The 68552-nt window shown below is 55.8% G+C and overlaps 4 protein-coding genes across 11 annotated transcripts; 1 reads left to right on the top strand and 3 right to left on the bottom strand.

Moving 5' to 3' along the window:
* Positions 1 to 28530: 28530 nt before the first annotated feature.
* Positions 28531 to 32309, bottom strand: LOC124964513 (von Ebner gland protein 1-like). The gene is made up of 7 exons (XM_047524920.1): positions 32099 to 32309; positions 31550 to 31686; positions 31136 to 31206; positions 30479 to 30589; positions 29551 to 29652; positions 29334 to 29360; positions 28531 to 28813 (listed from the first exon to the last, which is right to left on the bottom strand). Exons 1-6 carry the CDS (start codon positions 32186 to 32188, stop codon positions 29335 to 29337), a joined length of 537 nt encoding a protein of 178 aa, XP_047380876.1. The 5' UTR covers positions 32189 to 32309; the 3' UTR covers positions 28531 to 28813; position 29334.
* A 7512-nt stretch (positions 32310 to 39821) lies between these two features.
* Mrps2 (mitochondrial ribosomal protein S2) lies at positions 39822 to 42391 on the bottom strand. The gene is made up of 4 exons (XM_047524989.1): positions 42294 to 42391; positions 42104 to 42208; positions 41385 to 41514; positions 39822 to 40882 (listed from the first exon to the last, which is right to left on the bottom strand). The coding sequence occupies exons 1-4, from the start codon at positions 42325 to 42327 to the stop codon at positions 40288 to 40290; spliced, it is 864 nt and encodes a 287-aa protein (XP_047380945.1). The 5' UTR covers positions 42328 to 42391; the 3' UTR covers positions 39822 to 40287.
* Positions 42392 to 43184: 793 nt separating this feature from the next.
* Pierce1 (piercer of microtubule wall 1) lies at positions 43185 to 47958 on the top strand. Of its 2 annotated transcripts, none has more exons than XM_047525002.1 (3): positions 43185 to 43431; positions 44390 to 44468; positions 47616 to 47958. In XM_047525002.1, exons 1-3 carry the CDS (start codon positions 43274 to 43276, stop codon positions 47802 to 47804), a joined length of 426 nt encoding a protein of 141 aa, XP_047380958.1. In that variant the 5' UTR covers positions 43185 to 43273; the 3' UTR covers positions 47805 to 47958. The 2 variants fall into 2 exon arrangements, with proteins under 2 accessions (XP_047380958.1, XP_047380959.1); XM_047525003.1 differs by having other exon boundaries at positions 43224 to 43375.
* A 2019-nt stretch (positions 47959 to 49977) lies between these two features.
* Positions 49978 to 59117, bottom strand: Ppp1r26 (protein phosphatase 1 regulatory subunit 26). Of its 7 annotated transcripts, none has more exons than XM_047525106.1 (5): positions 58781 to 59117; positions 57786 to 57885; positions 56206 to 56294; positions 55368 to 55490; positions 49978 to 55123 (listed from the first exon to the last, which is right to left on the bottom strand). In XM_047525106.1, the coding sequence occupies exon 5, from the start codon at positions 55062 to 55064 to the stop codon at positions 51450 to 51452; it is 3615 nt and encodes a 1204-aa protein (XP_047381062.1). In that variant the 5' UTR covers positions 55065 to 55123; positions 55368 to 55490; positions 56206 to 56294; positions 57786 to 57885; positions 58781 to 59117; the 3' UTR covers positions 49978 to 51449. The 7 variants fall into 7 exon arrangements, with proteins under 7 accessions (XP_047381062.1, XP_047381065.1, XP_047381059.1 ...); XM_047525109.1 differs by lacking the exon at positions 58781 to 59117 and adding an exon at positions 58557 to 58642 and having other exon boundaries at positions 57782 to 57885; XM_047525103.1 differs by lacking the exon at positions 58781 to 59117 and adding an exon at positions 58557 to 58642.
* Positions 59118 to 68552: the final 9435 nt, after the last annotated feature.

Below are 68552 nucleotides of genomic sequence, written 5' to 3'. Positions count from 1 at the left end.
ATGAACCAATAGCTAGCTAGGATGTCCACAGACTGACAGCGGTTGGGAGGCAGGGAAATGGCTGCAACGGAAAGGGCTGGGAGAGCAGCTTTGTACATTACATTCCCGGGTTTCTGTTTTTATAAGAAAATCTTTTGTTCTCCAGTTCTTTCCAAAGCCTTCTCTCTCCTTCCTGCCTAAGTGAGATGTAAAAAGTCCATTCTCCCAGGGGCAGTCTTCAACTTCCAAACTTCCAGAGGCAGTTGGTTTTCATGGACTTCATTTCCTCGATTTGATCCCCTATTTCTACACTAACTCCCTGTCCCCAATTCTGACTTCACTTACCTCTCTAATTTTAGGAACTCCTTTACTGCTGTAGGGAAAGGGGGCTGATGACCGTTCTGACTTCTTTGAACTGGAAGGGGGCAGGCAGCGTGGGGCAAGCAGTTTGGAGTTTCCTTTTTAGAAATCAGGTTAAACGAGGGGTCCATGGTAGAAGTCTGGTTGGGGAAGAGCAGGTTGTAAAGGCATCTGGGGATGGGTGCTTCTATGAGAGAAGAACAAAAAGGCATGAGTACTGAAATGAGATTGATACAACATAAATGTTGCAGAATCTGCAACATGCCAATGCATATCATAAAGAAGACAAAAGTCAATAATTCCTCACCAGGGAGTGGAAGAACTGAGTTGTTCCCAAAACAAGGCCTAGCAAAGCCTGGAGAGGACAAGGCCTTTATTTGGGAACTTTAACATTGTCTAGGTTATCAGGAATGTAAACACAACATTTAGTAGAGATACTAGCAAACAGATTGAGCCTACCCGTGTCTGTAGGCCTTAAACTGACTAAAACTACTGACTTTGGCAGTTTCTCTTGAGAGTTATCAGGCACATTTGCCTAAGAATCTCTCTTTTGTAGCTTTTAGTCTTTATTCTAGTGGGCTAACAAAAGTGTACATCTTAAGTTACATTTAAGTATTATTTCTTTTAAATGCCCAAGAATGGCTATATTTTGGTTTTAACTATTTTGCTAGGGGTTTAAGATCAAGCTGGTCAAAGTGACCTATTCCTGTCTGTTAAAGAGTCAGCTGAGTTCCCACAGCTGAGTCATAGATAGAGAACTTAAGAGCAGCTTCTTAGCTCCATTAGTGCCATTGGTTAGGCAGGGTCTCCTCGATGAGGTGGCTTCCCTTGGAAGCATTAGGGATGTCTCCCTTTTCCCATGACCCTCCTCTGCAGCAGGTGCACTGAGTGGCTTTTCATTTTCTAGTGGCCTCATCAATCTCCTTGATCAGGAGGTTGTGTGACCCACCCAGAGTTGCAAAACTCCTTACAGAAGTCCTCTTGTTCCCAGGATTCAGGTTGACTTTGAGGATAAGACCCAAATATGGACTTTTCTTGACCTCTGTATTTAATCTCAATCTCTAAATTTGATCTTAACTATCAAGCAAGCCAGTCTCACCAGTCATAAAGTAAGAGTACTGGGCTTTAACTTCAATGTCTATAACTTTACAGTTATTTACTCCCTTTTATCTAATTGGGGTCTACATTGTCTGTCCTATAGGTGATGGCTTTTCAAGTTAATCTATGGTGTACTTCTGCAAAATATCAGGCAACAGTTAGAGTTTACAAGGAAAATACAAAATGGAATTACCAACAGTAAAACATTCAATTTGTGCAATAGCTATCTTGAATTTTGGCTGAGTTATTCATTATATCCCCTGTTTGAGATCACAGTAATCTTTACAACAAACATCAAACTTTTGAACACAACTTTAAATGAGTTAAAGTCTGGCTTACTTTGGAGCCATTCTAACGTGCAGCAGGGTTGTGAGGCAGAGCCTTATCTCAGGTAAGGTGGGGCTTTTCCTGAAGCTAATTTTTTGCTCTTTTGCCATGACCAGCATGGCCAAATTCTCAAGTTCAGTGAGGGGCAAAGGAATGTTAGAAAATAAAAGTTTATAAACAGATTTTGAAGATGAAGCTGAGATCAGATGGAACTCTGTTCTCTGATGGAAATGCAGATCTAAAGAGTTATGTCAGCAAACTTTATATATGTATTATTCTTTGTTTACAGAGACTAGGATATTAACGGAACTTTTTTCAGAGCTGCAAAGTGCAATGTTAGGAGCTCTGTGTAGCTCTCAAGGAAGTCCACTATTCAAAGTCATGAGGTCAGAGACCCCAATCTCAATCACTGTTGTCCCATTTTTGCACTGCACATTACACCCTTTCTTAAATGTCATTTTAAGAAATGTACATATATTGACTCCTGAGTCTATATGAACATTAGTTAACACAATTTAACATTATATCTAAAACATGAATTAAAGAAAAGCTGAGAGAGCTTTTAACTGTCCTTTTATCTGGCAAATTGGCAAAATGCTTTCATGTTTAACCTTTAAACAAATCAGGCTTTCTATAACTTTTAGAAATACATTTAACAAATTTTACATATACCCTATTGATGACAGGTCCTATATAGAACATTAAATGATAGGTTTACCATTACAGACAAGTTTAATTTGGAGAATAGCACCTTGATAAATTTTCTGCTTTAAAGGCTTTTACACCTGGAAAATATGAACGCATTTAATATGAACACAATTAATATACAAAGAATAATGTTTTTAAGTATGTTACTCCATGGAATAACTTTGTAAATTAATCAGATGTCTCTAACAAACACGTTTGAGTAATCCCATACATGTCAACTCTAATTCACTCATCTTATTGTAAAAAAACCAAGATATCAGACAAGTGTACCAAGAATATTGCCATATCTTTCCTGTTGAAGAAAAGTCCTAGAAAAATTGATGTTAGACATTTTATAAACATTAACATTTTATTAGTATGATCACCTAGAGACTTGTGAGTTAATTTTAAAGACATTTTACTTCTATTAGTTCACCCAATTTAAATTGAACCTTTTTAAATCACGTGAATTAAAAGTATTTGGATCCATTTTTTTAAATTTTAATTTTTATGCACGCTTATATTTAACACAAAAGTAAAAGCCTTGTAATGTTTATCTCCATTGCAATGTAACAGATGTTCAAAAATAGCTCTAGAGTTGGATAAAAAGAATTGATCAAAAATAATTAACCTAGGTATGTAGGATCAAAATTGTGAGCTCAAAAATACAGCATTTAAGGAAAACAAAAGTCCCGGAAGAAAAATGATAATGGCCATTAATTATAGCATGAGAGAATGAGAAGGAGAAGGGCAGAGAGAAAAGATGAGGAGAGATAAAGTGATCTATGTTGCAGCCCAGGAGAAATTTAAAATGGACACTTTTTTCCTTTTCTTGGGTTTGAGACTGGTCTCCCACTGAACCTTCCTCCATTTACATTTCAATGTAAGCCTTGACTGAGATCTGAAAGCAGCTAACAGGTTCTAGCAGAAACTTGATGCCTAGGGCATTTTAACCCTTTTTTCCTGGTTAGTAATCAATGAAGGTTTGGATGCAAAACATTGTTAAACATCATCTCCCACTACTTGTGGGGAATGGGGCTGCTATAGCATACTCCTTACTGGGACATGCCACTGATGGTTGGGCTGGTTACTCCCTCCACCCCAACATATGCAGGACCTCGTGGCAGGAGGACTAGGTGGGCTGGGCCGGGGAATGGAAGCAGAAACAGCTGAGTCGAAGTTGGAGGAGGAGGAGGGATTAAGAGGGGGAGAAGAAGGAGGCTTTTGAGTTTGCAGGAAGAACATAGACGTGCAAGAAAGAAGAGACTTGAAGATAAGGAATCCCTTTCCATCTGCCCGCTCGCTCACGGAAGCTGTGTGCCATTACACAAAGGAATTTTGATGGCTTTAAGCTGGGGGTCAGGCGAAGGGTTCCCAGGGGTGAATCTGCCAGATTGGAGGACCCAGGTCCCATGGTGGAGACTGATACAGCCGCGTCTGTGGCCAGGGCGTCCCGAGGCCAGAGTAGTCGACTGAGACGAGAAGGCAGCACATAGATGGTGTCGTCACACAAACATCAATGTGTACCAGGCAAAAGCCGAGAAGAGTTGAGGACCTGATATCAGGGTTTTCGAGTATGAGTGCGCGAGCGCGAGATGAGCCTCAACCCTGAGAGAGAATCCCCACCATAAAATCAGGAATCCACCCGGCAGGTAAGACCAACTATAGGGGCCAGCCGTAACTAAAAAGTTGTGGCTGGGGGTCCCCCACCCCTCAGCCGCCTTGAGAGTGCCAGACACTCGACGGTCACTTCTCAGGTCAGCAGAGGTGTGTTTAAGTGGTCTAGAGCAGGGACCTATCCAAGGGAACTCACCAACCTGAAGTCCGGTGTTGCATGCAAAAAGCTGAGCTGAGCGTCCGGGCGAATGGAAGGTGGGGCCGTGTCCGGGGGCACTGGGGCTCAGATGGGGTTCCACTCGCTTAAGAGACAGTGGAAGGACCCATCCCAAGACACGGCACCAATGTAAGGAAATCCCATGAAAACCACGCAGGACACGGGAAATCACATAAGGGAGTTTATTAAGCAAACAGAGTGTCTCCCTGCAGGTTAAGAGAGAAAATGAGAGGAAAAGAAACGGAAAGAGAAAGGGCGCGCGCTAGAGAGTGGAAAAGCGAGGAGGAGAAAGTGAGTGAGTCAGGGGGAGAGAAAAGCAAGAGAGAAAAGATCGCTTGTATTCTTGATAATGCCTTTTTAAAGTTTGTCTATTTATTTTGTCCATTTGACACTACTCTTCTGTCAGATCAAATTACTTGTGGGTATATGCCCCCTAAATTGTTTTCTCATTTGCAGCTTTAACAAATTCAACAAATCTTTCTGTGGTGGGAATTATGAAAACCATTCTTGGTATGAAAGAAATCAGTCAGTGGGCATCATCCTAATGCTTAGACCAACTGTGCCCACCAGCAATAGAGACAATCACACAGACAGCTGGCACCACCACATGCACGGGCTGGGCGGGAACCTGTGTGTGTGTGTGTGTGTGTGTGTGTGTGTGTGCCTGCGAGCGTGCCCGTGAGTCTCCACAGCGACCTGTGCGGTGGGAACACTCGTGGCCTCATTTCACGGATGAGGCAACAGAGGTAAAACAATGTGCCCCAGGGGTGGTGACGCCTGAGTCCTGGGACTCTCCCCAGGCCCTCTGTCCCCAGCCCTGGTGTACCAGCAACATCAGGGGACACCCTGTGGCCCAGCATCTCCAGGCCTTGGGTGTCCATGTTAAGAGGCCATGTGGAAAGGAGGAAGAAGGCTCCTCGCTCCCACTCCCACCCGGGGCTTCTTGCTTTAAGCCACAGAGCAGGTCACTTGCTTGCGCTTTGGCTTGGGGGTCGTTTCCTGACGTGTTCAGAACAACTCCCTGTAATACTGTGGGTGTCGGGCGGCTCAGAGGGTCCCGAGGTCAAGAGCCCAAGATCTCCCTACCCAGGAGCCCCACTCCTTGCCCTTCCTGCAGAGATGCCCCACCCTGCAGCTGCCCGGGAGCATGGACACCATTGCATGACCAGGGTCAGCTTAGCCCTCACCTCCTCGGAAGGGCCCCAGGCCACCCTAGGGAGTGACCTGGCCTCCTGACCCCACTCATTCTCTGCCAGGAGGCCAGCTCTGCTGTCTCCAGGCACTTCTTACCCTCTGGTTCATCCCCCCTCTCTGTCCCTCGCCCACCTCCTGTGTGGCAGCCAGAGTCCCCAGGACAGGGGCTTGGCTCCGTGGGTCACTGCTTTCTCAGGGCACAGGAGGAGCTCCGGCCCGTGTCAGGGTCATGAAGACGTGTCTCCCGGGTGGTTCGCCCTCTGCGAGGCTCATGGGCTCTTCTCCAACAAGGGGACACTTGCCGCTATTGCTCTGGTCGTCTGAGGACCCCTGAGAGGACATGGGCACCCTGCTCCCTGGCACAGCGAGGCTCCCTGGAGGTTGGATCCTCGCTGCCTCCCCCTGGAGTGGGCTTCAGGACCAGCTGCCCTCACGGCCTGGGGGAGCCCACCCTGCAGCATCCCCTCCACCTCAGTCCTCAGAGCCCCCAGCTCCCAAAGGCTCTCCCCTCCCTGTCACCTTCGACCACCCCAGGCCCCCAGGACAGCCTGGTTCCCTCTGGATTAATCGTGGGAGAGGCACAAGGAGGCCAGGTGCCCACCTTGCTCAGAGTTTGTCCTGAGCCCCCCTGGATGCTGCTCTGCTGCCTCCGCCCAGCTGTCCCCCACCCTGGAGCTAGAGCTTCACCCTCCCCTCCAGACCCCACCGTTCCTAGGCCTGGGTACCTGTCCAGGTCCCTGCTGGCCTCAGCCTGGAATCAGGTGCTGGACCCACAATGGCATCTTTGTGCCCCTCTGGCCCGGGTGCTGGCTAAACAATACTAATAAGCACTCTATAATAACCCCTGGGGTGTCCTGAGTGCTGGCATGAGCCAGGATTGACCCCAGCTCAGAAGGTGCTGCTGAGCAGGAAGCCTGTCCTCCCAGGGCTGGGGAGGGCGGGGCCTGTGCCCTTTAGGACCAGAGACCAGTGAGCAGCTGGCCACCCCAGACGGGGAGGGGGGAAGTTCTCTGTCCCTTGTTCTTTCGACCACACCCTCGACACCTTGTGTGTGACCCTTGGATCTACGTGTGACATGGGCATGTATTTTCAGTCTTTGAAAAGTCAGGGAAGGACATGCTCGGATGATTGACAGCACAGGGCTGCCACTACAAATCCCAGGGGCCTCCTGCAGTCGCCTGCTGTGTCCAGGGGGCTGGATTCCACTGTGTTCTCTTCCAGAGGGTTCTTCTTACACACGGTTACATTCAACTGGTTGTGGACAGTGGCGGGCAGGAAGTTGGGATCATCCTATGGTGGACAGAAGGTAGGACAGAGGGTTGGGGTCAACCCATGCCAGACATGACAAAAGGCAGGAGGTCAAGGTTTATTGATGATAAATACTGTCATGAGATGGGATGGCAGGAGGTTAGGGTCAACTCATGGTGGACACCATCCAGAGGACAAAATGTGCAGATGATTGACAGCACAGGGTCATCACCATGCACAGATGATTGACAGCACAGGTTCATCACCATGCACAGATGACTGACAGCACAGGGTCATCACCATGCACAGATGATTGACAGCACAGGATCATCACCATGCACAGATGAGTGACAGCACAGGGTCATCACCAGGCACAGATGATTCACAGCACAGGGTCATCACCATGCACAGATGATTGACAGCACAGGGTCATCACCATGCACAGATGATTGACAGCACAGGGTCATCACCAGGCACAGATGACTGACAGCACAGGGTCATCACCAGGCACAGATGACTGACAGCACAGGGTCATCGCCATGCACAGATGATTGACAGCACAGGTTCATCACCATGCACAGATGACTGGCAGCACAGGGTCATCACCTCCCATCCTGAGCTTCATGCCATTGGAGCCCTCCATGGGCCTCCCGCCAGTCACCCACCGTGCCCCATGTCCCAGCAAGCTGAACTCTACTGAGTTCTCCAACCCCACTCTTCTGAGCTGCTGGCTGAGTTCAATGGTCATGGACAGCAGGTGGGGCAGGAGGTGGAGGTCAGCTCAGGGTAGGTGCTGCCAGGAGAGTAGGGCAGGGGGTGGGGTCACCCACGGAGTCACCACAGGGGTCAGCAGGGCAGGGGGAGGGCTGTGCCCCGTGCTCCGTGGCTGAGGCATTTCTCTGCTGCCTGCCTGCCCTCGGCTGTCACATGCTGTCGCCCTGCCACTCCCAGCTCCCACCACGTCTGTGACATCCCTCACTGGCCTGGCCTTTAAACCCCAGGGTGGTCACAGCTTCCCAGGGCTGCCGATTCCTAGGTGCCTCACTGAAGTGGCCAGCGTCTGGACATCACCCAACATTTTGTCATAAGAAGATTTTGCTGACACCATGAAAAGCACCAGGCCAGAGGGCGAGCTGCTGGAACCGAGGCGCATCTACAGGGGACGGAGGAGGACTCAGGAAAACATCAGTACAGCTGAAAGACCAATGGACGGTGGGGACTGGGGCTTGTCTCACTAACCGCCTACTTTAGAGCTGTGGCCCCAGGACCCTGAAGCCTCGGCTGCTGAATGGCTTTGGGTTAAAGCATGAACGGCTCAGTGCAGTGCCAGGGTGGGCTGGGGGTGAAAGTGTTGATGGCCAACCCTCTCAGCACACCTGCAGCAGACGCACACAGTCCCTGGGCACTGAGAGACTCGGCCTCCCAGCTGGAGGCCCTGCGGCTTCCCTTCTTCTGAGACGCCCCTGACACACGCTGTTGAAGCAGATGTGCAGAGCAGTTGCCGTGCTCAGTTAGCGGGGTGGTAGCTAATTTCATAGATGCCTTGTGCGCCTCCTTTCCTGTGGGAAAACTAGACATGATTCCACTTTATTTCTTGGAGGGCCCTCAGGAGGTCTGAGCCAAAGCTTCCCACCACAGCATCCTCTTTAGTGAACTTCTTCACTTCTTTGTTCTCTGTTTTCTCATTTCTACATCTCACTTGATCATAGGCTCCTGGCCTCCACAGCAGTGAGAGAAGAAGTTTCTGTGCATTAAGAAACCCAGTTTGTGTGTTTTGTTGCAGAAGCCCTAGAGAAGTAATGCAATCCCTGACGAGGTAATAATTATATTAAATATAAATGGACAAAATATCCCCATTAAAAGACTGACAGGTAGACAGGATTGAAAACTGATAAACTATGCTGTCTACAAGAAGCTAACTTCAAAAGTTACCCCAGAGGCAGGTGAGAGTAAAATCATGGACAAAGGTATAATATGTAAACATTAAGGTATTAAAGCAGATACTCAAGATCAGATAAAACAGACTTCAGAGTCATGAAAAATTATCAGATGGAGAGGACATTATAAGGTTCCCGGCCGTTGCACAGAGAAGGCATAAAGCCCTGAATGTGTGCTGGTTGGAGACGTGAACACCACCTCTCAGCAACTGAGAGATCAGCCGGACAGAACCCAGCAGGACACCGGGGAACTCAGCCCCAGCACCAAGCAGCATCAGCTCCTGGGCACGTGCGCAACACTCACAACCAGCCCCACACACACCGCTTCCAGACAGCCTGGGACCTGTGCCAAGGGAGCCCACATGCCAGAGCACAGTGACCTCCACACTTTAAAGAATGGAAATCACCTGGGACGTGTCCCTGCACATGGTCACAAAGCACAAGTCAACACCAGAAAGGAAACGGGAAGTCGTTCTCCAGAGCACTGGAAACTGAACTACACAATTCTAGACGATCCTGGGGTCAAGAGGAAGTCTTGAGGTAAGATTTTAAAGTATGCTCCGTGGAATGAAAGTGAAATCCAGCACGTCAGAACCGGTGGACGGGCTGCACCAGTGTGAGCAGCACGTTTATAGCTCCAAATGCAAGTTGGAGAGAAGAGCAGAAGTCTCTCATCTTCACGCTGCAAGGACAGGAATAAGCCGAGCGAAAACAAACCAGCGTTCATCTCAAGGTCCTAGAAAATAAGAGCAATAACAGGAGAAGGAAAGAAATAATAAATGTCAGAACAGAACTAAATGAAATAGAGACTATAAGAACAATCCAGAGGAAGTCAAAATGAAACGTTAAAAATAAAACAAAGAGTTGCTTCTTTGGAAAGGTAAATGAAATTGTCAACTCCTTAGCCAATCTAAGCATATAGATTTTATATATATACAATAGAGGTGAGAAGGGAGATATTACAGAGATACCACCAAAATCCCGAGAATCATTAAGGAGTACTTTGAAAAGTTATATTCCATGAAATGGAAAACCTAGGAGAAATGGACAATAATCTAGACATGCAGGATCTACCAATATTGATCCAAGAGGATATAAAGAACCTAAATAGACAACAAGGCTGAGGCAGGATGATCACAGGTATGAAGTCAGCCTCAGGAATGTAGGGAAACCCTGAGCAACTTAGGGACAATATCTCAGAATAAAGAACAAAAGGGCTGAGGCTACTGCTCAGTGGCTAAGCACCCTGGTTTCGTTCTGCAGGTCCAAAACAAAACAAAACAAAACAAACAAAAAACAAACAAACAAACAAACTTACAACAAAAACAAACAAACAAACAAAAACTCTGACATTACCCAATGACACTGAGGCAGTAATACAAAGTCTTCCAACAAAGAAACACAGGACAGGACCTTCTGGCCTCACTACTTAATTTCATGACATTTAAAGAAGTAACACCACGGTACCTCAGAGGATTTCATAAAATGCACGGGAAGGAACCCTTCCTAACACATCCTTGTCCCGACCCGCGGGACATCAACGCAGGACGGCAAACCTAAGAGAGAAGAAATGAAGGGACAAGAGACACAAGGAGTGACAGCAAGACAGGAATTCTGATCAAGCTGCAAATTTTTATTGTTCTCAAGGGTATTTAGGCTGAGGGAATGAGGGATATGATGAGACACAGGCTGGTTGGCTGTGTTTTTCTTTTGGGCTCCTGATAAGGTGCAAGTTCACGCCGGCGGGCCATAGGCAGAACTATCAGCCAGGAGTGGGGAGGGGGAGCACTCCGGGAATCCATCAGCCTTCAGCTGCAGGGTGCCTGAGTCAGCTGCAGAGTGTTTGTGCAGGGGAGGCAACCGCAAAATGCTCCCTGGGCTGCTGCTTATCGTAAAGGTCAGAACGTCCTAAGAATGAGAACTTCTTCTTGGTCCCTGACACATCCTCTGAAGCCAGTATTGCCCTGCTACCAAAACCTGGTAGGGACATAACAAGGAAGGAAAGGGTAGACCACTATGCTTGGTGAACAGAGGTGCAAGAATCCTGGATAAAATATTCACAAATCACACCCAACAGCACATCCAAAAGGTCATCCACCACGACCAAGTGGGTGTCAATGCAGGGGTGCAAGGAGGTGTAGCATTTGCACGTGGATGAATGGAACAGCACGTGAACAGGATCAAGGGCAACACCACACGGCAACCTTCAGAGATGCAGAAAAACATCTTGATAAAAGTCAACAGTCCTTCATGAAAGTCCTGAAGAAATGGATGCAGAAGGATCATGCATCAGCCTAATGAGGACCAGAGAGGACAAACCCGTGGCCAACATCAGCTCAACGGGGGAAGATAGGTAGGCATCTCCTGTCAAATCAGGACTGAGACAGGGATGTCTGCTCACCACCCTCGCTCAATACAGTCCATGAAAGTTTAGCCAGAACCATCAGGGAAGAGAGGGAAATAAACAGGGTAAAAACAGGAAAGGAGGAAGCAGATGATAGACCCTAGAGGAACAGGACCCTGAAGATTCCACCAAGACTCTCAGACCTGAAGAGTCCGGCAAGGAGCAGGATAGAGGCCAGAGAAGAAGCTCAGAAGCTCTTCTATACACCAAGGAAAAGTCACTAAGCAAGGAAGTGGAGCATACAAGAAAAATGGAAAAACAAAGGAAACTGAAGGAGTCAGTAGAAGACAACCCCCAGCCCAACGCAGATGGCGAGAATGGATTCCGTCTACCTGGCCAGCTACCAAGAGCGGTTCATGGCCAGGGGTGTTCTGTGGCCGCAGCCTGAGCCGACAGAGACAGGCAAAGTGGCCTTCAAGTAGAGCCTCATCTCTGTCCCCAGAAGTAGTCAGGGCTGAGGACCAGGCTCAGCAACGACTGGAGACGGGTAGAATTTCAGAGGACACGTCTGTGTCTAGCGAAGCCCCAGTGTCTGCACACACCAAGCCAGGAGCGTGGGCCCTGGGAGCTGGACTGAGTCATCCGGGTTGGTGCCAGAGAGCCTTGAGCCCCAGCTCCTGGGCCTCAGCCGGTGGCCATGTACCTGGTGAAGGTAACAACAGCCTCCTCGCCTGAAGCCTCAGGGAAGGCCTGGAGGGACAACGCTGCTGTGCTGACTGTGGAGGTGACAGTCACACGGGTGAAGTTCATGCCAGGGCGCCAGGGAAAACACGCCCCACAAGGGAAAGTTCATTGCAAGTGATTTCTGCACTGAGTTCAACACTTCCTGTGTTCAAATTCCTGTCTCTGTCGCTTCCCCTTTGCTAGATGATTGAGAATCCTTTCTTCCTGAAATCTGTGACATAGTCTCACACAGAGCAGGCCCTGGACAACCATGGGAGGGCAGGGTGAGGAGCAGACCAGGGGAGGCTGTGCCTGGCTCTGTCTGCCTGAGGGGTGACCAGGGAGGTGCTGACACCGTCCCTCCTCACCTGCCCCTGAGCTGAGGCTGCTCACGTCCCGCCCTGCAGGATCCCTTGAGGCCCATGTTGATGCAGGAGCCCTGCCAGGGACCTGTGCTCCATCTGCAGCCCTGACACGCTGTCTCCCCAGTCCTGCCCACCCCAGGGACTTCCCAGATGCTCCTGCACAGGGCCCAGCATCTTCCCAGGACACTCGGGGCACTGGCCCGTGAGGGGGACCTCAGGACAGCACTGGCCCTACAGGCCCATCAGATGCCTTGGGGTCTGACCCCTGCCGGGCCCCACCTCTCCCCAGTTCCCCATGGCTCCCTCCTAGCAGAGCCAGAGGGAGCCACCGCCAGGCCCCTTCAGACACGCCAAGCCCAGAGTGGTGCTGAAGGTCTTTATTTGGAGTCAGGAGGGATGGGGGTGGGGACCGTGGCTGCATAGGAGGGTGGTCCAGGAGGAGGGTGGTCAGGAGGAGGGTGGTCCAGGAGGAGGGTGGTCCAGGAGGAGGGTGGTCAGGAGGAGGGTGGTCAGGAGGAGGGTGGTCAGGAGGAGGGTGGTCCAGGAGGAGGGTGGTCAGGAGGAGGGTGGTCCAGGAGGAGGGTGGTCCAGCAGGAAGGGCATTCCGGGCAGGAGCAGGCTCTGTCAGTGACAGGGTGGGCTCAGGGGGTGCAGACCCAGGTGGCTCCTGGACAAGAGGAGGAGCTGAGGAGGGGCCCCTCCATGGGAGGAGCAGGGGCAGGGCTGCAGGCTAGGCAGACTCCAGGTCCAAGTCCTTCCTTCCCCAGGCTGTGGGGACACCTGATGGGCAGCCCTGGGCCAAGAGCCAGCCCAGGCTTCCATGACCGTCCAGGTCTTTGGTGGGCGGCCGAGTGGAGAGTGGATCAGGGACCAGGGTGTGGGAGACGATGGGACTGACCCTTGCTGGTAGAAGAAAGGACTTGCCAAGCGCCCTGGGACTGTGCTCAGTCCAATACCTGAGGGATCACCCTGCCTGGCCAGGCGGGTCTCCCCTGCTTGAGGCCCATGTTGATGCAGGAGCCCTGCCAGGGACCTGTGCTCCATCTGCAGTCCTGACACGATGTCTCCCCAGTCCTGCCCACCCCAGGGACTTCCCAGATGATCCTGCACAGGGCCCAGCATCTTCCCAGGACACTCGGGGCACTGGCCCATGAGGGGGACCAGAGAAGGGAGGAGGCAGAGAAGATGGAGCCCAGGACTCGGGCTTTCCCAGCATCCTCCCAGAGCTCACTTACCCTACTCCTGCTCGGGAACACAGGTTTCTGCAAAAAACAGGAAACCAGGGTGAGAAGGCGCCAGGACAGGGTGCAGAACCCGTCCCGCCCTCAGCTCCAACCTCCCATGACCAAGACCAGCAGGGCCCGTGTCCCTGTGAGGGGCTGGGCTCATGGAGATACAGAGAGGGATGTAGGGACACGGAGATGAATTGGAGGTGCAGGGACGTGGGGGTCACAGAGGATGCACTGCAGGGACACGGCAGAGCTCAGCCCTCACCTGTCAGCTCAGGTGTGAAGATGTCCTTGGCCAGCAGTCCCTTGCGCTGTGTGAATTTCCTAAATTCTTCCAGGGCCTCCAGGTTTTCCTCGGGGGTCCTCCCTGGGGGAGGGACCAGGTGAGCTGAGGGTGCTGGGCACGCAGGCTGTGAGGACAGGGCCACCGATGGCATCCAGGGCTTTGCCCTGGAGTGGACAGGCCTCAGAGGCAGGCCCCTGACCTGGAAGCACCCCACGTCCTAGAGCCACAGGGCTGTCCCCTGACCCTGGAGGGGCCCATGAAGCTCTCTGCAGGACACTTCCCCTCAAGCTGACTCTCCTGAGGCCTAAACACTGGGCCGGGGCACGTGGCAGCCGTAGCGGCTGGAGCCCCTGTGAGTGGTCAGGAAGCTGAGGGCCTCGCCTGCCCCTGTCCTGACGGTCCCACCAGCCCACCCCTTCCCACTTCAGAGCTCAGTCTGCACGGGCAGCACACTGTGCCCGGCACACCAGGCCAGCCCAGGGGCTGTAGTGCCTGGTTCCAGGGTGTGGCTGTGTTCCTCCAGCTTTGGGAGGGGTACCGTGGGCAGGAGACGGGGCTCTCCCGGGGACGCTCACCCATGAGCTTGGCCACGCGGGGCATTTCTCCAGGGCCCTGGTCTTGGCAGTAGAAGATGTAGTGCTCCTGCTCAGGCAGCTCCTCTACGAATATGAACCCCTTGCGGTGGACTGAGGCTGGACAGAGGAAGCAGCTCTTTAGTGTCCTCACACCTATTTAAAATACCCTGGAGACCATGTTGAGGAAGAGCCTCAACTGTCACCTGTCACCCGGGAGCCCCGCTGCCCCAGCCAAGGAAGGTGCCAGCCAGCTGTGGGGTCCAGATGCTGGAGGCTGGAGGACCTGGAGGGTGGGCTTGGCCCTGGCCTGGGCAGCTGCCCTGCCCCATGTCCAGGATCTCCAGTCCTCAGTTTACCAAAGGTCAAGAGCTAGGGCCATCCAGAGGGAACTACTGCCCAGTCATTCCCTGCTGGGGACAGCATGTGACACCTGGTGTCTGGGGTCAGAGGCACAAGGCCCCTGGGAAGGAGAGGCAGCCCCTCCTGGGAGGTGGACAGGGACCCCGCCACCTGGAAGCTTCCTGGGCAGGAGGACTCACAGGCTCTGTATCTGCCCGGCTCCTCTGTTTTCTGCAGTGTAATTTTCTTTTCTAGGCACCGACCATTAATCCTGGAAAACAGGAGGTTCATGGGCAGCTGCTCTCAGGACCGGCTCCTGAGCCAAGCTCAGCTCCCCTGCTGGGCCAGCCCTGACCAGGTGACACTGAGCATCCCACCCCAGCCCTGCCAGAGCCTTAGGATGCTGCCTGGACTCGGTCCCATCAAAGTCAGGGGACTTACTGTTGACGACCCCCAAAACGTGGAAGGGGGAGGGGAGGACAAGGGGCTCGAGGGCCCTGCAGTGGGCTGCACTCACAGGAGGGTGGTCTTGGCCTCCCAGGTCCCATCTTCCAGGGCTGTCACCGTCATGGGGACCACCTTCCTGGGCCTCTTCCACCCTGGTACCCGGGTCGTGTTCACCACCACGGCTTTTGTGTACCAGGTCCCTGTGATCTGGGGAGGTCAAGCCATGAGCACACCACGGCCCCCCTAGATTCTCCCCGTCACCTCCCGCACAGGCACCTGGCACCCAGGGGACACCCAGAGCCCAGCTGAGCCCCCGAGACAGGCTGGCCTCCGCAGGTCTGCTCCCTGCGCTCAGTAGGCAAGACATGCACTCGGGGCTCCTGGACCCCCAGAGGTGGAGGGGTCTGCCCCCCAGGAGCCGTTCTATTCAGGGACCAGGACCTGGCAACGGATGAGCCTCACTCCCGAGGGCCCTGTCCCTAGAGGAACTCAGGTCCAGGGTCACTTCAGCAGGACCCTGACCCGACCCTTCTCCCTGAGCCACCCTGTCCCCAGGAAGGGCCCTGTGTCCTGCCAGCACAGGGAATCGCACCTCTGACAGCCCCAGGGCAGGAGCCCAGGGTCAGCTGGCCTTCAGTGACCACTGCCACAGGCTCCAGGCGCTGCCCACTGACAGGGGTCAGGGCATTTCCCTTCCCTGCCCACCGGCCCACCCAGCCTCACGTTTAGCTCCTCTGAGGGGAAGGACAGGGGGTCCTGGGCCTGCAGGGCAGCCACCAGGCCCAGCAGCACGATGCTCAGGAACAGCGTCTCCATCTCCAGGTTTTGCTCAGGGCCAAGGCAGGGCACCTGGGCGTCAGGACGCGGCTGCGGGGCTCCTCACAGGACGCCCTATATGTACCCATGGCCCGTGTCCTGTGTGTACCTGGCACAGACCACACGCCTCCGCCTGTGTCAGGGCCAAATCCTCACCCGTCAGCGAGGGCAAGGTCGGAGTTGTTGGGATCCCATGACTAACAATTTGGTGCCACCTGGAGAGGAAAGACACACAGGCCATTCAATGCCTGCCCCACCCAGGGTGCTGCTCCCAGCCCAGCCAGCATGGAGGGGACGGAGCGTGGGGTGTGGGGCTGGGAGCCCGGGTCAGCCAGGGACCAGGGAGGGAGGGCCTGGCTTCCCCAGGGACTGGCGTCCCACCTGCTGCTGACAGGGCTGGGCTCCAGAGCCGAGGCTGGCCCGCCACCCCCAGAGCCCCAGCTCTCCCCACCCGGGAGCCCCCCTCCTTGCCCTTCCTGCAGAGATGCCCCACCCTGCAGCTGCCCAGGAGTGTGGACGCCATTGCATGACCAGGGTCAGCTTAGTCTTCACCTCCTTGGAGGGGACCAAGGCCACCCTCGGGAGTGACCTGGCCTCCTGACCCCACTCATTCTCTGCCAGGAGGCCAGCTCTGCTGTCTCCAGGCACTTCTTACCCTCTGGTTCGTCCCCCCTCTCTGTCCCTCGCCCACCTCCTGTGTGGCAGCCAGAGTCCCCAGGACAGGGGCTTGGCTCCGTGGGTCACTGCTTTCTCAGGGCACAGGAGGAGCTCCGGCCCGTGTCAGGGTCATGAAGACGTGTCTCCCGGGTGGTTCGCCCTCTGCGAGGCTCATGGGCTCTTCTCCAACAAGGGGACGCTCGCCACTATTGCTCTGGTCGTCTGAGGACCCCTGAGAGGACATGGGCACCCTGCTCCCTGGCACAGCGAGGCTCCCTGGAGGTTGGATCCTCGCTGCCTCCCCCTGGAGTGGGCTTCAGGGCCAGCTGCCCTCACGGCCTGGGGGAGCCCACCCTGCAGCATCCCCTCCACCTCAGTCCTCAGAGCCCCCAGCTCCCGAAGGCTCTCCCCTCCCTGTCACCTTCGACCACCCCAGGCCCCCAGGACAGCCTGGTTCCCTCTGGATTAATCGTGGGAGAGGCACAAGGAGGCCAGGTGCCCACCTTGCTCAGAGTTTGTCCTGAGCCCCCCTGGATGCTGCTCTGCTCCCTTGCCCGGAGCTAGAGCTTCACCTTCCCCTCCAGACCCCACCGTTCCTAGGCCTGGGTACCTGTCCAGGTCCCTGCTGGCCTCAGCCTGGAATCAGGTGCTGGACCCACAATGGCATCTTTGTGCCCCTCTGGCCCGGGTGCTGGCTAAACAATACTAATAAGCACTCTATAATAACCCCTGGGGTGTCCTGAGTGCTGGCATGAGCCAGGATTGACCCCAGCTCAGAAGGTGCTGCTGAGCAGGAAGCCTGTCCTCCCAGGGCTGGGGAGGGCGGGGCCCGTGCCCTTTAGGACCAGAGACCAGTGAGCAGCTGGCCACCCCAGACGGGGAGGGGGGAGGTTCTCTGTCCCTTGTTCTATCGACCTCACCCTTGACACCTTGTGTGTGATCCTTGGATCTACGTGTGACATGGGCATGTATTTTCAGTCTTTGAAAAGTCAGGGAAGGACATGCTCGGATGATTGACAGCACAGGGCTGCCACTACAAATCCTGTGCTAGTGCCACTGGAGCTCCCAGGGGCCTCCTGCAGTCGCCTGCCATGTCCCGGGGGCTGGATTCCACTGAGTTCTCTTCCAGAGGGTTCTTCTTACACAGGGTTACTTCAACTGGTTGTGGACAGTGGCGGGCAGGAAGTTGGGGTCATCCTATTGTGGACAGAAGATAGGACAGAGGGTTGGGGTCAACCCATTCCAGATACGACAAAAGGCAGGAGGTCAAGGTTTATTGATGATAAATACTGTCATGAGATGGGATGGCAGGATTTTAGGGTCAACTCATGGTGGACACCATCCAGAGGACAAAATGTGCAGATGATTGACAGCACAGGGTCATCACCATGCACAGATGATTCACAGCACAGGGTCATTGCCATGCACAGATGATTGACAGCACTAGGTCATCACCTCCCATCCTGAGCTTCATGCCATTGGAGCCCTCCATGGGCCTCCCGCCAGTCACCCACCGTGCCCCATGTCCTAGCAAGCTGAACTCTACCGAGTTCTCCAACCCCACTCTTCTGAGCTGCTGGCTGAGTTCATCGGTCATGGACAGCAGGTGGGGCAGGAGGTGGAGGTCAGCTCAGGGTAGGTGCTGCCAGGAGAGTAGGGCAGGGGGTGGGGTCACCCACGGAGTCACCACAGGGGTCAGCAGGGCAGGGGGAGGCCTGTGCCCCGTGCTCCGTGGCTGGGGCATTTCTCTGCTGCCTGCCTGCCCTTGGCTGTCACATCCTGTCGCCCTGCCACTCCCAGCTCCCACCACGTCTGTGACATCCCTCACTAGCCTGGCCTTTGAACCCCAGGGTGGTCACAGCTTCCCAGGGCTGCCGATTCCTAGGTGCCTCACTGAAGTGGCCAGTGTCTGGACTTCACTCAACCTTTGGGGATAAGATTTTGATGGCCATGCTCCCTCCTCCCTCCAGTCACCCACAGTAGACCTAGGGCCAAGTCCTCTGGAGAACCGACCATCTCACCTCCTTCTACTGAGGAAAGGATGAGCCGCAGAACAACAGGGAGTCCAACACAAGGCTCATGGATCAAGAGCATCAGACCAGGGGGCTGGTCAGCTGGGATTGAGATGCATCTAGAGGGACAGGAGGGCGTTGAGGTGAATGTCCAGTAAGCCTGGAGATCAGTCCGGCCACAGGGACTGGAGTTTGTTCCACTATCTTAATTAGTTTAGAACCGGTGCCGCCACCAGCCTGAAGCGTCCGGTTACAGTCGGGCTTGAGGTATAGCATGAGTGGTCAGCGCAGGGCCAGGGGTGGGCTTGGCTACGGTTCCTACAACCAGCCCTCTCAGCCCGAATGCTGTGGACAGTCCTGGACACCCTGACAGCCTCACAGTGTCCACCTCGATTGTCTGCATCTCATCTTCTGTGTTCCCCTGACACACGGTGAAACCCAGATGTGCAGGGAGGTAGCACGCTCAGCAAAGGCGTCGTTACTCAGTGAATGGACGGCACGTTCTCTGCCCTGCCAGTGGGACACGGTGATCTGGTTCCACTGATTCTCGGAGGACCCTCAGGAGCACGGAGTCACAATTCACCACAGTGGAACTTTCCTCGGCAACACACCTTTCCCTGCATTTCCCACCTTCCATCTCTCTCTCGATCTCAGGCCTCTGGCCTCTAGAACCGTGAGAGAACAGTGTCTGTGTTTTAAACCACCTAGGTTGTGGTCCTTGTTAAAGCAGCCCTAGAATCACAAGACGAGCCCTCACACATTAATAATCACATGAAATGTGAAGGGCCTAAGCATTCCGATCGACTAATTAGAAAACAGTGACTGGCAGCATGGATTAAAACTGTAATAAAATATATGCCGTTTGCCAGAAACTTGCTTCAAGTTTAATCACAGAGCAGGTTGGAAATAGAATTGTGTAAAGAGACTTAACATGTGAACATTAATCAAAGAAGGAGAAGTATTGGTTTAATAGTAGATAAAATAGACTTTAGAATAATGAAAACTAACAGAGCCAGAGAGAGATCACATAACCGTACGTAGTCCCATGAAAAAAAAACCAGCAATCCAAAAGTTGGATGCATGGAACAGCAGAGCTGCAGAGCACGTGAAGTACGACTTAGGGAACTGAAAGGAGAAGTAGAGGAAATCATAGCTGTGGTTGGAAATGTCAACGTTGCCCTCTCGAGAACCGGTGGATCAAGCAGGCAGAAAACAACAGGAACATTAAGGAGCTCAACGGCCATATTGACCATCATCCAACTGACATCCGCAGACCCCTCCACACAGAGCCGCACTAGACATGTACTAAGATGGACTGTAGAGACATGTCTAAGCAGCTCTAAGATGGTGGCTGGCATTGGTCCAAGAGGTGGTGCACAATTAGTGTTAACATGGCATGATCTCTCATGACCTTTTGCCTGATTGGTTGATGTCTCTTCAGTGCTCATGGTCAACACGTGTTCCTCATTCTTTCTTAAGTGGAACTGTGGTCGTGCTCCAATCGTGCTACTTAATCCTAAGCTGATTGGCTGCCTTAGTGTATATAAGACATTCTCTTCACCTGGAAGAAGGATGCACCTCTAGGACGCACCTCTAAGAGGCAAGAAGTGACGCACCTCTAAGAAGCAGCAGACCTCTGAAAGTATAGCCTCTCTGAAAGCGTAGCACCTCTAAAAGCAAGCAACTCTCTTCCTCTAAAAGCAAGCAAGCCTCTCTTCCTCTATAAACTAGGGAGCAAGCGAGCAAGCAAAGAAGCAAGCAAGGAAGCAGCAATGGACCAGATCCGAAATCATGAAATGAACCTCAGCACTTTTTTTTTTGTTTTGTTTTTTCGGTACTGGGGATTGCACTCAGGGGTACTCGACCACTGAGCCACATCCCCAGCCTTGTTTTGTATTATTTAGAGACAGGGTCTCACTGAGTTACTTAGCGCCTCACTATTGCTGAGTCTGGGTTTGAACTTGTGATCCTCCTGTCTCAACCTCCTGAGCCACTGGGATTACAGGTGTGCACCTCTGTGCCTGGCACCTCAGCACATTTAACAGAATTGAAATCATCTAGTACATGGTCCCTGACCACATGCATGGAATCAAACTAGAAATCAATACCAGCGTAATAATGGGGAATCTTTTCCACACACTTGGAAACTAGACACAATTCTAAACAATCCATGGGTCAAAGACATTGGGCTGAATGAAAACGAGAAATGACTGATTCTTTCAAAAGATTAATTAAATTGAGAACTTTCTAGAAATACTGATGAGAGAGAGAGAGAGAGAGAGAGAAAGAGAGAGGGAGAGAGAGAGAGAACACTCAGGTTAACAACATCTGAAATAAAATGGGGTCATCACTAAAGACCCTACAGATACCAATGGATAGAAAGTGGATATGGTAAGCAAACCCATACACTTTAGTTTGAAAATATAGGTGAAATAAAACAGTTTCTAAAAAAAATGCAAGCCTGATATAAAAGAGATAACTTTAATAGTCCTAACTATGAAGGAGGTTAAAATTTTAATTAAAAAAAATAAATTTTTAATTAAAATTTTAATTAAAAAAAATTAAATTTTTAATTAAAATTTTAATTAAAAAAATTTCCAAGTCAAGTGCACTGGTAGTGCAGGTTTGTAATCCCAGTGACAGGAGGTTGAGGGAGGAGGATCACAAGTTTGAGGCCAGCCTTGGCAACTTAGTGAGACCCTATCCCAGAAATAAAAGAAAAGAAAAAGGAAAAAAAGGCAGGAGGTGTGAGGATGTAGTTGGAGATTTAGCTTAGTGGTAAGTGTCCCTGGGTTCAGTCCCCAGTACTGCAAAATACAAATGAACAAACAAACAAAAACAACAACAACAAACTTCCAAAAAGAATTCTCTATGTTCACGTGGTTTTACCAGAGAACTTTAGGAAGCATTTAAAAAAGAAATAACAACTCTACACTAATCTCTTCTAGAAAGTAGGAGAAGAGGGGAGGAGAGAGGCTTTCCAACCAAAACCAAATGGACAACCCAAAAAAGAAAGTTACAGGACAATATTTCTTGTGAATATAGATACAAAAATTCTTAATGAAATATCAGCAAATTATATATAATTTAATTACATATAATTATATAAAAGCTATATTATATGTGATAATGATTATATAATTGTTAGTAGTATGTAATAATTACAATTATAAATAATTACAAATTATATAAAATAGCTTTATATATGATTATATATAGCTAATATATAAAGTATGTCATTAAATTATGAATAATCATATATTACATATAACTTACTACATACTATTTAATATATACTTTATATCTTTTATCTAATTACATATATAATTTAATGATATATAATGTATACAATTATATATCAAGACCAAAAGGAGTTTGTTCTCCTGGAATAGAAAGCTGGTTTTATTTTTTTAAATCAACTGTATTAACTAACAAGTTGAGAAGAAAAATTACATAGCCATATCCATCAATTCAGGAAAAGCATTTGATAAAATTCAAACACAGTCTTTGAGAATAACAACTCTTGGAAAAGTAAGGATAGAGGGAAACCTCCTTAACTTGATAAAAAGCACCTACAAAACCTATAGCTAATCTTATTCCTGATGGTGAAAGATGAAATGCTTTCTCTTTAATATCAGGACAAGGCAGGAATATTCACTTTCACCTCTTGTATTTAATATAGTGCAGAAAGTTCCAGGCAGTTCAATAAAGCTTTTTTAAAAAGCAAGAAAAAACATACAAATTTAGAAAGGAAGAAATTAAATATCTCTAAGTGCCGATAATATGTCTATGTAGAAATGAATGTAAAAATCAACAAAACTGAATCCTCCTAGAACTAACACATGAGTTCAGCAAAGTTGCAGGAAGCAAGATAAATATACAAAATTGAACTCCGTGTCTACATAGTAGCAATGGACACTAAGGTTTAAAATACTATTATAGAGTTCTCATAAGGGTGGAACAGAGGAGGTTGCTTTCCTGGCTGCTTCATGGCCTGAAACCATGAAAACAGACAGGCAATTTCTCCATGATATGGAGAAACAAAAAACAAGGTGGGGAGGATTTTAATGGAATTTAAAACTGGACATTCAACCAGCCATGGTCCATATACATATCAGCTGCGTGTGAATCCACAGTTATCTTATAGTAAAAAGTTTAATTTAAAAAACCACAATGAGCATGAAAGTAGTTTTATACGCATTTAAGTGTGACTCAGCAGCTCTGCTCAGAAGCACTCTCCAACAGTTCAGTGCCCCCTGCACACAAGCAGATGTGACCCATGACAACTTGACTTTACTCATAAATCGTAGAAATACCTCCAATAGCCATCAAAATAACAATGGTCCAACAAACACTCATCTCCATGAGATGGATATCATGTGCAGGGCTTCAAAGGGAGAAAACAAATCTGTTGTGGTTGTTCGAGTTGGATCTGGCATGTCCAGCAAAGGTCCCTGCATTGACAGCCTTGTCCCAGTGTGGCGGGGTTCACAGGTGGGGCCTTGGGAGGGTCATGAGGCTCTGATAGCATTAGTGGGAGGTGGGGAAACTGTAGGGCTGGAACCTAGTTGAGGAGAAGGTCCTTAGGAGCAAGCCCTTGGGTACTGTGTCTTGTTTTGCCCCTTTCTCCTTCCCTCCCTCTTCCCCTCTCCTCCTGTCTGCCATGAGGTAAGCAGCTTTCCTTCCTGTGCGCTTCCCTTCTGCCTTGATGCTCTCCTCACCTCGGGCCTAAAGCAATGCAGCCAACCCACCATGGACAGACACCTCTGAAACTGAGCGCAAATAAATCTTTGCTCCGTTAGGTTGTTTTTCTCAGGTATTTTGTCACAGCAATGGAACACTGACTCACAGTGCTCAATGTTTTTCTCCATGCTTTCTATAAGCTAAGCATTCCTCTGGGCACAGGCCATGATTCAGTGAAGAAAAGGAGCCAAGGCAGCTCTGCAGCCCAAGTCCAGGTCCTGGGACAGAAACACAGAGCAGAGGAGGGAAGGAGGTGCCAGCTTCAATGCCTCGCCTCCCGCTGCAGGCACACCCTGCATGGCCTGCAGGGCATGGTGGAGCTGGACCCAGCTGGCCTTCTCTTGTGCACCCGGCTCCACGCTGGGTCCTCTGACTGCAGGCTGGGAGGATGGGCCTCCTTCTGCTTCCAGACGCTTCCATTTCTCTCATTTCTCCCTCCTGCTGTGCGACTGGCAGTGGCCCAAGCAGGGGCCACGCAGGGCCCTCCCTCCCACTGGCCTCAGTGGGCCCCGTGGACAGCTTCCTACTGAGGTTCCTACTGAGGTTCGGTGGGACCCCCGAGTGGAGTGCAGCCCATGCTGGAGGCCTCGCAGCCAGAGCGCCTGCCCCTGGGAGGGGGGCAGCTTCCTGCCTGCCTGGCCATCCTGCCTCGGCCTACCTGCTCACCTCTGCACTGACCATGACCACGCTGACCCCAGGCCACCCGGCAGACGTCCCCCACCCCTGGGCTGCAGACGCCCCGTCTCCACAGGTCTGAGCAGCCGCGTGGAAGGACCCCACCTGCTGATTTCTTCCTCCACCGTCCTGCAGCCAGCGCTGTCCTTCACACTTCACTGGACTCCTCCTCGTTAATTGTCCATTGTGAAAACCACCCTGTTCTGCCTACTGCCAGGCCTGGCTCCTGGTTGATCGTGGCTCCTGTAATTATATGTCACTTTATCGGAGGGGAGTGCTATGGGGAGAAGCACATGGACGAGCCGGACAGGTGATGGGGACAAGGGGCGTCTGTGTTCTAAATGGAAGGGTACGTGCTGGCCTCACCAGGTGACATTTGCACACAGAACTGAGGCCAGTGCAGGAATGAGCCAGGAAGGAGTCAGGTGACTCCAGGAAGGGACAGTGTCCAGTGCAGGCCAGGGGAGGGGGTGCCGGGCATGTGCCAGGAGCAGCCTGGAGGGCAGAGCAGCTGGAGCCGAGGACGCGGGGTAGACTGGCCAGAGAGCAGGTGAGGGAGAGGCAGGACTGACGGGCTGAGCATGGACCCTCACAAGGACTTAGTTCTCACTGAGGGACACGGAGACCCCGGGGGGCCTTAGCAGAGTCGGGATGTGACTTGACTCTTAATTGGTCCCTCCAGTGGCTGCAGAGAGGGCAGATTTAGGGGACATGGGGACTATAAGAGCAAAGAGACCCGCTGGAAAGAGACTGCCAGAATGACAGTGCGATGACATCTACCTGGGTGTCCAGGAGCCACAGGCGTGGACGTGCGCGTCTGCCGCGCGCACAGGAGCCAGGCCGGACCTGTGGAAGGATCGCGCTGAGCACAGGTGGTGCGTTGGGCACAGATGGTGCAGGCTGAGGTCCCCGAGGGAGGGAGAGGGGGCTCGGGAGTTGTCACCGCAGCTCCGAGCCTGGGGGGATTTCCAACACCACGCAGAGGGGACCTGCGGCGAGGCCGCCTAGCCGAGTGGAGGAGACAAGATGGGACGTGGGGCAGCAGCGATGACCAGAACCTCAGGACAATGCCCTCTAGGAGGGCACATGAGGAGGAGGGGCCCTGAGACACGCAGCGGCCCGCGAGCAGCCAGGGAAACGCCCGCCACACGACAGGCGTGGAGCCCACCGAGCAGGGAGGCCGAGCTTGGGTGAAGGGCCTCTCCAGGGGCTGCAGGGACACTGTGCATGGCCTGTCTGAGCCAAAGCTAAACTTCTAGGCAAGGGTGTGTACGTGGCCTTCACTGTCACCTGACCTTGCCTAAGTCCGCATTGACCCGGCTGTCACAAGAGCCTGGGCCAGGACTGAACGCAACTCACCGAGCAACTCTGCAGCCCACGCCACTAAATCAGGGGTCTGGTTTCCAGCCTCTGCTGCCCCGTGGCTACAGGACCACCCACTACTTTAGGGACAAGGTACAGCCTCTGGTTCTGGGTGTTCGCTGGAGGGCACAGCTGGACACTTCTTTCCTGAAATCCCCAGGGCAGTCAGAGGCAGTGTCTCCACCCGGTCCTCACGGTCATTGTCTCTGCTGCGGCCACACGTTGGTTGCTGTCCCAAAGCCTGGCTTCCCACAGGGCTCTGTCCCCGTGAGCAAGCTCAGCTAACCCCTGGAGGCCCTGTGGGGCCACTTGGTGCCCTGTGCCTCACACCTCCCGTTTTCCTTTGGCGAGATGCCCCTGCCCTCTGCAAGTTCAGGCAACGTCACCCGGGCACTGTGGCTGGCAAGAGAGGGGACAGCCTTTCCACGCTCACGTACTGAGGAGCTAAGAAGACAAAGGACCCGACTGCTCTGCAGCCTGAGTGGGGGGACAGGGCCATGGGGAAAGGTGACCTCTGGTGGGCGTGGGGCAGGGAGATGCCCGCCCTGCCCGGCCTCCTGTGTGCTAGGAGCCTCGGAGGGCTCCTGCCTGACCAACAGAGGCGCAGCCGTGAGGCGTGAGGCCGCAGCCGGGGGGACCCCAGCCCTTCAGAGCCTCCTGAGAGCCTCAGCCCACAGAGAGGTCACGTCTTCTCTGGCCGACCCCGGCCTCCTTTCTTAGAGCAGGTACTGCAAAGGGCCTAGAACGGTGACCAACCTCCAGCTCAGAAGGGTCTCTCCAGGCCTCTCCTTTGAACTGCGACCACCAGGAGGCCAGGGACTCCGTCTCCCTGTCTCCACAGGAGGACAGAGTCCTGAGGTGGACATTCACCAGCAGGCGCAGCCCGGCCCCTGATGGTGTCCACACCGACCTGCCCTCTGTCCTCCTCCTTCACTGGCCCTTTAATTACCTGGTCACCTCTGTGCCAATGGAATCGGGGCTCTGTTGTTGGGAGTTACTGGACGCACCGTGCTAGTTTCCAGCAGCGTCCAGCTGTGACCCCGCACACAGAAAGCCTGCGTTCCCCAAGGCGGCTTGAGCCCGGGGAGCTTCGGAGAGCACAGGCCCAGCCTGGAGCAGCCGGCAGCTCGTCCACAGGTTCCCACGCAGACTGTGTCCAGCCTGGCGGAGAGAAAGCAAGCTGGGGGGCTGCTCTTCACGTCAGACAGAGAGAACGGCTGTCCCCTGGACGTTTCCTGTGCTCACAGGTCCCTGGAAGCAGGATGCAGGCCCCACGCCCACCACCCCTCGGGAAGCAGCAGGGCCCGTCAGGAGGCAGAAGAGCAGCCGGAAATGTGGGCGAGAGCGTCGCCGTCTTCCACGCGGAGGGTGGACGGGCAGGGCCAGCGGGCCGAGGGCTGGTGGGTTTGGGTGACCTCGTGGCTCGCTGCACAGGCTGGCCCTGTGGTCTGGGCCCTGGCTGGGGTGAGTGGGGCCGGGCCATGTGGCCTGGGGTGCAGGAGCTCCACCAGGAGGTGGGTGGGGTGTAGCCATGGGCCTGAGGTCTGCTCAGAAAAGGCTCTCAGGCATGCGCTGGCTGACCCTAGGAACTGGCTGACACTGGAAGGGGCAGTCGCCAGGGTGAGCAAGGCCCCCATGTCTATGATGGGTTGACATATGTGACTCTATGGAAATGTTATAGGCCGGGCTATGTGGGCAATGACTAAACAGACTCCATCTTACCCTGAGACTCCATGCTACGTAGGAAATGCTTCTCCCATGGGAACCTCGCCTCTTTACCCTTCAACAGCTGCTTTGCAAGACTTGTTTGGCAATACAAAATGACGAAATGACAATTCTTGTATAATGAAAAATTGTTCTCTTTTTGATTCCTAGTTTCCTAAACAATGTACCATGTTAGCGGTGATGTCAACAGTGATTGTTCAGATGTCAGTAACTGTTCTTTAGTGTGTACCTACGTAAGGTCATTTTGACCTACTTCCCCCTCTGCTAATGATTCAGATCCCATGATGTTAGTTTGTACTTTTAAATCATAGCAACAGACACTTATGATTGATGTACTGATTTATGGTATAAAAACCCCTGCGACCCTATAGTCGGGGCTGTTCTCCCAACAGTGATTTTCAGGGCATTGTGTGAGAGTCAGCCGGCCAGCTAATAAAGACTCTCAGATTTGGACGTCTCAGTGGTGATCAGTCTGTTCTTAAGTTGTGCCCCATACCAGTGTCCAGCACCAGAACCCAGAAAGCAAAAGGCTTGGAGAACACTGTGGGGTCAGGAGACAGGCTGCGTTTGAACAGGTGAAGTTCAAAATGGAGAACTTCTAACTGTAACTGGCTACTGAAGCCTAGAAGATCCCCGAGGACTTTAGAAATAAGGTGTCCACTGCCCTGGGGAGGGTGAGACTTGGTTCTGGCATGGCAGAAAGGTTCGCTGAGGTTAGGGCTAGAGGGCAGGGTACCCGAGGAACTCTCTGGAAAGCCACTTCAGGGTGCGGCCAGCACAGGGGATGAGCTCCACTGGGCATCTTGACCGCCAGTCAAGCCCTGGAGGCCTGCAGCACAAAGGAGGAGGAGGAAGACACTGGACTCCTCAGGGAAGCCTTCTCCCAGAGACCCCCCAGCGCCCTCTGCTGACAAGGCCTGACCACACCAGCTGCAGAGAGAAGCTGGCAGGGCCCAGCTCCAGCGTGGAATGTCGGGCAATAAAGGGTGGTGCATCTGGAACCGAGGGGCAATAAATCCGTAGCTGCACAGAATCCAAAAGGCTCAGAGGCAGAATGTTGGGGTGAACATTGCAGGTGTGACCGGCACTGCCCACCCATGGTCAACGCCTCCGTCTTGTCCCGTTGGTGGTGCCAATTGGGCAGTTTGCTCTTTTCTCTTACAGGGGAAGCTTGAGGCATTGGTTTAAGCATTTGCTTTTTCCAGGAGAACCATTTAAAGCTGCAAACCTGCTTCTCTGCTGAAGGACTAGAGTTTCGAGGCGCCGTCCGCCTCGTCTGTGGCACTGCTTTCTGCATGTGCCAGGACCCCTGGTCCCCAACCCCACCTCCAGACCTGGGAAGGGTGGGCAGCGGAACTGCAGAAAGCACCGCAGGACCCCTGGTCACACCTGGTGGCCACCCTGCACCTGGCCCTTGTGTACCAACCACAGAACCAGGACGAGGCGGGGCCCTCCCGCCCCTCCCTCCTGCTCCCCACTCCCCACTCCCAGCAGATCCTCGAAGGAGCCCAGGGACACCCACAACACAGGAACCACACAGACAGGCAGAGTCGCCAGGGACTGCTGAGGCTCTTTATGGAGATTCAGGAAGGACGGGAGGGTGGGGGACGTAAAGGGCAGTGGAGGGAGCCAGCTGGGCCCGGGTGGGCCTCCCTCCATGTCCTGCAGGTCAGAGGTCCTGGTGGGGCCTCCTGGGGCTGCCTCTGAGCTTGGCGTCCTGCCCTGGACAGGAGGGAGGGTCAGGGAGCCCAGAGAGGAGGCCGAGGGAGGCTGCAGTGGTGGGCACGCTGGGATCTTCCGCTCCATCCAGGAGGTCAGAGCAGGGAAGAGGGTGCCCAGAGAGCTCCACACCTGTGTGGGAAGAAGGGACAGGTGACCCCAGGCCAGTGGAGGGCAAGGGAAGGACAGGGACGCTGTGTGGACTCCGGCTCCGCCCACACCCGGGCAGGTGAGCTTGGCAAGTCTCTGACCTGTCAGCTCCCCTACATCACACAGCAGGAGGGACCCAGGCGTTCTGAAGCCCCCCAGGCACGGCTGCCACGTCTTCAAACAACTCATGGGGCACACGAGTCGTCATCGCCATGACCCCTGAGGGGCCAGAGAGGGGCTGAGGGACTTCCTGCCTTCTGGCAGGCATGCTGGGGGATTCGGGAGAGGGGCACGGTCTCCACCAGCAACCCGACCCCAGGAGCCTTCACCGCGGCAGAGCCTCACTCCGGGAATGACATCCCAGAGGAGCCCGAAGACAATGTCCAGGGCGGGCCGCTCCAGGTGCAGAGCCCACCTGCCGGGCCAGGGGCTCTCTGCCACCTAGGAGCAGGGGGGTGTCCCTGGACGTGCCACCCGTCGACCCCTGAAACTGATCACTCACCCTAGTCGCTCCCCGCAGAGCAGGCTTCTGTGGAAGAAAGAGAAAGGCCAGTCAGAAGAGCCTGGGAATCCCTCAGGAACCCGGGCAGGCCCTCTGTCAGCACTTCCCACACCCCACAGAGGACGAAGCCAGGATTCCAGGCAGCTTGCTCCTGTAAAGCGACCTCGCTGGCTCTCCCCGGGGGGCCGGGAGAGCTCAGCAGCCGCCTGCTTCCTACCCCTTTGCTTGGGGATGAAGATGCTCTGCGTGTTGAGGCCTCTGGCTGCTGCGACCTTCTCAAAGTCCTGCAGGGCCTCTGGGTTGACTTCGGGGTCTCTGCCTGTAGTGAGGCCGAGGGGAGACAGGAGTGTGGGGGGCAGAAATGGGAGTGGCTGGCATCTCCACCCAGCCTGGAAGACTGGCCAGCACAGTGCTGGGGAGGGAGACCTTTCCATGGAGGCTGGACCTGGAGGCCTGGAGCTGGGGCAGAGCCCAGCTAGCAGAGGAGGACCAGGGGGCGTGAGCAGCCACAGGGCCCCCAGCACAGCCGACCAGGGAGGCCCAGAGCCCTCTCCCTGAAGCCCACCCAGCCTCCCCTGGACAGGACAGGACAGGGAGCAGCAGGACTGGCCCTGCCCTGGAGGAGCGAGCCAGCCCAGGCTCAGGCACGCCAGCCTCCACTGCTCTGTGCCCTGTGCACCTGGGTGGGACAGCCCGGGGCCTCCAGGCCTTGCCAGCCCAGGCTCAGGCACGCCAGCCTCCACTGCTCTGTGTCCTGACACCAGGGTCTGCTCCGAGCTGGACTTCCCACACAGGCTCCCCTTCCACATACCCTCCCTGACCCCTGCTGGACACCCGCAGGTGCCCATGGATGATGCTGCCAGGTTTGCCCCAGGGAGTCCTCGACTCATCCTGTGACATTCATGACATCGGTGGCCCTGGGCCTCAGCACTTCCTCCTTCCTGCCTTTCATGCAGGGACCTGGGACCATCCCAGTCCTGAGCTCTGAGGTGGGAAGAGGGCTTCCTCCAGGAAAACTAACCATAAGGACCCGGTACCCTTGATCCTGGTGGCTTCTCCTAGGGGAGGGGCGGGAGGCAAAGGGAGAAAGGGGGAGGGGCCAAGCTGGAGCCACCAAGCTGGAGCCACCAGACACCGAGACTCACCCACGAGCTTTGCCATTCGGATCTGCTGCCCGTGCATCTCCCCCTCAATGTACAGGATGTAGTGGCCGTCCACCTGGGACTTCAGGATGTGCACCACACGCTTGCCCCCGTCTGCAGAGGGACAGTGGACCAGGTGGGGATATGCCCTGACCCTCCGGTGAAGACCCAGGACGGGCAGGCTGCCAGCCAAGAAGACCCCTCAGGTTGCTCCCCTCCAGCTGCCCAGGCTCCCTGACCCGGGTTCCCCTCCAGGCCTGGCCCAGGGCCTTGGGGCCACTTCCCAGGAACCCACATCTGAGACATGAGCACTTCCAAGTCAGAGAGTCACAGGGAGGTTTGGGCCTGAGATGTGCAGAGACTGGAGCTGCGGCAGCTCGGTCCCACCCCACCCCAGCCAAGTACAACCCTGCTTCTGATCGAAGCCTCGGCTCAGCTGTGCTGAAGCGGGAGCCCCGGGCAGAGCCCCCGGACCTGATCCCAACCTTGGGGGCACTTGGCGTCAGGTGTCTGAGTCTCTAAGGCAAAGTGCCTGGTGGGCATGGAGGGTGGGTATGTAGCAGGGCCAGGAAGGAGAGCCTCAGGCCACCCCGAGGAGGTGCCCGCTGGCCCCTGTGCCCACGGGTGCCCGGAGCTGCCCTGAACGGGCCCAGGACTCACGGGCTGTGTATTTGCCCGGCTCGTCTGTCTTCTCCAGCACGGTGCTTATCTCCCGACACTGACCTCCCATCCTGGAAGACAGAAGCTCCGTGGCACGGCTGCCCTGCTCAGAGCGCCGGGGCATGGCCTGGCAGGGGGTCCCAGATGGACCCAGAGCTGCAGGCCTCTCCACGTCTCGGGTCCAGGCAGCAGCTGGGCCCTGTGTCCCACGAAGGGCCCTTTAGCCCCAGAGTGACCAGAACTCTGTCCTCCAATCCCCTCACTGGCTGCCAGAGGGATCCCAGGCTGCCTGGGAGGAGCCTCCCAGCCACACTTGCCCACCAGGCTCCAGGTGCTGAGGGTCACAGGGTGAGAAGGGCCCTCAGCTGTCCTCTGTGGGAACAGGGAAGGCCATTGCAGCCAGCAGACACTCACTGGACAGTGAAGCTGACTTCCAGGTGGCCCCCTGCCAGGGTCTTGATGGTCAAGGGGGTCACTGACACAGACTCCAGCTCCTTCCAGGGAATCTCCTCGTCGGCTGCCGCGGCCTTTATGTACCATGTGCCTGATGCCTGGAGAGGGCACCTGTCCATCAAGGCTCAGGCCCACCCCAGGCCTCCCTCCCCCTCCTCTGCTGCCCCCAGACTCTACTGCTCCAAGGACCAGAGACCTGGAGCGTCCCCAACCCCAACCCCACCCCACCCGAACTCACCCGCCACTCCCACCAGGCCCACTGGAGAGTGGGACCCCAGCACCCCGGCCCGGCCAGGACCACAGGCGCTCAGTCCCAGGGAAAGTGAAGTGTGCGCACCTGCTTCCACCCAGCCCTCTGCGGCCCCAGCCCACCTGGCCCAGACCCCTCTGGGGCCGGGGCTCAAGGCCTGACCCTAAATGAGGGTCTCCTTACAGGGGGAGGGATGGGGTCTGCAACCGGCCGTCTGGGCCCTCCCTGCCCCGCAGCACCCCTGCCCGTCTGAGCCTCACATCCTGGGTCTCCTCATCCCAGACAGGGAGCGTCTGGGCCCGCAGGGCAGCCATGAGGCCGAGGCCCAGGGTCAGGAGCAGGGTCTTCATGGCTGGGGTCTGTGCTCGAGGCTGCTGGCAGGTCGCTCTCTGGGCTGGAGAGGCTGTGCTGCTTCCTCACTCGCCACCCTTTATACTGCTCGGGGCAGGGCCCCTGGGGAACTTGGCACAGAGGACCCTCCAGTCCTTTCCTGGCCATTGAGCGTGGCCAGTTCTGCAGTGGAGCAGATAATGTCATTATGGTTGGAAGCCGCTGAGTAGCAGTGTGTCAATCCCCAGAGCACCATCAGGACGGCCCCTGCAGGGAGCCCTGGCAGGTTTCACCCGGCAGGAACTGGGTCTGAGTGAGGGGTGCAGCCCCGTGTGCAGAGCCCGAGCGTGTGTGTGGTGGCAGCAGACCCTCGGGACACCCCCTCTTGGGCATTGGCCTGGCTGACCTGCCCGTTGCCACAGAGGACACGGGTGGGACTCAGAGAGCCCTGGGCTCTGGTCTTAGTGACCTTCCTGTGTCCCAGGACAGGTCACTTCACCTCAGATTCATCTTGCAAAAGGAGGAACCCTAGCCGGGCGCAGTGGCACAGGCTTGTAATCCCAGCTACTAGGGAGGCTGAGGCAGGAGCATCTCAAGTTCAAGACCAGCCTGGGCAACTTAGCCAGACCCTGTCTCAAAATGAAAACTGCAAAAGGACTGGTGATGTCGCTCAGTGGTAGAGCACCCCTGGGTTCAATCCACAACACCCAAGAAAAATAAAACAGGGGCCCTGCCGTGTGGACACGAATCATGTGTGTTTAGAGAAGCTGAGCGCAGTGTGCACAAGGACTGCTCCCGGCTCAGCATCCATGGGTCAGACTGAGACAAGCAGGGTGTGCGTACACACACACACACACTCATACACACACATGCTCATACACATACTGGCACACACACTCATACACACACTCATACACACATATTCATACACAGACTAGCACACACACACACTTATATACACACTCATACACAGACTCGCACACACACACACACCTCACACACACACACATGCACACTCACTTATACAGTCATACACACTCATACACACACTCTAATACATACATTCATACATATACACACACTGAAATGCACGTGCTTACTCATTTACATGCAATCTCACACACTGTTGCACACACACATTCACACACTCATCCACACACTCGCACACACACTGATCCACATACCCATACACATGAACACTCATCATGCACTGACACTCATACTCACTTTCATACACATACACTCATACACATACGCACATACACTCACAACACACTCTCACACACACTCATACACACATGCACACTCATATGCACAGTCATACACACACTCATACACACACTCATACCCATGAACACTCATACATGCACTCATACACACTCAGACATATACTCAAACACACATTCATACACATGCACACATACACACACACATGCACACACACATACACACGCTCATACACATACATTCACCCACACTCATACACACACTCACAAACACACATACATGCACACATATACATGCACCTCATATACATGCACACACAGTCATATATGCTCATCCACACTCACGCACACTCATCCACACACCCATCCACATGCACACTCTTACACGTACAGTCACACACTCATACACACATACGCACACTCATACATACACTCATATATATGCACAGTCGTACACATGCATGCACACACTCATACATGTGCATACTCATACACACATACTCATACACGCATACTCATAAACACGCACACACTCATACACATGCACACACACATGCACTTACACACACTCATACACATTCATACACACACATGTGCACACACACTCATACACACTCATACACTCTTATGCATGTACACTCACACACACTCATACACACTCATGCACATGCACACTCATACACACGCACACCCACAAACCAGCAATGGATTCTGTCTCAGTGAAGGAAGCACCGACTCCCACCCGCAGGGCGACCCAAGAGCACTCAGGGTTTAAAGAGGAGCTGCGGATCCGAGCAGAGCTCAGAGAAGGCCGAGGGGCGTGGCCAGCCACTGTCATCCAGAGGGTTGGTCTGTCCTGGAGCTGAACCCGCAGGTCCGTGCACAGGAGAGCCCAGGAAGAGAGGCAGAGAGAACCGGGTCGAGGAGGGCCGCGCTCCTGCCGGAAACACGTGGGAAAACATGGGAAAAGGGAACCTCGTGCCCGCGGAAGGGTAAGCCCAGCTCCCTGCCCCGCCGCACGGCAACTCCAGGCGGATTAAAGGCTCAGAATGTGAAAAGCACATGTTACCGCCTGTAAAACGGAAGATGGAAGTGATTCTCCGTGACGCCGGGGTGGGTACCCAGGTCGCCGAAGTTCCCTCTTCTCCGAGCGCAGAAGGCGCTCCAGGTCCCCCCGAGGGACCCCCACAGTCTGGGCAGTGTTGATGGGCCCAGGCGCCCAGGGTCCTCGTCGCCGCCCAGCTCACTAGAGGACCGGCAGGACGCCCCTGGGCCCGCAGGCCGCCCAGCCTGCCGACCTAACATCGTCCCGCTCTCCGCGGGCGGGCTTTGCGGTCACGCGGTTTTGCAGCCCGGCCACCGCGGTCTCTTCCCGCGGAGTGGGCGGGGCCGTGGGGGTGGAGGTGGAAGGGGACACGCGAGTGTCTCCTGGGCCCTGGGGCTCATCCCTGCGGTGCTGTTGCCGGTTCACCTGGTCTCGACCCAAGGGTGCGGGACCGCAGACCGCAGCAGGCCGCGAGGTGAGCAGCTGGGCAGGAAGGAGAGGCCACCTCACCGGCATGGAGCCGGCCCAGCGTGGGGGAGGATTGCGAGCCAAACGCAGGCCTCACGCTGGTCAGTCAAAAGGGAAGTCCTGCAGTGATCTCGCACCTCTGAACGCACTGCACAGCTGCGGGCTTGCTGGATGGTGACCGCAGAGAAGTGATCACAGTTCTTACCCATGGGGCGAAACCCCGAAGGATCCAAGCAAGGGCCCGCGCGGGAAGCCCGTGTTCCGCGGTCCCCAGACCAGGGTGAGAGATGAGCTTTGTGTCAGGGAAGGAGAGAGTCGGAACCCTCTTTCTACTCTGCCTCCGGGAAACGGTGTCATCAGCTCCCCAGGAAGAGGAAGGAAGGGGCGCTGGAAAGGCCGAGAAGAGAACTTCCCTGGCATTCAGTGTTAGGCCGGGGCCGGACATGCGGGCGTGTGCGACACTCAGGACAGACCTGCGAGCTGTGTGTTCTAGTGTGGGATGAAATAGTCAGACACATCACCTTTGAGAATCACAGTAGCAGCTCCGTTGGGAGGAGCCCACGTGGAGGACCCCCCAAGAGAGACAGGAAGTCCCAGTCCCGCCTGACAACACACAAGCTGCCCAAGCCCTGGACTCCAGTCTGGGAGCTGATAAAAGGCCAGGGTGATTTGGGGCAAGCCAGAGCCCTGCGTGGTGCTGGGGCAGCTCTGCTGTGGTCAAGGGACAGAGTGATGCGGTGTCACTGGGCAGCGAGGAGCCGGGGGGACGTGGGGGCTTGGAGGGGCCACCAGCCCCCCTCAGAGGGAGCACCACTGCCAATTTCCAGCCACGAGGAACAAGGGACCTGGAAGGGCAACAGGATGTGTCCTGAGAACTGCAGCAACTGACCTTTAAAACACCAGGGACAAAGTGTGCTTATCTCACCCTGTGTGAGTCCCTGCCCCCAGACAATTGTGTGGCGCTCTGGACCCGTGAAAGCCCAGCCTCGGAATCTGCGTCATGCCGGTTTTGGCCAGCTTGGCCCTTCTCAGGGGAAGTGGACTCAGACAGCTGCACGGCTGTTGTACCCGTGGCGAGCCACATGCGTATCTGTCACGCTGGCTTCTGCTGGCTTGGCTCTTCTCGGGGGAAGTGGGGTCAGGGCAGCTACACGGCTCCCTGGACCCATGCAGAGACCACATGCGTACCTGTCACGCTGGCTTCCGCTGGCTGGGCCTTCTGTGAGGAAGTGGGCTGGGAGCTGGCGCAGAGCCCCCAGCACGGCTACCAGACAGGGGACCAGGCAGATTCAGGAACTTCAAGGGGCAGCTCCACACCCACCACCCTGCTGCCCGCCCCAGTGACCATCTCCCTCCTTTCCCGGTGTTTGTTTGGGGATGGGCAGATGATGCCCCGGAGGAGACGGTGCCCAGCACCAGAGCTGAGCTGTGATCCCAGCGCGGCACTCGAGCTTGAACCCCGCTCCGGCCCAGCCGCGGCTGTTCTTCAGACAAGGCTGCCTTTGTCCTGGGCTGTTTTTAGTTCTCTCTTCTTCTTTGCCTCTTAGAGGCAGAATCACGCCCTGAGCAGTTCTGTTCACATGGGACGACATCCCACAATGCTTGTCCACGTTCAGTGTGTCAGTCTGTGGGTTCAGTCCCTTTGCAGGGCTGAGCCCCGTCAGCACAACCCAGCTTCAGAACACTACCCCAAGGTCCCTCGAGCGCATCAGTGCTCGGTTCCCAGTCCCACCCCAGCTGGAACCCCGCATCCACTTTCCAGCCCTATAGATTCCTGTTCTGCACATTGCGTGTCCGTGGGATCACGTGGTGCGTGGCTTTGTGACCGGCCTTTTTCCGTGCCCACGGGGTCTCCAGGCTGGTCCAAGTTGAGCATGGGCCACAACTCCATTCCTTTTTGTGGCTCATAAAATTCCATCATGTGGAGAGACCATCCGTTGTCATCTCGTCTCAGTTGACAGACACCTGGGCGATTTCCACTTTGGGGCCAATGTGAATACCCTGCTGTGAACACTGAGGCACACTGTCATGTGGACACACGCTTGCCGCCATCTTGGAGACCCGCCCAGGCATGGACTTGCTGGCGGGTCGTGTGGTGACTCTGCGGTGCTGCACTTGGGGGCTGCCAGAGCGGTTCCCACTCCACCTCCATTCCCTGTAGCACAGCCTGAGGGTCTCAGCTTCTGTGTCCTTGACCACAGTGCTACTGCCCACTGTTGGACCAATGTGAACATTATGATCCACTTGTCAAAGCCTGCAAGAGAAACTAAAATCCACTGGGATTCTCATAGCAACTGGGATGGATCTCTTTGGTCCTTCTTTGTTGTTGGGTTGAAGTGTGAGCTCTGTGTTACTGAAATGAGGAATTCCTGGTGCTGTCACCCCTGCTGGGCCCAGGTCACACTCACCCACATCGCAGAGGACCTGAGCTCTGTGTGACATTCATGGCGGGTGAACATGACTGAGAGCCCCAGTGAGGGCACAAGCAGGGGCCACAGGACATTTGCTGAACGTGAGTGCACGAGCGGGCGAACAGCCGGATGGACGGATGGATGCGTGAATGGTGAGCGAGTGCCTGAAGGAGTGAAGGAGGGAATGAGGAAACCCAGGGGCGGGACCCACACCATGCAGCTTCACTTTGGGGTGGGGTTGCAGGGTGTCCCAGCCCAGGCCCTGTGTGGGGGGCACAGACAATATCCACATGTGCTTCCTGCAACGACACCTTCACCTGCAGTGCCCTTGTCCTGGATCTTCCTTGCTTCTCGAATTATGTTGAATATCCTGGGACCAGGCAGCAGGAGAGGCCACCAGAGGAGGGACCTGCTGGCAGGTGGTTCTAGTTGGGGGCCAGCACAAGTCATTTCTCAGGTTCCTTTTCCACCCCTCCTCTCTCATCCTCGCTCCAGGGAATCAAGCTGAGATATTGAGGTGCCCTGTGCACAGACCCCAGGGGCCAAGATCCCACAGTGTCGCAGCCAACAGACAGAAAAGTACCAAGGCCCAGTCACACGGGATCCTGCTAATGACACAGAAAGAGCTGGGAGGCAGATCCTACCAGCCCAGCCACCGTGAAGGCCTTAAGCTAGCCTGAATCCGGGTACAGAGACTGACAACTGCGTGGCTGACGGTGGTGGGGTAGTCACACAGCCAGTGACAACTAGTGCAGCCTCAGACCCACTCATGTGGTTATTCCTGACAGTGCCCTGCATCTCCAGGTCAGTGAGGAACGTTCCCAGGAAGGGCGGGCATCACTGGGGATGCCAAGCAAGGCCCAGGGCCCTGCCCTGAAGGCTTCTCAGCCTGACCCCAGCCCACCTGGCCTCCCAATCAGAGCAGCCTGGGGACCTTTGCCTCCTCTGCCCCAAGCCCCCCTCCTTACCTCCATAGTCCCCCATCGGTGTCTGGTCATTTCAGGTTGGCAAGGTCACATGACCCCTGACCACCCCAGCTTGCCTAAGAACTCTGCCAGGCCTGGGTCTGGAGGCTTCAGCTCCTCCCCCAACAACACCAGCTGGTCGGGCGAGGCTCTGGGAGAGAGGACTGGGAGGTCACTGTCCCCTCAGCCCTTCACCCTTCTCTCCCACAGGCCCTCTGTACCCCGAGGTTGGCTCCCCATCGCCAGAGTGCACCCCTGGGGCCCTCCTGGCCTGTTCTTCCTGGAGCAGCCCCCACCCCTTGGCCTGTGCTTATCCTTCCCAACACCCACCTCAAGGGGTTGGGTTCAGTGGTAGCTCTTGTCCACTCAGTGACTCCTTCTGCTGGGGCCACCATGCCCTGTTCTCAGCATCCCCAGAGCTGGGGGCACAGCAGCTCCCATTACAAACTCCTGCCAGTCCTCATCAGCCTGTGTCCAGCGGGAGATTCAGGGGACCCTGCAGGCTGAGGATGGATGGGACCAGGCATCCATCAGCATGGCTCCCACAGGGAGGTGAGGCTGGGGAGGGGACCGTGGGGAGCCCCCATCCTTGCAGGGCCTCTGGCTTGTCTCCCCTCCCCTGGCCTGCCCGGCTCCATCTGGCTCCACAATGCAAGGCCAGAGAGCTGAGCCCGCGGCCTCCAGGTGCTGCGGGTTCAACCTGGGCGAGGATCACAGAAGCCCTGCCAACACCCTCCCTCAGGGTCTGTGAAGTTCTAGAGGCTCCCCAGAGGGAGCCTTTGCCATTTCCAGGGTCTTGGTTCCTGGTCAGCCCTCCCCACGCTCCAGGGAACAGGGGGCCCAGTTCAGGGAGATCTCATGTGTACACACCAAGGGGATGCCTGGAACAGCTCCCAAGGGACCTGCCGACACTCAGGTACCTGCAGGTTGGGGTTCGAGGAAGTCATGCTGGCTACTGAGCTCCAGTGAGTTCAGTCCCCAGCTACTCTCAAATCTGGAGCCTGCAGCACCCTAGAAATCCCCTGCACCACCCCGGCTTGCAGCCCCATGCTCCCTGAGCCGCTCCTGCAGGTCTGGTCTGGCTGCCACTGTTGCTCAGGCCTTGAGCCACCTAAAGGCCACCGGGTCCATTGATCCCACTGGACCTACTGTCTTACTGCCCTCAAGACAGAGGGCTCCCCAGGGTGTTCAGGTGCATGGCGGGGTAAAAGTCCTGAGAAGCCCAGGAGGGGCCCTGAGAGGAAACCTGAAGCATACTACCAGGCCACAGCTGTGCTTACAAGGGCAAGAGTTGCAAATGCCCTGCAGTCTTAGCTGAAGGCTGCACCACACCCAGCCATGGGGGCAAAGGCCACTGTGCTGCCTCCCTGGCCTGCGGGCTCCTCACGAGCTCCAACCCTGAAGAGCACACCTTTAAGTGGCAGCTGGCACCTTTGCAGACCCTAGCAGCGCTCCCCACACACACAGCCGGCCCCCACCACACCCTAGGTCCAGCGGACACTGTGCAATGAACTGAGAGCTCCAAGTCACATTCTGCTCAAATGTAAGTTTACTTTTGCTGGAGTTCTGCCAGCTGCTTTGCTCAGCCCGACCTAACCAGAGCTCCCCAGGAGTTCGTGCCACACATCACAGGGCAAAATGGCTCCTGAAGCCAGGCTTCGGGGAAAGCAGCCCACCTGGGGTACTCTGACTGAGAACTGAGCTGGTGTCCGAACCCTCCTCACACCCAGCATGGAGGTGGAAGCCAGTACTTCTCTGGGACCAGGGAGAATCCAGTTTTCCAGCAGTCAAGGCATCCCGCTTCAGGTCCTAACTATGTCACTGGGGACATGCAGCTTGCCCTGCATGTCTGCCCCACAAAGATGCAGCCAAGCCTTAGGCTCAGCCCTGGGGTGGTCAGGGCTACTGAGTGCTGTCACTAACAAGAGCCTAGGACTGAGACCACAAGGGACTTCCAGCTCAGAACACGTCTCGTGAGTGACCTGAGACGAGGATCGTGGCACATCACAGGGGACGATTCGCATTCACTTTGGGAGGAGGGTGGGCCGCCCCGTGGCCCTCAGCCCCCTTGGTGCTCTGCAATCGTTGCAGGGCCTCCATCTGCCGCCGTTTCTCCTTAGCCCTGTTAATGACTGTCCGGAAGAGCCTGCAGAAGAGCTGGACAGATGGTGGGGAGTCGTCATTGGCAGGGATGGGGTAGGTGATGAGGCAGGGGTTGCAGTTGGTGTCCACGATGCCGACCGTGGGGATGTTCATCTTGGCTGCGTCCCTCACAGCCACGTGGGGCTCGAAGACGTTGTTGAGCGTGTGAAGGAAGATGATGAGGTCGGGTAGGCGGACTGTGGGGCCGAAGAGGAGTGGGGCGTTGGTCAGCAGGCCCCCCTTGAAGTAGCGGGCGTGGGCATACTCGCCGCAGTCTCGGGCTGTGTTCTCAATCAGGTGTGTGAACTGCCGGTTGCGGCTCACGAACAGGATGATGCCCTTACGGTAGGCTACGTGGGCAGTGAAATTCAAGGCCAGCTGGAGATGCGAGGCTGTTTGTTCCAGGTCGATGATGTCCTGGTCCAGGCGGCTCCCGAAGATATAGGGCTCCATAAACCTGCCAGAGACACCACCGAGGGACACAGGTCAACCCTGTGGTCCTGTCAGGGCACCTGGGCTGGGAGGCACAAATTGCATCTACTTCCTGTGCAGGCCTCTGTCCAATGAGTGACAGGTAGGGACACAGGGCTGAGGAGGTTGCAGGCTTGTGACTATCCCACCCTCTCTCTCTTCCTATGGGGAGCCGGGTAGGACTGACCCAAGAGAGGGTTTGAAGGTTCTAACGTCAAACATCTGACCAGTTACTGCTCATCTCCACAGCCTTGGAGGCCCTGCTCCATCCAACACAAGTTGGAGGCCCTTGCTCTCCCCTGCCTGCCTCTGAGCCTTCACCAACCAGCAGGACTGACTCAAGTTTGTAGGCTCCTGCCAAGACACACAGGCAAGTTTAATTGCCCTCATGGGACTTGGGGATCCCACCAGTACCAGCCCAGGTCAGGAAGGCCCTGGGCCCTCCTGGAAATCACCCCTGGGACACCCTGGCCAGGGGCTGCAGCTACCTGTGCCGACAGCCAGCTTTGTGTCCCAGGTGTACGCGGGCATCAAAGAGGCTTTTCACAGAAAACAGTTCCTTGACGTTGAAGAAGTCGGAGTGTTTGAGGGGCTCCTCCAGAATCTTGCGATGGGCCTCTAGAGTAGGAAGAGGAAGCTGTGGTCTCCCACCCTGGTCCACCCAGCAATCAAATCTCCTTGAGTGGGGGCCACAGGGCTAGAGAAGGGAGAAGCCCAGCAGCCCAAGATGCAGGAAGCCCCAGGAAAGACCCCAGGAAGCAAGCCACAGTGGCGTCCACAGGAAACAAGGCTGGACCCAGGTTCTGATGGTGACTCTGCTCGTGGGTAAACTGGGTCACTACCATCCAATCCCGTGGTGTCCTTGGAAAGCAGAGCATTAAGGGAGAGGGCACAAATGGCTGCTGGGGTCTCTATGGCCCTCCAAGCCAGCAGGCCTGGCAGAAGGACTCAGATGCCTCGCCAGAAATTCCCCTCCGTGAGCCCGGCAAGGTGGACGGCCTGGGGCTCAGGGGTCCCTGGGGCCACGTGAGCAGCCCCGGGCTCCGTGCCTCAGTGCTCAGCGCAGGCACTGGCACAGGTCCTGGACGGCGGCTCTCCCCATCGGGGTAGGCGCTGGCCTGCCCGCGGCTGCAGGAGCGGCGGGACCCAGCGCGGGCCGGGGCTGACCGCGCGGCGCCGCGCCTCCCCGCCCGCCGGGGCCCATTACCGCTGTCCTCGGGCTCGCTGGCCGCAGGGGCCGGAGCGCCCGCGAGCGTCCTGCCGGAGCCGTGAGTCTGCAGCCATCCGGGCCAGCGCCTGCCGGGCCGCGCACCTGCGGAGAGAGAGCCTACTCGTGCCGCGCCCGCCGCGCCCTCCCGCGCCCCGAAGCCCCGTCCCTGCCGGGCGTGGCCGCTCACCCGCGAGGAGCAGCCGGGGCAGCGCGGGCGCCATGGCGGCAGGCTGGTGAACCGACGGGCGGACGGACGCACGGCACCCCTCCCTCGCCGCGGGGCAGCAGCGCCACCTGCAGGCCCGGAGGACCCGCCCGCCTCCAGTCCCGGAGGAGTCTGCGCGGGCTCGCGCCGGGCGGGGGCCGGCGTGGGGGATCGCGCGCCCTCCCGCCTCCGTACCAGACTGCGGGAACCGGCCCCTGACCGCGCCGCTCGACCCCTCCCTGCAAAAGTGCAGGACAGAGGACTCGGGTGCAGCTCAGTGGAAGAGCACTTGCCTAGCATCCCCAGTACTCCCCGCTCAAAAAAAAAAAAAAAAAAAAAAAAAAGTAAAAGTGCGTGGAACCCCTTGGGCGGTGGGGACCCTCGACCTCAGCTCCAAGTCCAGAGAAACCTCTTGTTCTACAAGATCGGGTTTAACGTTTAAACAGTGTGTGAGTCTGTGAACTTAGCAAAGTCTTGGGTCTAAGTTTAGGTATTGGGCGCGGGATTAGACGGGTCAAGGAGCACCCCTGGTGTGTATAGTAAGCACCAAATTGTTGCTTGCCATGTGGGCGTTTAGCACTGAAACCCCATCAGTTTGCAGGTCAAGTCCCAGGGCCGGTGATTTCATTCTCTCCAGTCGGCTTCCGGCTGCATTTTGGCACAATCCGGGTCTACCGGATAGTCTCAGAAAGACACCCAGAGCCCCGGCAGTGTGCAGAAGGTTTGGGGCTTCTCCGCAGGGCAGTCCGAATAGAATTTCTCACCGCCCTGGATCTGTCTGGTCCTTTGTCATTCGCCAGGGAAGGTTCTAGACTTGCCTGCCGAGGGTCCTTGGCTCTTCCCGCGGCGCTTTTAAGAACCTGACTGTCCCGGATCAGGTGACCGCCGTCGCCTAGCAACAGGACGCTGCGTCCGCTGCTCTGGTTTCTCCTGCCCAAAGCCGGTTTTCTGCTAGAGGCCAAATGTCGGAGGAAAATGCCCAAGACTGCGCAGGGGCCGTGGAGCCGGAGGCCGTGGAGCCGAAGGCCGCGACCCCTCTGGAGAAGACCAGCGACTACTACAGCGTGAGCGAGCACCTGCCGGTCAGGTTCAATAACCCGGGGTGGTTTCGTGGCTACAGGTAAGGGAGCAGGGGTGGTCTGAGTCCAGGCACACAGGACAGGTTGCACCAGCTGGCTCTGGGCTCAGGTAGTCCTGGATGAGAGAATCCCCCCAGAAAGACCCCCAAGTTCCTGGCTACGGAAGTGAAAAGGAGCCTGAGGTCAGCCTGAGCCTCACTCTCATTACTAGCAGTGAGCTCCCCCCAGCTTCCCACACACAAAGTCAGGGCGGTGGGGATTGGGGAGACCCTGCCAAAGTAATGAAACTCATTCTGGTCCCAGCTCCATGGTCTTGTGACCAGTGTGAGTCTCCTCTCCTCCCATCCTCAAGCTGTTAAGATGTGAGTGCTGGCGGTGGGGACTTGGCCAGGGCCCTGTGACTCTAGGACATAACTGGAAACTGAATTGCTGCAGGGAAGGTACGGGCACCCTTTGCCCCCACATTTTCCTGTGTCCACATTCTTGGTAGAGACCACTGCCACTTAGAGAGACAACACTCCCAGGCCTCTAGTGTGGAGCACAGCTGTGGGAACCCACAGCCTGCTCAGTGGAACTGCCTACAGTAGGTAGGGTGGCGCTCCCAGGCACATTTCCTTCATCCGCACCTGGTAGAGCATAGGCTTCCCAGGGTGGGACCACAGGCAGAGGGCCCTCCTGGGAGGCAGGGTCTGAAGCTGAAATGCAGCTCCCAGCAGGGTAGCTAACCTACCCGGCCAGTAATAGCTGGTGCCAAGGCCTGCCAGGGTTGAGGACCGGCACTCTGAGCACTCTTGAGGAGCTGGGCGGAGCAGGGACTGTGGCCAGCAGAGGACAGAGAGGCAGGCCTACCAGGGCTTCAGCCCTGTGTGTGATGGGGGTCCCTTTTTATGCTGTGTCACTGGGCTGGGCACATTGCTGTCCTTGGGGGCATTGCCAACAAAGCTCCATCAGGCTCGGGCAGACTTAGAATGATCAAGGGTGACCATATCTTCTCTGCAGGACCAAGGAGGTGGTCTCCCTGTACAGGACCAGTAACCAGGCTTACGGGAGCAGAGCACCCACTGTGCACGAGATGCCGGTAGGTGGGAAGTGAGTGGCTTTTGGGGATGTGTCTATAAGAGGACAAACCCTTGAAAAGGCAGCATTTCATGCGTGGGAGAGTTGGAGGTGGGGGAACCCCAAGTTTCAACATTTCAAAGGGCAGAAGCACCTTAAACCGTGTTGGAAGAGGGCAGAGTAGAAAGAGGTGAGTGAATGCATTCAAAAGGAAAATGTTTTCAAGAATGGGAAGCGTGCACGTGGGCTTGCTTCTTGTTGCCTTTGTCCCTGTAATGCAGCCATGCCTGCAGCCTTCATAGGTCACACAGCCATCCCAGGCAGGTCACTGAAGAACCCCTCGCTCTCTGGTTTTAAACTTTGTGTGAAACCCTCACTCATGACCAAGAGGCAGCACTAGCTAAGAGCTGAGTTTGCAGGAGCTGGGCACATGGGCAGGTACAGGATCTGTGACTCTGTAGGCTGAATTCACACCCCAGGGCAGTCAGACAGGCCTGTGTACCACCCGTGCATCCCCAGGTCACTGGGGCCACCCATTTTGGGGTGAGAATATCATGGGGCCCCCATACCTGTCATGTTAGAGGACCTGATAGTTGCATCTTTGGTTGTGGTGCATGAATAATAGAGCTCTTGTGAGAACATCATTTGCCAAAAACGTTTCTGGGACACTCTGGAGTCACTCTCCAAGAATTAAGGACTCTGACTTTGCCCTGGGGCTCAGGCATTTCGATGAACAAGAGACACACTCAGATGGGTCCAGATGTTTCAGCTTTTTAAAAATGCCACCGGGGGGAAAATGCTCTTCTTGTAAATTGTGGGAGTTCTGAATCCACTGGGTCACCAGGCCATGGGTTATGAAACCCCCAGGGATCAGAGAGACAAGTTTTGAAGGAGGTTTTCCTGTTTCTTATCCACGTGCTCTGTCTGGAGTTGGTTTTCACCTTCTTGACCAAATGTGGATGCTGGACTCGGTGAGCAGCTGATGTTTACTTTATTGTGGGAGCAGAAATGAAAATGCTTTCCATCTTTCTCAACTGCAGAGAAGGAATTCATTCTGTGTGAGGCTAATGTGGATACATTTGTCAGAACCCACAGAAGGAACATGGAGAGGCAGCCCTGAGGTACACTGTGGACATTGGTTCGGAACAAAGTATTGATATTGGCTCCTTTGTAACAGATGCGCCACAGCTCGAGGCAAGAAGTCCACAGGGTGTGCTAGTTAGCTGTGCTTTGCTGTGACCAACACATTCTACCAGAACTACTTAGACTCCATAGCTCTGGGCCAGAGGTGAGATGGAAAATCATGGCAGAGTGTGCGCCAGAGGAAAGTTGGTCACTCAGGGCAGCCAGGAGGCAGAGAGGAGCCAGGGAGAGAATACAGTTCCTGAGGGCACACCCAGGGACCTACTTCCTGTCACCACACCCCACTTGCCTGCAGTTTCTACCCAGCATCCATTCAAATTCTGAGTCCACAGAGATTAGGTTACAGCTGTCATAATCCCATCATTCACCTCTGAACATTCCAGCATTGCCTAACCTGAGCTTTTTGGAGGACACCTCATGTCCAACCCATAAGGAGGGGGAACTGTTCGCACTGGGGGAGGCAATCTGGCAACTCTCTGCACTTCAGCTCAATTTTTCTGTAGATCTAAGTCTTCTCTTTTAAAGTCTTAAAAAAAAAAGTATGGAAGCTTCTTGCACTTCTTCATGCCAAGGAGTCAAAACATTAAGTGATTTTTGACACGAGGACAGTTAAGAGGGGTCACCTACCTAGGGTATAACACCTAGTTGAGGAGTCTCAGGGCCACCTAATGGTGCTGCCCTGCTGGGGCCATTCCTGCCTCCGGGCACCTGCTGCAGTTGCACCTGCTGCAGTTGCTCGTGTGATGGCTTAAGGACATGGGGAATAAGTCCAAGGACATTTTTCCTCTCTGCAGCTCTTCCTGTTCCTTGCCTTTGTCTGGGGTAAAATTAAAGCTTTTGTCATTTAAAATCTCAGGCCTCAGCCAGAGTGAAGGAATGGAAAAGGAATTGCACCTGACTGGCACCTGACCCCACCCTAATGGGTCAGCTGACCCCAATACCATGAACTCCAGGAGTTACCCTTCTGTCCCACCCTAAACAAAGCCTATATAACCCAGACCCTTGCTTCAGCCTGCTGCTATTTTGTGCCCTGAAAATGAGCCACACCAGGTTTCCACCAATTGACTCCCTTGCTGACTACTGAATAAAGAAAAGGTGCTGATCTGAGGTTTGTGTGTCATTTGTGCTAACAGTGGCCTCACCATGCCCCTGAGAAAGAGCTCAGTGCTCCTTCGCCTTGGTGAGGCAGCCCCCGCCCCCCCAGGGCCCTGGGCTGGTGAGGTGCAGGTGTTGGACTATTTTAAAGCTCTACAGATGGTTTTAATTCAGTTAAGATTGAAACCACTGCTGCAGTTTGTGAGAATGTCCCCAGAATCCATGTGTTGAAGTGTTGGTCCCCAGGATGCACTGTTGGAAACAGCATTACCTTGAGGAGGTGGGCCCTACAGGAGATCTTGAGGTCACAGGAGCTGTGCCTTTGAAAGGCACAGGCTGATCCTCTCTCTCTGCTGCTTCCTGGCTCCTGATGTGAACGGTTTGTTCCACCCTGCTCCCCACCATTAATATCTGGCACCTCCACCAGAGGCCCAAAGCAGTGGGTCTGCCTCATCTTGGACTAGAATTCCAGAAATGTGAGAAGTAAACCTTTTCTCTTTACAGGTATTTTGTTAGTACATCACAAAACTGACCAGTCCATCTACTGACACAGGTATTATTTTATTCCACAGAACACTGAGGTTTAGAGAGGTCCTGTAACTTATGCAGCACAGCAGTTGGGAAAAGCTGACCTGAGGGTCCCTCCAGGCCTTTTAATGCTCACTCTGTCCACACAGGTGTGGAAATACCTCCTGCAGAGGTCCCCATATCATCTTCTTCCTTCCATGTGGTAGTGAAAGAAATCACAGTTAACACTTGCCTCTAGACACCAGGCGTAAATCGGGGTGCTCAGGGCCCACCCTGTCTCTTTGCTTCTGAGGAGTGGAGATGGCAGTTTCTTACAGATTCTTCTTCTTCCAGAATTGCCTGCCTGCCTGTTCTAGAGGAGGACTAGGCAGCATTGATCCTCATGTTCTCTTCTCTCTTCCAGAAGGTATTTTATCCGTGTTCGACTAAATTTTCCAGACAGATCTTAGCTTGTGGAGTGTTCCAGGACAGTTCTTTCAATGTCTGCATGGAGAAGAGCCTGGTGACAGGCCCTGACAACTACGTCACCCACTGTGACCGGCTCAACTTCCACCCCAGTTACAATGTCAGTAAGCCGTCCATCTGTGACTGAGGGGGCCGGATGCCCCTGCCTGGGTCTTCTGATCCAGCTGCCGCCTTCCGGAGCATCGTGGTCCTGATCCCTGACAGTTTGCCTGGCCGTGAGATGCAGATTTCACTGCTTTCCCTGAAAATATTTTCCTTTCTGGAATAAAAACACGTGCATAGGCTGTGGTGTGTTTTTCTATTTTACATCCTGTAGCCATGAATCGGGGCAGGCAGGGGGCAGCAGTGGACCAGGCTGGGCCACCTTCAGTCTCTGTGGACAATGGGGTTCTCTATATTAATTTCAGAATCTCAATGAAAAATAAAGGCAGTGGGGAGTGACCAGTTTTCCCTAGGTGGAGGAAATAGCTACACTTTTACCCCTCTGTAGTCCCCTAGCAGTCTGCCATGAGCTGCAAGGTCCGCGACAATAAAGACTTTTTTTTCTCTGACAGGATAGGTCTTTCAGACATAGTTTTACCTCCTTCACCATAGTGAGTTGTGCTTATGTGCTCAATGTTTTGGAAAACACTGAATCTAAAAGGAAGAAATTGTTACATGCCGTCAGTAATAGCTTTTTACAGAAATTTTTGCCCACAGGGATATTACTCCTTTGTAAGTTAGGGAAGAAATTAAACTTTATGGCTGGCTATTTCTTCGGTATGAACTTATCATTATTAATACACAAAAGGGAACATTTGGCAGCATTCTGAATGTCCAATTTGGAATGAAAATGGTTTCCAGAGGAAATCAATGTGGCTAATAGAAAAGATAGAAAGCAGTGCCTGAGGCCGGGGTCTCAGCTGGAAATCCCACACGTAAGTGTCAAACTGAAAATAGGTTTTATAGTTCTAAAAAATGCCTAAGTGCCAATAACCCTTCTGAGTTTGGCCACCATTTAGGTAAAAAGGCAGAAAATGCCTGGCCTCGTGGACCAGGTTTCTAAACTTGCCGGCAAGGATGGAAGGTGAGGTGACACCCTGTTCCTTGGCAATTCTGAGGAGCAGGCTGGCAAGTCCAGGTGAGGCGATGCCCCTGGTAGTACCCGCCTGCTGCCAGAGCACAGCCGTCCCAGGAAAGCAGGCACCTGGGGAACCACTGCACTCAACCGAACCCGATCCCAGGCCAAGGGGAACATAGGGGCCTGGGTGGGGATTACCGGTCTGCAAGTGACGGGTGGCAGCACAGGTGCTGAGCTCACCTGCCAGTCTCACGGATTTGCCTCTGGCATCTCAGCTGGGCACGGAAATGCTTCACTGGCTGTGCCCAGCAAGTGTGACTTCTTTAACAGCTGCTGGGCAAATGCAAAGTTAGGCTCCATACATGATCCTAGTGTCTGAAAGACTAAAACCCCATATAATTCAAGTCTAACATGTTGTCTCATTCTGTTTTCTGTTGCTTTAACAAAATGCCCAGCACTGGGAGACTTATAAAGAATAGAGATTTATTTGGCTCACAGTTCTAGAGGTTTATGTCCAGTGTGTGAAAACAAGTCACCTGATTCTGAAAGGTCTCAGTGATTGCTGAAAGCAGTGGAGAGGACGTTAGAAGGCAATTTCCTCCATCTCAAGAACAAGGCTGGGGGATGCCCCCTGGCGCCCACATGAAGAGCCAGAGGCAGCCCGCACAACTCACCTACTGCACCCCCATCAGGAGGGCCATCTATCAACATTTAGACAAGCCACCCTCTCCAGTGGCCACAAAGCCTGACCCCAGAGGCATCAGGGAGCAGCTGAGTAGGAGGCCCAGCAAGAGAAACATGGCAATTCCAAACCTGAACCCAGTAAGTGATCCCCGAGGACCTGGTTCTGAAGCGTGTTTCCCAGCACGTGCACGGCCTGCTGGGACTGTGCCCATGTGCTTGGTCTGTCAACAGAGGAAATGCAACCAGTATCTCATGGACATGCACGTACCTGAACACATGTGCCTGTGTATACCCCGCGTGCATGTGGAACATACCGACCAGAGCTGATGGCAGGGCCTTAGGGGTGCTGTCCCCCCAGCGTGGCAGCAGCTCCAGCCTGCGCTGTACAGGAAGCAGGGTCCTGGTCAGGGAGAGCTTGGAGAGTGGCTGCCCCCAGGCAGGGCGTGGGGCAGAGAGGAATGGGGCTCTGAATGCAGTGTTGCGGCCCTGGGGCCCTGGAGCCAGACTCTGCTCAGACTCCACGGAGGACAAACCACACAACCACAGAGGCTGATTTGTTGGTGATGCTTGATTTATTCATAAAAAAAGTTCTTATGTACAAAACAAGATGATTTTTGTTTCCAAGAATTAAAAGCACTCTTTAAAAAATTAAATAAAAGTCAGAACAGGGACTACACGGAGCTGTTTTTCTCATAAGCACTTAAGTGAACAAAGACGCCACAAGGAAGCTGTCACACGCACATGGGGATGCTCAGGACCGCAGTTTTGCCCGCCAGACGCTCCCTGTGGGCAGGATCTGCGCTTGGGCAGGGAAACCGGTTCCTATGGAGACCCGTGGGGGCATGAGGTGTAGAAGACTTGCATCCACATTAGAAGCGACATCATCATCTGGCTACATGGCAGACTGCCTTGCAGCTGAACCCGAGTTCAGGACTTGGGGTGACTGGAAGGCATGTGACCAGCACGGCCTGTCCCCACAGTGGCCACAGGTACCTTGGTGCCGCAGGGCAGAAGTTGAGGAACCCGAGGCAGCATCACTTGGCCTTGACCCAGAGGACCAGCGGCCACAGCCACAGCCCAGGGAGGCGGGCTGCAGGAGGCCATCGACAGCACTAGCTCTGCCATCCATCAGACCCAATGGGCTCCGGCTCCTAGATGGCAGGTATGGAGGTACGCAAAGCTCGTCCCAGCACTGAGCTCCGGCCAGGGTGTTTGGGGACCAAACTACGTCACTGCTGTGCTTATTCCCTCATGTGCACAATCAAGAGAAGGACAGTCAAAACGCATATGTGGTGTGATCTCTCAGAACCAGGATCAAAAGAGGACAATAGCAGCTCTGCTACAAAAAGAGGTTTACTCAGGTGTTGGAATCCCCTAGTGACTGCAGGAGACTGGACACTGAAGGACCATGCTGCAGAGTGCACCGCTATCTCACGGGGTCTCACGAGGCGGGGACTGGCCGGTCAGTTCCGGTGCTGGCCACTGTGCTTTGAAACATTTTACTAATCCAGGACTGTGACTGCAGTTTTCAGAAGAATTGCTCTGCCAATCGGGACTGGCATGTCCCTTATTAAAAGCACTTCTGACAGACTCTGGGGGAGTTAGTGCTTCCCAGGGAGGGAGGCAGGCCACCGCCTCCCCAGACTTGAATATCTGAACCAGCAACTGGCCAGCGTCCTGGCCAGGAAGCCCCTCGCTGTGACGGTAAGATACAAAATGCATGCTCATCTACGGCTCCCGTGCGGACCACAGAAAGCTGCAGTTAGGAACACCCTTCAAAATCAAAAGATGATGTTTTCCAAAAATATTTTTTACAGCACTTTAAATAATTTACAAAAAGCTAAAAAAATCATATTTACCAGGACACATCTGTTAAATAAAAGCATCGCTTCATTGTTAGTGTACATATGTACAGGGCTATGTACAGGGGACTCTGGTTTCCACTCTCCTTAGCCAAGCGTCTCCTGTGCACACGGGCATGCATGCACACACGCACGGGCTCTCCACGGGGCGAGGCCGGGCTGCATGTCACAGCTTGAGGACTCTGCCCTTCACCACGGGGCTGCCATCTTCCACGGAACTGTCGCTGCATTCACTGGCATCACTGCCCAGCGTCTCCTGGTCCTGGTCGTCCCTGTCCACCACCCTGCGGCGATACCTCAGGTCCAGGACATCTTCCTCTGAGCCCGAGTTCCTCTTGTCCTGCAATCCGAGCCCTGCCTGGGCCTTCCTGCTTGGCCAGTGCCCACCATCCTTCTTCACGAGCAAGTGTGGGCTTCCAAACACAGGGCTGGGACCCACCTGGGTCTCTCTGAAGGCCGAAAAGGACGGGCCCTGCAGAGGCAGGCCCAGCTGGGGACAGAAGAGGCCGGCCTGCTGGCCTCCCCAGGAGACACTCTTTCCAAAGTGGAACAGCTGGGTGGAGAGCAGGGGAGAGAAGCCTGCAAAGGGCAGGTTCTTCCTGGGCTCTGAGGTGAGGCTGTGCGGGACCCTGGCCTGCCCCTGGGTCCCCTTCTCTTTCTCACCCCCCAGGCCCCCTGTCCATGCTGAACTTCGACCTTCTGGAGTCAGTGCCCATGGGCTGGGCAGCCTGCTCTGGTGGGCAAGGTCACTCCAGGGGAGGGCAAGTTCAGCCTGGGGTCCTGAGCTGGGGGTCAGCAAGCTCCGGCTCCCATAGTTAACGTGAAAGGTCCCCACTGAGCTTCCGGTCTCGGCTCCTGCTTTGGCACAGCTGGGCAGCTGACCAAAAGTACTCTCGGTGGCAGCGGGCTCAGCGCCAGGCGGGCTCTGGTCTTTGTGGACGTAGACATTCCTCCTACTCACCGGACACCCCCTGGCAGAGAGGTTCCCACTGGCACCCCTGGGCACCGCGGGCTCACACCTGCCCGCAGCAGCAGGGAGGCGGGAAGTGTGTTCCATGCGGGGTGTGCCCTTCCCGCCCGGGATGAAGAGGCTGGCTGCACACTGCCCCCCGGCCCTCTCTGTGCCCCTTAGTGCTTCGGCTGGCGGAGGGCCGCCCCTGGCCCTCTGGCTCCGTGTGCACACGCCGGGCTGCTGGGCGGGGCCCGGCTCCTTCCTGCACAGCTCCTCTGGCTGGGCTGGGCTCCCTCCTTGAACTGCTGAACTGCTCACGGACTCCTTGGCCTTTTCTGCCAAAAACTTCCTGATCTCCAGTTCAATGCTGTCATCACTGTCCACTGAACTGTCCTCAGACAGGGAGCTGGGGGCAGAGCACGCATGGTCACGGGCACCTGTTTCCTTGGAGAATGGAGTCTCTTCGGGGGCTTTCCTCCTTGACTGCAAAGCTGGGGCTGCATCCTCGCCCCCCAGCTTTCTCCCCTCCGTGGTACTACTGAAGGTACCTGGTGGTCGTCTCCCCAGGCACGCCCTGCTGTCCCTTCTGGACGTGGACAGGCAGCTCCTCAGCACCCGCGGGCCTCTGTCCTTCCAGGCTCCCAGTTTGTGCACCAGCTGTGTCTCAGGGGTGCTGAACCTGACCTTCTTCCTGCAGGCTGTCCAGGGATCCCTGCACCTCTTCTTGAGCTTCCGCTTGGATCTTAGCAGGTCCTTGATGGCCGTGTCGAGGTCCTCATCACTGTCCAGTGAGCTGCTCTTGTCCTCAGAGCTCTCTCCCTCACCCACACTCCTTCCTTCTTCTGCCTTCCCTTGTCCCCCAAGGCCTTGCGACACAGAACCACCCCTGGCCTGGCACTCCCTTCCCAGGGTCTCACCGGCTTTTCCCTGGCCAGGTGGGTCCTGCCCGCTGCGGCCAGGCTGAGCTTGCCCCTGGCTGCTGTCGCCATCCTGGGTACCTTCTTTCGCCTCCCTCGTTTTCTTGGGTGTGGACGACCTTGCAGTATTCCCGCCACCTCTCCGTTTCCTTCTGCAGCCCAGAGGCAGGTCTGCGGTTTTAGAGAGAGGGGCTTTGGGGACACCGGTCTGGCTGCTGGAGCCCAGTGGGGAGAATGGGCCTGGGGTGGGCTGCGGGCAGCTTTCAGCTCTGGCCAGCAGGCTACCCGACTGTGCCTTCAGGGCTAAAAACGTCCGGATCTCCTGCTCTATGCTGTCGTCACTGTCCACAGAGCTGCTGTCCCCATCAGAGCGTGAAGGCACATTCGGGGAACAGAAGAGCGGGCTCATAGACGTGGGCCCGTCGCTGCCCTCCACGGGTGCCGGCAGGATGGTCTTGGAAATGTCCAGGATGGCCTCAGCGCACATCAGCTCAGCCGAAGAGTCTGCGCGGCACGAGGCCCGTTCCACAGGCTCGCTCCTGGTGGTGCTGCTTGCGGGGGGCACGGCAGCTCTGGCATCCTTCGGAGGCTTAGAGAGGACGTCCGAGTCCGGGCCCCCTGGGCTGGGGTCTGTGGCCCTGGGGGCCACGGGCTTCCTCCTGCTTGGTGCTCTCCTGGGGGTTTCGGGAAAGGCACTTTTCAGGGAGCTGCTTGTGCTGCTCGTGGGAAGGTCCGGGCCCTTCTCCTCGCCGAGCTGGGCCCTTGGTGGTGGGTCCCCGCTGGCCTCCTTCCTGGTTTTCTCCAGCTGGTACAGCTGGATGGCCTCCTCGATGCCGTCATCGCTGCTGGAGTCCGACGCCTCCTGCTGGAGGGCCGAGCTCCTGCTGCGCCTGCCCTTCCTCCCAGCTCCGCAGCTCCTCTTGCCCCCACCTCGGCTCTGTGCTGCCTGGGGCTTGGGGGCAGCCGGCCTGGAGCTGCCCAGGGGCTCGGACTCGGTGGCCACCTTAGGCCTGAGGCTGCTGGGCGCCGTGCTCGCCCTTGTGGACCTGGGGGGTCTGCGGAAGACAAACTCCTTACAGGCGCCCATCAGACTGTGGCGGGGCGGCGCCCTGACAGGTGGCTCCTGGTCGAATCTCAGCGCTGATCGGGCTGAATTTTCATTTGGGTCTGTTTTCTTATCCACAGACCCGTCGCATTTTTGGTTTTCCTGTTGTCTTTTCTCGCTCAGAAACTGTTCTATCTCTGCCTGGATGCTCTGCTCAAAGGAGTCCTCGCTGCTCACACTCCCTGGGGAGGCTGAGCCCTGGACCCCACCTGCCTCCCCAGGGCTGCCAGGAACTCTGCCTGACCCCAGGGCGAATTCTGGGGGACACAGGGCGGGTGGGGTGCCGCTGTGCAGAAGCTCTGGTTTGCATCTGATGCCCCCGCCTGTGGCCCCGCTGGGGTGGGCCCCGCTGGACATGGGCTGTGCAGCACCGCTCTTGGCCTTCAGGTACTCCTGGATGGCCTCCTCGATGTCCCGGTCCACAGAATCGTCACTGTCGGAATCCTGCTCCAGGGGGCCAAGGTCGGCAGCCTCCTCCCTGCCCGGCGGGTGGCGATGGGCAGCAAGGCCACAGGCAGCAAAGGCAGGCTGCTCGCTGCGCAGGGCAGGGTTGGCAGCCAGCCTGGCCTCCCGGCACCTCTCGGCCCTTTGGCTTCTCTGTGTGGCCTGCTCATCATGCGTGCCCAAGGTGGCCTCCCCACGCTGCAGCGTGCTGATGAGCATCTGCACCCTGGCACTCACTGAAGCTCTGGCAACCGCCTCTTTCGACTCGGAGAAGCACCCGGGAAACCTAAAGCTCCCCGGCGGGCCAAAGGCCTCCCATTTGGACTGGAGAGCGACCACTGGAGGGGCATTCATGAGGAACATCCTAGCAGGCAGGCGGGGCACAGGGAGGCAATGCTGTGTTCTCCTGCTGGGTTCACATCCTGAGAGGGAAAAAGCACAGGGCTCAAAGTCCAGGCACCAGCTACACTGGGCCTCGCGGCCTCGCACTGCCTGGGGCTCGGTTTCCCCCACTGTAAAAGGAGGCACTCCCACCCCCTAGGCCAGGCCTGTTGCCAAGACCCCTAAGAAGAGGCCTCCAGATCCCTGGCACTGCGCTGGGCTCATACTTCCTCCCCCTTGGGGCCTTCGCCTGCTCTGCAAGAGGGAGACAGAGGCTTTACTTACCTCAGAAGACGGTCAGGAGGTGCCGGTGTGACCAAGTCCCTGTGCATTAACACGAATGACAGTGACGGAACCCGGTGAGGATGATTTCCTGGGAAGAGCATTCTCGGCAGAACCACCACGCTCCTGCAACAAAGGCGCGGACGTGAGCGGCTCCCAGACCCTGCCACAAGCATCTTCAGTCACTTCTGCCAAGACTCTGTGAGAAGGTGCGACGGTATCTGCCGGATGGTCTCGAGGCCCGGAATCACGATTCCGGCTACCGAGCACGCTAGCTGCCCAACACGTCTCGTGCCCTTTCCAGCCCTGTGGTCATTCCCCGGTCTAGGGGTCTCGGCTGGGACGGTTCTGGGGACACTCTGAAGACTGGCTAACGGCTGTCCTCTGCACAAAAGGTCCAGAGACTGCCACCGCCGAGCGTGACGTAAACTGGGGGGCCAATGATGGTAGGGCTGATAATTCTGACCCCTCCCCAAGCTGGGGAGCAGTGTGGTTCAGATGCACGGGGGGCCCGCAAGTCGATGGACGCACCCTTAGATGGGTGCCAGGAGCTGTCAGCACCCCTAGGCCACAGGAGCTGCTGGGCTGGTCTGCACCTTCCCTTTGCTTCCCCAGCTTTCTCTGTTTAACTGGGAACATTAACTGGCAAGCATGTGATCCGGTTGTTTACATGCCACACGCCTTTCTCAAGAGAGGTGGGGCCGGCCACCTCACCAAAGACGGGCACAAACGGGGAACCGCAATTAGCTAGAGGGTATGACAAATTCAGAATCAACTCACTTGCTATTACCAATCTGTGCTCAAAAAGTGAAACTAAAATGTAAGAATTTATTGCAATTACTTGAAATTCTCTTTGAGTCCAGGCTCCTGTTCAAAGGCTTCAAGGCTGTCTTCGTCACTCCGTGCACACAGAGAGGTGCCTTCTGCCAGCTGCTTACACACGTTCCACCAGCAGAATTAGAGAGAATCGGAGACAGCTAATTCAGAGACTGCAGCTACAGTTCATAAATATTTTTCTGGAAAGACTTATCATTAACTTAAGGGCTCAGAATTAAATTCTGGAAGAACTTACCCTGAGACTAAATGCATTAATCACAGCTAATTTACAACACTCCCGGGTCTGATGCTGAGCCAATGGAGGGTACATGAGCTAGCTGACAGTTCTCAAGTTCTGGTATCCACTATAGCACTACTTCCCCTGAAATGCTGCCTTCTGGAGAGGTCCCCACAGGCACCAGGAGTGGCAGGGGACAAAGGGCAGGGCTGGGCTCTTTCACTTGCTAGGGTGCCTACCCTGCTGAGGATATTATTCAAACTGCCAGGACAAAACCATAGAAATGAACCCTGGGCTATGAAGAGTCTAAACCAAGAACATCAACACCTTGAACGGCAATACTACCTTAACAAAGGGGCCCAGGGAGGGTGGGAGCCTGAGTTGCAGTGATTTCCACACCAGGGGCAAGGCCCATCTCTATCAACCAGTTTAGAGCTTATAAGTGGTGCAGACAGATCCTGGACGCCCAAGGAAAAGTTTTCTAACTACCTAATCCTAGAAGGAGGTTAAAAAGCCAAGAGAGGCTCCAGAGACAGCCTGGGTTTAAAATAACCAGCCAGGAGAGGAGTAACTCTCAAGAATTCCTGCCAAGTCAAGGTGAAATGTGGCTTGGTCCAATTGCGCCATGCACCCAAAGGCCCTGGAAACTAGTCTCTAGGTGACTGTATGTAACAGTGGTCCACTTTAGGTTTGGAATATAACCCTTGCTGCTCTGCCACAGCAAGTTATTTTTAAAATGGACATGTTTCTTTCTCTTCCTCTCCCCTGCTCCTCCCTAATTTCAGGAGAAACAGGATTACCGTTTTTCCCCATCCTAGGCAGAGTTATCTGTCCCTGAGTACACATCCACCACAGGAATGAAGTAATCCAGACTTTGGGGATGGTATCAGAAGATCTCAGAAAGAACTATCTCCCAAATTAACAAGTGAATTACAACTCCAGACAGAGAACTCCTGGAATGTAGCCTCTCAGTCACTTCTTTAAAAGCCCCCTGTTCCTGATGATCACAGAATCACAGCCTCTGGGGCAGGAGTCCCCCACGTTTCTCCTTTGCTAGCAAAGCAATAAACCTTTTTCCCTTTTCTCCAAACTGTGTCCTCATTATTAGACTGGCATCAGGGACCAGGACCCAGCTTCTGGTAACATGCAGGGACACCAGCACCTGCAGGCCAAAGCTACCTGGTGTCAGATTTAAGATTTAAGGGCCAGTGGAGGGCATCTGGACATCCTCTTGGTCGAGACACCCACGCCCTGGAGAGAACAAAGCCACACTCAAGCCCTGGCCATCTAACTCTGTCCTCTACTCTCCAGAAATGCCCCCATCCAGTTCTTCAACAAAACCGGGTTCAGCTTGTGTTCTTACCTACCTGGTGGGGCTTTTCCCAGGGCTCGGGGAAGCCAGAGTCTGCATGCCAGGGAGGAGGAGCAAGTACGTGGGGCCGCGGCAGGAGGGTCCTCTCCACCAACCTGAAAGGGGCGGGGCTCGGATTCTGTTCTAGTCGGCCAGAAGCCGAGATTTAACCAGATGGCAACCGCCGCCCCGCCCCCAGCAAAACTGCAGTGATCCCAGTGCAAAGGGTCCGCAGGCAAGGGAGCCCCTAGCTGCTCCTGCCCTGCGCCTTTAGCCCTGTGCGCCCACTACTCATAGCTCGGGGCGGGGAGGGGCTCGTCTCGCTGCCCCGGAGCCGGAGCAGCAGCCTGGTCCTCAGCCTGGTAGGCGCGGACCTCTCCCCGGAGCGTCAGGCCTCCCCGCAGGTCTGCGCCCCCCACGGCTGCGTTCCGGGCTCTGAGGCTCGGAGCCTGCGGCCGGGGAGCTCGGCCCCCTCCCGGAAGCCCCGCCTGGCGCAGGGCGTGAACGCTGCCCTGAGGGCCGGACAGGCCCTCTCCGTCTCGGTCCCCGGAGCGCCGCGGGCCTCACCTGCGCCTGACTCACCTGGGCCCGGCCAGCGCCCGCCGGCTCTCGAGGGACGCGGGGCGCGCGCAGGGGCAGGCGAGCGCGGGAGCTGCCTCCGGGGGCCGCGACCCTCGCCCGGGCAGGCCCGGCCCCCGAGCCCGCCCGCCGCGGCACCCACGCCCCCGAGCCCCGCCGCGGCCTGCACGGCGCCGCCCCGCCCGACCCTGCGCTCGTCTCGCCTCACCTCGCCGGCCGCCCGCCGCGCCTCGCGCCCCGGGAAGGCGGCCGGCCGGGAGGCGCGCTCCGCCCTCGGCCCGGCGCCGGGAGGGGCCGCGGGGCGTCCGGCGGCCCGCGCCGCCCCGCGCGCCGCCGCCCCTCGCCCGGGCGCGCCGTGGGAAGCGCGGGAGGGGCGGGGCCGGCGCGGGGGGGCGGGGCGACCCCCCCAGCCGCCCCCTCCCCGCCACCTACCCGCGGCGGCGGCGGCGGTGGCCGCGCTCCGGAAGCCGTGCCCGGTGGCTGGGCATCATGGGAATGGCACGGCCGGGTTCCGGGGGAGGCGCGCGGCCCGGCCGGACCCCCGCCCGCGAGAGCGCGCCCACCTGCCGCCGCGCCGCGCCGGGGCCGCCCGCGCCCGCACTGCCCCTGCCGGGGCTCGGCCGCGTGGGCGCGCGCCGCGGGGTGGACTGGTGGTGGGCCCGAGGTGCCTGTCCCCGGCCCTCGCCGGAGTCCGAGCTCAGCGCGGGGACCCGGCCGTCGCGCCCTCCGCCCGGCACAGGGCCTGGGCCTGGTGTGTGTTGAAGGTCCGCTCTGGGAAGTCCACCGCGGCGAGGGGTGTGGCCGTGGGAAAGCGCGTGGAGGCCACTTTACTGTCGTAGTACTGTCCTAAGCTGCCGCGTTGCTAGACGCTACCGGGTGTGGAGTGCCCCGGGTGCCTGGCAGCGGCCCAGCCCGGCCCTCCACTTCCTTGGGCTGCCAGAGATGCCTTGGTTCCCTGCGCAGGTTTGCACAGAGCTGGGGGTTGAGCCTGGCCTCCCTGTGCTGGAAGCCTTCTGCTGCCCCCCACCCCCGACCCCGGCCCCCCACGCTGCCTGTGCTGCCCGGGCCTTCTGCTGCCTTGGCTCCCCTTTGCTGAACGTTTCTGTGCCTGTGCTTGCTGCCCTAGCCTCAGCTCCCCTAGCCTCAGCCCACACCCCTCTGCCGCAACTGGAGAAGTAACCTCTCAGGGTCATGGCGGGGAAAGAGTGGGGGAAGTCCTGAGGGTGGCCTCCCACGTGCCCGCCTGGCCTGGTACAGGGGAGGAAAGAGATGGGGCGCCGTCTTCTAGAACTGGCTCTGGATTGAGGTCCTGTCTTGTGTGTCTGCTGTTCACTGGCCATGAGACTTGAAAGTCCCCTGCCAGTTTCGTTTGCCTTATTAAATGGCCTGGAGATACCTGTCCAGGCTTGGGGGTGCCTCAGGAGCCTCTGGTACTGGCAGGGAAGAGCCAGACCTGCCCTGGGTCCCTAGTATCCACTCCTGGAGGAGCTGAGGTACTAGGGGGTTCCTTTCCTGACCCGGAAGTATGGAGATTGGATAGGGTCAAAACCCCAGGGAATGAGAAGGGGAGTTGGGGTCAAATTTTGGGGTCAGGAAACCCCTTAAGATATTTTAATGTCTCAGTGAATTGTTTACAAGAAACAAGTTGTTGTTTTTTTCTCATTATAAGTTAATACTCATTACTAAACCTGGGGGGAATAATTAATAAAGCCACCACCCCCAAGATATGGACTGTTAATATTTTGGCATGTTTCTAAACAGTACTGGGGATTGAACCCAGGGGTGCTTTACCACTCGGCGACATCCCCAGCCTTTTTTATTTTTTATTTTGAGACAGGGTCTCGCTCAGTTGCTTAGGGCCTCATTGAGTTCCTGAGTGTGGCCTCCAGCGTGTGACTCTTGCCTCTGCCTCCTGTGTGGCAGGGATTACAACTGTGCACCACCTCACTCAGCTCTAAGCCGTTTTTAACCCAGTGAGTGATGAACAGCTTTGATGTCCTTGGAATAGCTCTGAGTCCCTAGAACAGCTTCCTAGAGGACAGTCTGCTGGGGCAGAGGCCATGGGGCCTTTTGCCAAAATGCCCTCTGGAGCTCTGCTCTAACTTGCCATCCAACCTCGGTGGTGCCATTTTCCTAGCTTTGTGCCAGCTCTAAACGGTGCTGTGCCATTTCGTCTCTGGAAGTCTGACAGGTAGAACAAAGCTTTTTGTCACTTTGATTTTAATTCCTCTTAACTGCTGGAGACATTGACTATCTTTTCATTTTATTATTTGGCCATTTGGAAAATTGCCTGTGTATGCTCAGTCCGTTTTTAACTCCTGTTGGACCCTATCCTTTACCTGTTGGCTCGGAGAGCTTTGGGCCTTCAGCTTTGCGGCCGCCTCCGCTGTGGACCTGGGGCCCTGCTTTGGTGGGCTGCAGGTTACCATCTTCTGACTTGGATTGGCTGTTTTTGTTTGCACACACTTTTAGCTTTCCTGTAGCTGTCTGTCCGACTCTCTTGGATGCTTTCTGGCTCTGGGGTAAGATCTACGATGACCTTTACTCCGCTGAGATCTTAGAAGCATGGGCTGGTTTCATGGCCAGGTTTCTAAGTAAGACGAGGGCCTCTGAGGGGTTCCCACCCTGGAGCACGCGGCCTGTAAGAAGCCGTTTTTCAGGGGAGAGGGCACTTTCTTTTCTCCTTCCTGAAGCTTCTGGTTGGTGACATTTTTTTTTATTAACTTTCAGAAGGAGAAGAGCCACTGTGTTGAGGTGCTGGCTTTGACACTGGGGATGCTTTTCAGTCCTCCTCTGCCACCAGGGAAGGAGGGGACGCCGGTGTCTCGCTCGGCCTGAGGCTGACTCTCCAGGCTGCCAGTGTAGCTCTGAGGCTCCCCGTGGGCGGGGTGGGCACCCCACACGGAGTCCTCTGGGCAGGCTCAGTGGCCTGTATGGGCCAGTGCACCCCTGGGGGCCCTCTGTAGAGGGAACAGAGTCTGTTGGGCCTTCCCACCGTCACTCTACACGTGGAGGCCAGCCAGGGCCCTGGTGAGACAAGCTCCGCTCTGCGAGTCTCTACAGAGGCAGTGGCGCTCTTGGGATTGAAGCGCACCCTGAGGGAAGGCGCGTGGCCCCACCTCTGAGTGAGCTCCCTGACCCAGGGGTGCGGCCTCCAGACACCCCCCCCCCCCCCCCGGTGGAGAACAAACTGCAGCCTGCTCTGGGAGGCCACCCTGCATGTCTGCTCAGTGTCACACCACCTCACACTGGAGCCGGCAGCCTTCAAGGACTCCGCCCTGAAGTCCCGCTCAAGTGGTTTGTCCGGGCATCCGTCTACAAAGGACTTCGGAGACTCTTGGAGGGGAAGTGAAGCCCTGGGCCGCCTCCTGCACTGCTGAGCCTCTGCTCCGTGGAGGCAGGTGCTGGTGGGAGAGGCCTGCAGCAGACCAGGGAAGCTCCACCCAGGAGCGCTTCAGACACCGCGGTGGGGGCCAGGTGCAGCGGCCACGCTGTAATCCTGGGGCTCTAGAAGCTGAGTCAGAGGATGGCAAGTTCGAGGCCAGCCTCAGCAACTTAGCAAGACCCTGTCTCAAAATAAAAAATAAAAAGGGCTGGGTAGATCACTCCTGGGTCAGATCCCCAGTGGGGTGGGGGAGCAAGGTGGGGGTGCCTCTGCCTGGTGGTGCCATGTTCGCAGTGAGACCCTTCTTGTTGGGCTAGGGGGAGGGGACATGTTTCTTTTATGCTGTTTGAGTTTTTGAATTCATATACGTTGCCCTTATAGAAACATAAATGAGCTTATTTTTAATGGAAGCGTGTGAGTGTGTATACACGCAGATGCAGTCATCTATGGCTCGCCTGTCCTGTGGCACTCACCTCCCCGTGGGTGCTCACCTCCCCGTGGGTGCTCACCTGACCTGTGGGTGCTCACCTGACCATGGGTGCTCACCTCCTTTGTGGGTGCTCACCTCCTTTGTGGGTGCTCACCTGACCTGTGGGTGCTCACCTCCTTTGTGGGTGCTCACCTCCCCTGTGGGTGCTCACCTGACCATGGGTGCTCACCTCCCCTGTGGGTGCTCACCTCCTTTGTGGGTGCTCACCTCCCCTGTGGGTGCTCACCTGACCATGGGTGCTCACCTCCCCTGTGGGTGCTCACCTCCTTTGTGGGTGCTCACCTCCCCTGTGGGTGCTCATCTGACCTGTGGGTGCTCACCTGACCATGGGTGCTCACCTCCCCTGTGGGTGCTCACCTCCTTTGTGGGTGCTCACCTGACCTGTGGGTGCTCACCTCCTTTGTGGGTGCTCACCTGACCATGGGTGCTCACCTCCCCTGTGGGTGCTCACCTCCTTTGTGGGTGCTCACCTGACCATGGGTGCTCACCTCCTCTGTGGGTGCTCACCTGACCTGTGGGCGCTCACCTGACCATGGGTGCTCACCTGACCTGTGGGTGCTCACCTGACCATGGGTGCTCACCTGACCATGGGTGCTCACCTCCTCTGTGGGTGCTCACCTCCCCTGTGGGTGCTCACTTGACCTGTGGGTGCTCACCTCCCCTGTGGGGGCTCACTTGACCTGTGGGTGCTCACCTGACCATGGGTGCTCACCTCCCCTGTGGGTGCTCACCTCCTCTGTGGGTGTTCACCTCCCCTGTGGGGGCTCACTTGACCTGGGGCAGTGGACCCATCACAGGTGACAGTGCCCTCATCCCTGCTGAGCCCACAGAGAGGGAGACAGACTATTCCACTCAGGTTGAGGGATTCCTTGGATCACTGGACTTGGTCTCTGGAAATTCAGTTTCTGCAAAACAATCTTTAAAACCTTTTACCTCAGCAATGACTTTGGTTTTATTTCTCAAGGGTTAGGTTCTTAGAATTTTCCTGGCAAGAATTTCACCTGATGTGTGACTTACAGTTGCAGGACTGCTTGACATTCCCATGATCTGTTATAAGCAGCATGTTAAGCTAATGCGGAGAATCAGCTTCCGGAGACAGAATCACCCAGGCGGGCTCTGCATGCACCACACAGGGAAAATCAGGACGCTCTGGGTTCATTCAGGAGAGAGAAGGATGCTTGCCAAGTTGGGATTTGAGAAAAGAATGATCTTCTCATTGATTTTTACAGAAAATGGGGCAACGGCCCTTCTTATGAGACAGTTTTGTGGGACTTACTGTCCTCGTGGAGTGCCTGTGGAACCCAGGTGAGGCCCTCGGAGTTCGCGGGGTGGGGGAGGCAAGGATAGACCAGGGTGGCCCCTTCCTCAAAGGCAGAGGAAATAAGCAGAAGAGACAGAGGCCAAGGAAGTGGTGTGTCTCACACATCTGGGACAGGAGCCCCGCACGGTGAGCAGGGAAGGTTGTGAAGGACTTGGCTGTACGCATCCCTGGGGCAGGACTGGCAGAGAGGGCAGCTGGCTGTCCTGCAGCTGCCACGGAAGCCTCAGCTGACCCCAGGACCCGTATCTGGGGCAGTCCTCTGAGGGAGTATCCGTCAGCTTTTCTTTACTGCTACCGCAATACAACTTAGAGGAGGAGAAGTGCACTTTCAGCCCATGGTTCCAGAGGGCCTAGTCCACAACAGCTGATTCCCTGGCTCTGGGCTGCACATGGTGGTGGCAGGGCCCAGCAGAGAGAAGCTGCTCAGCTCGTGGCAGTCAGGAAGCAGAGAGAGAGAGGGAAAGGGGCTGCAGGGCAGATGCCCCCTTCCGGGCACACCCCCAGTGCCCATCTCCTCCAGCACGCCCCACCTGCCCACCCTCAGCAGCCAGTCAGTCCCTTGAAAGGAGGGCAGGCTGGTGAGGTCTCAGCTCTCCGTCCCTCAGTTCATCTCTGGACATTCCTGCATCAACAGCAGCTGTTGGAGTCACCTCCCAACAGTAACTGCCCCAAATGAGGCAAGCAGCTGGGCCCCTACACCCACCGCAGAGACCGCTGAACGTGGGCTGCCCCAGAGTGGGGACCCCCGCCAGGAAGCTCCCCAGCATCGCCGCTGTGTGCCAGAGGCAGGCTGCGTTCCTGGCCACCAGGGACCATCCGGGACCTCCACCCTGATCCCTGGGCAGCTAGCTGCCCTGTGTCCACCATGAGCCTTCCAGGCTTCTGCGTTCTTCCGTAGACCCAGCCTCTGGAATCCTCTGGAAAGCCCTGCCGGAAGCCAGCGCACTCCCTATTTTAGGCTGAGTTGGTTAACTTGTTAACTCTCTCAGACGTTTTATTCAAACCATGCTTATTGGGAGCGGCTGCAGAAAATGTGTCAGAAATTCTAAGATTGTGAGACTTGGATATGAAAACCCGGAATAGAGTTTTGACGGCAGCATTAAAATGACGGCAGATGTGATGAGGAAGCTGGCGCGGGCTCAGCTTGCCACGTGCAAGTTTCCAGGTCACGGCAGATGAATGTGGCACTGAGCAAAGATAAGAAAGCTCAGCACGTTCTTGTCGAGTCTCAGAACTGCTCTCCAGACCCACGGAGATCCGTCTATTTCAGGTATCGTGTGACGGAAAGAAGCAAGAATTGGCTGTGTAGTGTCTGAATTTTTAGGAGGTAGTGTGGAACATTTTACTTTTTTTGGTATAAAAATCTACTTCTGATATCCTGAAAGATAGGATGGTAAGACATGTCCTCCAAGCTTGGTAAAGGTTTATTGTTTCTTCATACAGCAGTTTGGGGCCATTGGAGTAAATTAGGGGTGCATGAGGTGGCCACATTTTCTACTGGACCAGCTCTGACTGAGAGGAGTTGATGGATGTCTTAGTTCATTTTCCATTGCTATAACAAAATACCTGAGACCATGTAATTGATAAAGAAAAGATATTTATTCAACTCATGGTTCTGCATTCATACTCTGGGAGTCCCAGAGTATGACTGGCTTCTTGCTGCATGCTAACCTGGTGGAGGGTGTCACAAACAGTTTGTGCCAGCTCAGGTCTCTCCTCCATAAAGTCACCAGTGTCATCGAGGGGGTCCCACCTGCATGACCTCATTATCTGTTTACCCCCAGGTCCCACCCACAGATACCATCACTGTAGGCCTGGGAGGATCACGTTTAGCACAGGAACTTTTGGGGAACATACTCAAACCACAGCTCAGGGTGCCACTGGAGAGCCACACATGGCCCTGGCCACCTGCTCCAGAAGGCTTGCCTCTGTAGCACTTGCTGCCCTCTGCATGGGCCCAGGAAACCCGTCTGGTTGCCTCTCCCCAGCAGGAGCTGATGGATGTGCAGGAAGGTGATGGCTGTGTCCACTTGTCAGCACCCAGGGCTGTGGTAGGAGGCAGCCTGGGGACTTCTGTGTGGCTCTGCTGGGGCAGGTCCTAGGGTGTGTCCCCTTGGCCTCACTCGCTATGCCAGGGCTCTCTGCACTGACGGTGGTGCTGTGAGGGGGAGCACCCTTCCTGAGGGAGCTTGCTGGTCAGCGCAGAGATGCCAGGACCAGAGACCCTGGGCCCATGCCTGGGGAGGTGGCCAGGGTTTCACTTTGCCTTTCACGTTGAGGTTTTGAAGATGTGGCCAAGGAGCGTGCTCGCTCTTCAGACCAGGTGGTACTGTGTGGTTGTCCGCTTGGCCAACCTGCCCCAGAGCCTTGATGGAGGGTGGAGGTCAGGCAGGTGGCATGTGTGGGAACTTCAGGGTCAAAACTCACCCACCGGAGGCACTGTCTGCTCAATCTGTGTGGCAGTAGCCATGGACCCTCCCAGCCGTGCTCTGGGCTCACTGCCCTTGCTGGGGAGACCGGGAAGGTTCAGCCACACTGCTGGAAAGTGAAGGGGTCAGCCAGCAAGCTGGTGAAGCCCTGGAAACCAGAGAGGGGGACACTGCTCCAGGCCACCAGCATGGCAGAGGCTTTATACGGATAGCCAGGTGGCTGGGACAGAGGTGGTCCTTTGTGGACACATGCAGTCCACTCACAGGCAGCAGGAAAGCCACGGTCCCCGGAGTGCACAGAAGCATCAGAGGCTTTGCTTTTGTGGCTCAGCTTCCAGTGACGTTCAGGTAAATGAGTTGACAGCCACAGACAGATGTCTGGGGAGGATGGAGGGAGGAGTGTGGCAGGCCCCTGGGGACCACAGGTCACCCTCAGTGTCTGTGGCCTCTGTCACCTGGGAAGCTCTCCAGAAGCCCTGCTCTTGGAGATGAGCACCTTGGACCCCATGCCCTGAGGCCCAGGGCCCTGGCCAGCCTCGCCGTGACCACCTCCACGCTCAGCCCCGCTCTGACGGCCACCTACTCAGCCCTGGAATCTCAAAGTGGAAACCAGACGTTGAAAGATGACACAGAAAGAAAGTACAGGTCACAGCTGATACCTGCTCTGAACTTCCCTACGTCTGCCGAGCTGCTGAGCACGAGCTGAGCTTTGGAATCCTGCACTCAGGACCTGGAGGAGAGAGTTCTCCCTGCCGGGAGCTTGCTGCGTCTTCTCAGGACGCCCAGAGCGGGTCCGGACTCCAGGTCAGAGGAGAAAGGGCGACGGACAGAAAGTCCATGGTGGCAGAAGGAGGGAGCCCAGAGCCGCCTGGGAGATGGGGCTGAGGTCTTTGAGACGCAGTTCAGGGGGAGCATCCAAGTCAGGGTGTGGCCAGGTCAAGGGAGAAGAGTGAACTCAGAGTGGAAGGAGCCACCGCCCAGTCTCCAATACTCCTGGGGGTTTCTCCAGAGCCCACTGAGGCCCGGGTCCTTGGGATGGGAGGAGGAGTGGGCCTGGAGTGCAGAGGCCCTGTCCTGGCCTTCGGTCACAGATTGCGAGAGGAAAGCCGCTGGAGGAGAGGCAGTGAGTTGACCCGACAACAGGTGCAGAGCCCAGTCCTTAAGGTGGAGGGGCCGCAACTGCTCAGGGGAAGTCCAAGGCCATGGTCAAGACACAGGAGCTTCTTGGACTGCTGTCTCTGGGGGACCAGAGACCTGAGCTGGACCAGGTAATGGCAGTGTTACTCCAAGTGCCCCACCCCAAGCTCAGGACGCATCCCGTCTTGATGGAAGTTGTAGAAATGTAATGGATGCATAGTAAGCATGTCCTTGTACGTCTGTGTGCTGGCAGCACTTGCTGGTTCTCGTACTCACTGGTTCGGACGTTTCCCTGAAGACCTCGAGTGGGCAGAACGACATGGAACCCGAGACCTTGATCTGGGGACAGGTGTAAAGCCTGAGAAGACCCCCCTTCTGGAGTTGGCTGCCCACGCCGGGAGCCAGCTCAGCCCTTCACCTTCCCATCTCACTGCATGGACCTGGAAGCAGCCAGCTTGGAATCTCAGCTTCACCCAGGTCCCTTCAGCGGAGAGACAGGCTGCGGATGCCCTTCTACTGGCCGCTCAGAAAAGAAGGAAAGCAAAAGCACAGAGTGAAACTTGGAGGAGGTCCTCATGTGCTAGAGGTGGGACAGCTGGCCTGGACAGTTAGCTACTGTTGTGCAGGGAAACCCGGGGAGTCCTTCAGTTCACCCTGGTGTTAAAAAGCAACGTCAGAAGCAAATCAGTCACCTGGAGGAGATGGACAGAGTGAGCTCATGATCTTGGAGACGGGCAGGCACAGGTGAGCATTCTGTCCTGACCCTAGGAGAGTCTCGCATCTGAAGCAGTCCAGCTGATGCAGGGAAGAGGAAGGCAGCATCCGAACGCCTCCATCCTACAGCCCCCCTGAGGGAGGAGTTGAGGGAAACACTGCAGACCCCTAAGGAGAGGGAGGAGCAGAGGGGACAGGGCCTGCTGCAGCGGAGCCCTGGCCCACTCTCACCTCGCAGGAGCCCCACTGGGGGCTTTGCCAGATCCCTATAGGCAGAGGGAGTGAGGTTTAAAGACATCAGATAAGGAAGTGGGCACGGCTGATCAGGTGTGACAAACGCAACACACGACAGGGTTGTGGGGCTGTCGTGGGGGCCAGGGACAGGGCTGTGGTTGGGATGGGTGCAGAGGGGCTTCTGGAGGGGATCAGAGTTGTTTCTTGACCTGAGTGGTGGTTGAAAGTTACTTTCCTCCTTCCTCATTCATCCATTCAGCTCAAAATGCAGTCTGCTGCCCCCAACATGGTTTGGCCGGCCCAGTGGACCTCAGTCTGGTGGCCCACCCCACCTCCAAGTCCACCTGACACCTTCGCCCTCTGTCCACTGCTTCCCACTGGCCACTCCCCATGCTCCAGGGTCTTCCTCTGCACAGACGAGGCTCGCTGGACTCACTCTCAGTCAGGGTTTTGGGTCCACAGGTGTGCACCCTCTCTTCTCTCCCTCCCCCGAG

This window comes from Sciurus carolinensis, chromosome 14 (assembly GCF_902686445.1).
Source record: "Sciurus carolinensis chromosome 14, mSciCar1.2, whole genome shotgun sequence".
NCBI lineage: Eukaryota > Metazoa > Chordata > Mammalia > Rodentia > Sciuridae > Sciurus > Sciurus carolinensis.
This window is presented reverse-complemented; position numbering and strand designations above follow the sequence as displayed.

Coding starts and splice junctions, on each gene's coding strand:
- Ppp1r26 (XM_047525106.1), bottom strand. CDS start 55,064: ATGTTCCTCATGAATGCCCCTCCAGTGGTCGCTCTCCAGTCCAAATGG.
- Mrps2 (XM_047524989.1), bottom strand. CDS start 42,327: ATGGCGCCCGCGCTGCCCCGGCTGCTCCTCGCGG. Junction 42,209..42,293: donor GCCCCGGCTGCTCCTCGCGG/GTGAGCGGCCAC, acceptor CTCTCTCCGCAG/GTGCGCGGCCCGGCAGGCGC. Junction 40,883..41,384: donor AAAGCTGGCTGTCGGCACAG/GTAGCTGCAGCC, acceptor TGTCTCTGGCAG/GTTTATGGAGCCCTATATCT.
- Pierce1 (XM_047525002.1), top strand. CDS start 43,274: ATGTCGGAGGAAAATGCCCAAGACTGCGCAGGGGCCGTGGAGCCGGAG. Junction 43,432..44,389: donor GGGTGGTTTCGTGGCTACAG/GTAAGGGAGCAG, acceptor TCTTCTCTGCAG/GACCAAGGAGGTGGTCTCCC. Junction 44,469..47,615: donor CCACTGTGCACGAGATGCCG/GTAGGTGGGAAG, acceptor TCTCTCTTCCAG/AAGGTATTTTATCCGTGTTC.
- LOC124964513 (XM_047524920.1), bottom strand. CDS start 32,188: ATGAAGACCCTGCTCCTGACCCTGGGCCTCGGCCTCATGGCTGCCCTG. Junction 31,207..31,549: donor GAAGTCAGCTTCACTGTCCA/GTGAGTGTCTGC, acceptor TCTGTCTTCCAG/GATGGGAGGTCAGTGTCGGG. Junction 30,590..31,135: donor GCCGGGCAAATACACAGCCC/GTGAGTCCTGGG, acceptor GTCCCTCTGCAG/ACGGGGGCAAGCGTGTGGTG.